General features: G+C 40.9%; 1 protein-coding gene across 1 annotated transcript; it reads left to right on the top strand.

Annotated features, from left to right (window-relative positions):
- Positions 1–8066: 8066 nt before the first annotated feature.
- On the top strand, positions 8067–53027 carry LOC138872922 (uncharacterized). The gene is made up of 4 exons (XM_070151342.1): positions 8067–8347; positions 9143–9287; positions 9486–9619; positions 52949–53027. Exons 1-4 carry the CDS (start codon positions 8067–8069, stop codon positions 53025–53027), a joined length of 639 nt encoding a protein of 212 aa, XP_070007443.1.
- The last annotated feature ends 19062 nt before the right edge of the window (positions 53028–72089 follow it).

Below are 72089 nucleotides of genomic sequence, written 5' to 3' on the forward strand. Positions count from 1 at the left end.
AATTTCGACAGTGTAGAACAGAGCAGTATAAATAAGTACAACAGTAAAAGTAATACAGGATATAAAGGACAACAACAACTATATAAAGGCAAAGTAAGCACAGAAGGAAATACAGCTCAACACCAAATCATAACTATCAGGGATCTCCCAGGATACCGTCCTATAGCCCCAAATATACATATCCAATAGGTATCCTATGATACCATCCCGTAGTCTAACTCATAGTGTGCAGGGATCTACCAGAATCCCGTTTCGTAGTCCCAAATATAAATACCTAGTACTGGGGGAATCTACCGGGTGCAATCCTGTAGTTCCATATAACTGTGCAGGGGGATCTACAAGAATCCCACATCCGTAGTCCCAAATGTAAATAGACAAGGGGGAGCTACCAGAATCCCACATCCGTAGTCCTAATGTAAATACACAGCAGCAACAAGAAAATACTCAAAAATGTCAAATTCCATATTAAGGCAAACAAGTAAGTCTAGCCTAGCATGCTGCACAAAATTTAGGTAAGCAGTTTAAGCAAATAAAGCAAATAAATCACTTAGACATGCTTTCCTAAGCTAACAACAGGCTTAATAGTACAAGTAATAAAAACAGGAAAGAAAACATACTAGTAATTACTTAATGAAAAACTAGATTTTCAACAATTAGCACAAGTACGCACTCGTTACCTCACGTACAAGGCATTTCAATTAGCAATAATACCAAATCCTAAGAGGAAGGTCCCCCACACAAGGTTAGACAAGCCACTTACCTCAAAGCAGCTCAAATCAATCCGAAACCACGCTTTTGCCACGAGTACTCGACTCCAAATGGCCCAAATCTATTCAATTCAATTTCATAATATAAATAACACTTCAAGTAACTTATTCTTCAATTAAATTCTAAGCTAATACGCGAAATTAGATAAAATGACCAAAACATCCCTCGGCCCACGTCTCGGAATCCGGTAACATTTACATTTCCAAAATCCGCACACTCTCACGAGTTCATTCATACCAAAAGTACCAAAATCTGACCTCAATTGGCCCCTCAAATCATCACTCAAAGGCCTCTACTTAGTCAAGCCCTAACCCACAAATTACCGCTGATTTTTCAATAACGAGTTTATGGACCAAAGATCTTACCCTAATGAACTGCTCTGCAAATCCCTCTTGAAAAGTGCTTCTCAAGCTTCTTCCCGTTTGAAATACGGTGAAAAATAGCTAAATTTCGTGAAGGCAAGTATTTATATGTTTATGCCCAGTGATTTCCGCATCTTCGGCCATGCGGTCCCGCTTTTGCGGTCTAATGGTCGCATCTGCGACAATCACTTAAAGCCCAGCTTCCGCACCTGCGGTTACCCCTTCGCAGATGCAGGGCTGCTTCTGCGGTGAAGCTCCCGCTTCTGCTGTCCCTGCTGGCTTCTCCCTTTTCTGCTTCAGCGATCCTTCCGCCGCTTCTGCGGCTCCGCACATGTTGTCCCATTCTTGCTGGTGCGGTTATGACAGAAAACCAGCTGAACTTGCAACTCCAAAATCCTTCCGTCAACTATCCAAAATCATCCCGAGGCCCCCGGGACCTCAACCAAAGGCACCAACAAGTCTAATACCACTATCCAAACTTATACCAATTTTTAAAACACCTAAAAAAATATCGAAACGATGAATCAACCACGGATTCAAGCCTTAAAAATTCCAAAACTCTAAAAATACGCTTTCGATCAAAGGTCTATCAAACCTCGTCCGAATGACCTGAAATTTTGTACACACATCTTATTCAACACTACGGAGCTACTTCAACTTCCGAAATTCCATTCCGACCCTCGGATAAAAATTTCACTATCGAACCGGAAACTTCAAAAATTCAACTTTCGGCATTTTAAGCCTAAATTAGCTACGGACCTCCCAAACACAATCCGAACACGCTCCTAACACCGAAATCACCCCACGGAGGCAACAGAACGATCAGAATTTCATTCCGAGGCTGTCTTCATACTATTCTGACTACGGTCAATTTTCCAACACTTAAGCTCTCAATTAGGGACTAAGTATCCCAAAACTCTCCGAAACTCAAAACTGAACATTCCAGCAAATCAAAATAGCAGAAATAAACATGGGGGAAGCAGTTAATAGGGGATCAGAGCTTAAATTCTCAAGACGACTGGCCGGGCGTCACAAAGGTTTTGTCCTCTCCTTTTAATAATATATAGATTTAAAATCGACAACTTGAAACTACTCCCACCAAATTTGAATGGGTAGTTATTTTTTATATAGTTATATTTTCGTTTTTATTATAGTTAATTATAAGATATCTATATTTATTCATTCAAATAAAGTAACCAATATATATATATATATGCTGTTTTTTATTTTTTCACTATTTTTGTTTTCTATATATATTTAAATTCAAAAATAATAACCAATAATTAATTATTAACTAACTAACTAATTAGTAACTAATTATGCCATGTGACTTTTTTAGACTGCCACTTGGCTTAAGGAAAAGGTTTTGTCCTCTCCTTTTAATAGTATATAGATTTGTTTATAAATTGTTAACTTCGTTGAGAAATGTTTGATTATTCAAGCATGTGAACTTTTGAGTTCATGGTAATTTAGACTTACACAATGTTCTAATTTATTCTGAACAAGAATTGAATATAGTTGTTTCCTCTTGATCTTAATTGTTATGATCTTATAAATTGGTATAATTATACAGAATATTTTCATTTCTATAAACTATTTGAAACCACATTATACTATGTTTTAAATTTACCCCACCTAAACACGGTATAGCTACAAAATATATTGTAACGACCTGGCCTGTCGTTTCATGAGTTACCGCTCCGTTTTTCCTATTTTTGCTTATTTATGTCTTGTTCAGTCATATTGAATGGCATCGAGTTGGTTGGTTTGAGTTCGGAATGGCTTTGGTGAGGTTTGAGACACTTAGTCTCTTAAGTTGGTCCTTTAGTTAGAAAAGTTAACCGATAGTTGATTTCTGAGAAAACAATCTTGGAATTTGGTTTTTATGATTCTGATAGCTTCGGGAGGTGATTTGGGACTTAGGAGCATGACCAGAATGTGTTTTGGATGTCCGGAGTAGATTTAGGCTAGAATTGGCGAAAATGGATTTTTGGCATTTTCTGGTTGATAGCGGAGATTTTGATATAAGGGTCGGAATGGAATTCCGAAAGTGGGAGTAGGTCCGTTGAGTCATTTGTGACGTGTGTGCAAAATTTAAGGTCATTCAGATGAGGTTTAATAGTCTTTTTGATCGAAAGCGGAATTCGAATATTTATGGAGTTATTAGGCTTAAATCCGTGGTTGATTTGTTGTTTTGATGTTGTTTTTGGTGTTTCCAAGATTGGTATAAGTTTGGATGGTGGTATATGGCTTGTTCGTAGTTTTGGTTGAGGTCCCGGGGGCCTTGGGGTGATTTCGGATGGTTGGCGGGAGTTTTGGAGTTGGAAATTTGCAGCTGAAGTGCTGAAGCTCCTGTCATTACCGCACCTGCTGCTTGGGGACCGCAGGTGCAGGCCCGCAGAAGTGCAATGAGGTTCAGGGATGCAGAAATGGGCAAGAGTAGCTTGAACCGCAGATGCGGGTGTTTGAGTGCACCTGCGGTAGTGTAGGTGCGGGATCTTGATCGCAGTTGCGGTCGTGGGAGATTAAGTGAATCCCACAAATACGCACCTGGGACCGTAAGTGCAGGTTCTTAGGTGCAAAATTTTGGACCGCAGAAGCGGTTTAGCTAGGCAGAACATATAAATTTGACCCTTTGCGATTTTTGAGTGGTTTTTCTCCATTTTCATGCGGGTTTGACCTTGAGAGAGCAATTTGAAGAGAGAACTCAAGAGGGTTTCATGGAGGTAAGATTTTTGGACCCTAAATTTGTTTCTATGATGTTTTTTGACTGATTAAGCTTGAAATCTATGGAAAATTGGTAGCAAAATTGGGGGTTTAGGACTTGGAAATTGGAGACATTAGTCTAGGGATTTGAGGGGTCATTTGTGGTCGGATTTTGGTATTTTTGGTATGTATGAACTCGTGGGAGTATAAGGAGTTTATCGATGTAATTTTTATTAGATTCCGAGATATGGGCCTAGGAGTCGGGTTTGGCCAATTTCAGGATTTCTGTGGAAATTTGATTATTTTCGCATGGGTTTCATTTCCTTAGCATATTTTAACGTCATGATTCTGATTTTGGATAGATTTGACGCTAGTTGAGGCCGAGTCTAGAGGCAAGGGCATCGCGGAGTAGTATTTCATCCGGTTTGAGGTAAGTAACCATTGTAAATCTGGAACTGAGGGTATGAAACCCTAGTATTTCGTATTATTTTGATAAATGAGGTGACGCACATGCTAGGTGACGAGCGTTTGGGCGTGCAACGTTAGGGATTGTGACTTGGTCCGTCCCGTAACGACTATTAAGCCACGTATTTTGATTTAAAATCTTATGATATTCCGTGTTTTAGAGATTAATACTATGTGTTGGGTTGTACGCCGTGTTTGGGCCCTTGTGCCGACCTTCTTAGACCCTTAGGGGTATTTTTACTACTTTCCTCACTCTGTTTGATTTGAAAGCATATCCTCAGTCATGTTTTACCTATTATTTATTTAAAACCGGTTTCATCTCTCTATTTCTTATATATGAAAACTATTTGGGCTAAGTTCCCTGATTTTTACTAATATGCCCGAGTGGCCGTGAGGTTAATGACTAGGAGAGGTTTAGGACCTAATGGTGAGGATTATATATCTATTATGAAACGGGCTGCACGCCGCAACGATATATATATATGGATCATGCTGCACGCCACAACGATATACATATGGATCGAGCTGCACGCCGTAGCAATATGACGCTTAGGCAGTAGGAGTCCCTCCGGAGTTTGCACACCCTCAGTGAGCGTAGTTGACTATAAACTATGGATCGGGCTGCACACCCCAACAATTATTATGATTATTATTGTTATGAGATATTATTGAGCTGGAGTGCTGAGTGTGAGTACTGTTTGACAAGAGCTGAGTCATGAGTGACTGAGAGGCTTGCTTGAGAGGCTATATTTGTGAGTGATACCTTGCTTGAGGTGCTTGTTTATGACTTTTGTTGCTTTCACTCTTATTTTATACTGAGCCTCTATTGAAAAATGTTTTCAAATGATTTGTAATCGAAACTGAAGTTTTACGAGATGACAGTCTTTTAAATTGTAGAATTTGACTTGATATTTCTGTTGAGACTTATTATGTGATTTTAACTGCTCTTCACTGCACCCAGACCTTATTTACTTCAGTTATTTACTGAGTTGGTGTACTCACATTACTCCCTGCACCTTGTGTGCAGATCCAGGTGCCCGAGCATCAGATTTAGAGCTTCCATCCCTCTTAGAGCTTTACTGGAGACTGCAAGGTAGTTGCACGACATTCGCAGCCCTGCTTTCCTCCTTGATATCTTAGTGTTATGTTATTTTAGACTTATGATATATTATTCAGTCAGTTTTAGTTGTATCTAGAGGCTCTTGACTAGTGACACCGGATTTGTTGGGTTGTGTTGGTATTTTGTACTGGCTCTGCGCATATTCTATTTTATTCATCTATTTCACATGACGAATTTGAGACTTATTCGATATTAGAAAATGATTTTTATAAAAGATTTCGTTGTGGTAAATGTTTGGTTGGCTTGCCTATTACTATGGTAGGCGCCATCACGACCAATGTATTTGGGGTCGTGACAAATTGGTATCATAGCCTAGGTTACATAGCTCTCGTGAGTCATGAGCCGATTTAGTAGAGTCTCACGGATTGGTATTGAGACATCTGTACTTATCATCGGGTGGGTGCAGAACCTTTAGGAAAAGCTTCACATTCTTGAAATTCATGTCGTGCAAATCTGTTGATTCTATTACTAAACTTTTGTTATTCTATTCTCTCACTGATGGTGAGGACACGTGCTACCGGTCAGGACGGACCACCACCAGTACCACAAGTTGGGGCCACTAAAGGTTAAGGTCGAGGTCGTGGTAGGGGTGTAGCCCATACAACAGCTAATGCAGCACCTGCAGATCCACCAGCCGCCCCAGTTCGGGATCAGGTCCCAGTTGTGGATGCTCCAGCAGCACCAACTCAGGCACCAGCTGTGCCTATTGTAATTCCAGGCCTTAAGGAGGCCCTAGCCCAGATTCTATCAGTGTACATTGGTTTGGCTCAGGCAGTCTTAGTTACTATGGTCGTAGCTACTTCTCAGTACGGGGGAGGCACTTAGACTCCCATTGCTCGCACACCTGAGTAGGTTGTTCAGGGACTTTGGATATCGGGGGTACCTCAAACCCAGCCAGTTGCACCAACACAGGATTATGTGGTGCCAGTTATGCCTGACAACAAGCAGCATCGATTGGAGAGGTTTGGTACACTTCAGCCTCCGACTTTTAGTGGTACAGAGGGCAAGGATGCCCAGGGTTTCTTAGACAAGTGATAGAGCATTCTTTGCTTAGCGGGTATTCTGGAGACCGGTGGGTCGCATTTATTACTTTTTAGATTTCTGGAGCTGCCTTTACTTGGTGGGAGGCTTATGAGAGGTGTAGGCCTGTGGATGCAGCGCCCCTTACCTGGCAGTAGTTCTCTATTTTCTTTTTGGAGAAGTATGTGTCACAGTCTCGCAAAGAGGAGCTACGCAGGCAGTTCGAGCAGTTGCGTCAGAGAGATATGACTGTGATGCAGTATGAGATGAGGTTCTCAGAGTTATCTCATCATGTTGTTTGGTTGGTTCCTACGGAAAGAGAGAGGATCAGGAGGTTCGTTGGTGGCCTCACATATCAACTTCGGATTCGTATGACTAGGGAGAGGGTGTCAGGTGCTACCTTTGAGGAGGTTGTTGATATCACTCGCGAGATTGAGTCAGTTCATCGCCAGGAGCGAGAAGAGAGAGAGGCCAAGAGACCTCGGGGATCTAGTAGTTTTGGTGTTGCTCCTTCGAGAGGTCAGTTTTAGCACGGCATAGGCCATCCATTCAGGCATGCTCAGTCAGCTCACCTAGTTCATCATGGGCATCGCTAGGCCATGGTTCTCACAGCTCACATTAGGGCCATTCATCAATCAATGCCCTACCAGCCCAAAGTTCGTCTCGTGCTCCATCGGTTCAGGGGTTCTTCCATGCCAATTCCTTCTACTGGTCATTCCGGTGCCAGGGGTTACCTTCAGTCCCTGTTCCCCGCACCAGCGAGTTTTTATGAGTGTGGAGAGTTTGGGCATAAGAGGAGGCAGTGTCCTCGTCTTCTTGAGGGTCCATCTCAATAAAGGGGTCAGCCCTCGACTTCAGCTCCAATTACTTCACCACCCGCTTAGGAAGCTAGGGGTGGGGGTCAGACAGCGAGGGGTCGCCCTAGTGAGGGAGGTTGATCAGGTGGCAATCAGGCCCATTTCTATGCACTCCTAGCCAGACCAGATGTTGTTGCTTCAGATACTATGATTACAGGTATTGTCTTAGTCTGTCATAGAGATGCCTCTGTATTATTTGATCCTGGTTCCACTATTTCATATGTGTCATCATATTTCACTCGTTATCTGGATATGCCTTGTGAGTCTCTTATTTCATCTATTTGTGTATCTACTTCGGTGGGTGATACTATAGTTGTGGAGCGTATATACCAGTTGTGTGTGGTGACTATTGGGGGTCTAGAGACCCGAGTGGATCTATTGTTGCTTTGTATGGTGGACTTTGATGTGATATTGGGCATGGATTGGTTATCTACGTGTTGGGCTATATTGGACTATCATGCTAAGACAGTGATGTTGGCTATGCTTGGTGTGCCCCGGATTGAGTGGCAAGGTTCGACTGATTTTGTCCCCAGTAGGGTGATTTCATTTCTGAAGGCCCAGCTGATGGTTGGGAAGGGTTGTATTTCATACTTAGCCTTTGTGAGGGATGTCAGTGCAAAGACTCCTAGTATTGATTCTATTCCTATTGTGAGGGATTTTCCCAATGTGTTTCCTGCAGACCTGTCGAGCATGCCATCAGACAGGGATATTTATTTTGATATTGATTTGGTGCTGGGCACTCAGCCCATTTCCATTCCACTGTATCGTATGGCACCAAAGGAGTTGAAAGAATTGAAGGAGCAGCTTCAGGAACTCCTTGATAAGGGGTTTATTCGGCCTAGTGTGTTGCCGTGGGGTGCGGCTTTTCTATTTGTGAAGAAAACGGATGGCACAATAAGGATGTACATTGATTACAGGCAGTTGAACAAGTTTACAATTAAGAACAAGTATTCGTTGCCTCACATTCATGATTTATTCGACCAGCTTCAGGGAGCGAGAGTGTTCTCCAAGATTGATCTCCATTCAAGGTATCACCAGTCGAAGATCAGGTACTCGGATATTCTTAAGACAGCTTTCAGGACTAGTTATGGTCATTATGAGTTCCTTGTGATGTCTATTGGGCTGACCAATGCCCCAGCAGTGTTCATGCATTTGATGAACATCGTGTTCCGACCGTATCTCGATTCGTTTGTCATAGTTTTCATTGATGATATTCTGGTGTCTTCGCGTAGTCAAGAGGAGCACGCGGTGCATCTGAGAGTTGTGTTATAGAGATTGAGGGAGGAGAAGCTTTATGTAAAGTTCTACAAGTGTGAGTTTTACCTCAGTTCAATGGCTTTCTTGGGGAACGTTGTGTCCAGTGAGGGTATTTAGGTTGATCCGAAGAAGATAAAGACGGTTCAGAGTTGGCCTAGACCATCTTCAGCCAGAAAGATTCATAGTTTTCTTGGTTTGGCGGTTTATTACCGTTGATTCATTTAGGGATTTTAATCTATTGCATCGCCATTGACCAAATTGACTCAGAAGGGTGCTTTATTCAGGTGTTCGGATGAGTGTGAGGTGAGCTTTCAGAAGCTCAAGACTGCCTTGACCACAACACCAGTATTGGTTTTGCGATCAGCTTTAGGTTTATATACAATGTATTATGATCGTTCGAGAGTGGGCATTGGGTGTGTGTTAATGTAGGAAGGTAGAGTTATGGCTTATGCTTCTCGTCAGTTGAAGCCCCATGAAAAGAACTAACCCATTAATGATCTAGAGTTGGCTGCCATTGTTCACGCGTCGAAGATTTGGAGGCATTATTTGTATGGTGTGTCTTGTGAGGTGTTTACTGATCATCGTAGACTCCAGTGCTTGTTTAATCATAAACAGAAGGATCTCAATTTGAGGCATCAGAGATGGTTGGAGATGCTAAATGATTATGATATTACTATGTTGTACCATCCGGGGAAGGCCAATGTAGTGGCCAATGCTTTAATTAGGAGGGCAGTGAGTATGGGAAGTTTGGCATATATTTCTGTTGGGGAGAGACCTCTTGCAATTGATGTTCAGGCCTTGGCCAATCGGTTCGTGAGGTTGGATATTTCAGAGCCTAGTCGAGTATTGGCTTGTGTGATTTCTCAATCTTATTTATTTGATCGCATCAGAGAGCATCAGTATGATGATCCTCATTTGCTTGTCCTTAAGGACAGAGTTCAACACGACGATGCCAGAGATGTGACTATTGAAGATGATGGAGTGTTGAAGATGCAGGGCCGGATTTGTGTGCCCAATGTAGATGTGCTTCAGGAGTTTATCTTAGAGGAGGCCCATAGATCACGGTATTCCATTCATCCGGGTGCCATAAAGATGTGTTAGGATATGAGACAACATTATTGGCGGAGAAGGATGAAGAAGGATATTGTAGGATTTGTAGCTCGGTGTCTCAATTTTTAGCAGATGAAATATGAGCATCAGAGGTCGGGTGGCTTACTTTAGTAGATGGTTATTCCAGAGTGGAAGTCGGAGCGGATCACCATGGACTTTGTAGTTGGGCTCCCACGGACTTTGAAGAGGTTCGATGTTAGTTGGGTGATTGTGGATCGGCTGACCAAGTCCACGCACTTCATTCCTATTTATACTACCTATTTCTCATAACGGTTAGCTGAGATTTATATCCGAGAGGTTGTTCGCCTGCATGGGGTTCTAGTTTCTATCATTTTAGATAGAGGTACTTAGTTTACTTCATAGTTTTGGAGGCCGTGCAGCGAGAGTTGGGTACTCAGGTTGAGTTGAGCACACCTTTTTACCCTCAGATGAACGGGCAGTCCGAGCATACCATTCAGTTATTGGAGGACATGTTGCGCGCTTGTGTGATTGACTTCGGTGGTTCGTGGGATCCGTTTCTACCGCCCGCAGAGTTTGCATATAATAATAGTTATCAGTCGAATGTTCAGATGGCTCTATACGAGGCTTTATATGGGAGGCGGTGTAGATCTCCAGTTGGTTTGTTTGAGCACGGCGAGGCTAGACTTTTGGGTACAAACTTAGTATAGGATGCTTTGGACAAGGTGAAGGTGATTCAGGAGAGGCTTCGTACAGCGCAGTCGAGACAAAAGAGTTATGCTGACAGGAAGGTTCGTGATGTATCTTATATGTTTGTGAGAAGGTGCTACTAAAGGTTTCACCCATGAAGGGTGTTATGAGATTCTAAAAGAAGGGGAAGTTGAGTCCTCAGTTCATTGGGCCCTTTGATGTGCTTGGGAGGATTGGGAAGGTGGCTTATGAGCTTGCTTTGCCACCTAGTTTGTCGAGTGTGCATCTGGTATTTCATGTTTCTATTCTCCGAAAGTATATTGGAGATCCGTCTCATGTTCTAGATTTCAGCACGATTGAGTTAGAGGGTGATTTGACCTATGATGTGGAGAACAACCATTTTGGAGTGTCAGGTTAAAAAGTTGAGATCAAAAGATATAGCTTCAGTGAAGGTGCAGTGGAGAGGCCGGCCCGTGGAGGAGGCTACCTAGGAGACCGAGTGGGAGATCCAGAGCAAATATCCTCACCTATTTGAGGCTTCAGTTATGTTTCTTGACTCATTCGAGGACGAACGCTTGTTTAAGAGGGGGAGGATGTAACGACCCAACCGATCGTTTCATGAGTTACCGCTCCATTTTCCCTATTTCTGCTTCTTTATGCCTTGTTCAGTCGTATTGAATGGTATCAAGTTGGTTGGTTCGAGTTAGGAATGGCTTTGGTGAGGTTTGAGACACTTAGTCTCTTAAGTTGGTCCTTTAGTTGGAAAAGTCAACCGGAGTTGACTTGTGAGCAAACGATCTCAGAATTTGGTTTTTATGATCCGGATAGCTTCGGGGGGTGATTTGGGACTTAGGAGCGTGACCAGAATGTATTTAGGAGGTCCGGAGTAGATTTAAGCTTCAATTGGCGAAAATGGATTTTTGGCATTTTTTGGTTGATAGCGGAGATTTTGATATAGGAGTCAGAATGGAATTTTGGAAGAGGGAGTAGGTCCGTTGAGTCATTTGTGACGTGTGTACAAAATATTAGGTCATTCGGGCAAGGTTTGATAGATGTTTTGATCAAAAGCGGAATTCGAGGGCCTTGGGGTGATTTCGGATGGTTGGCGGGAGTTTTGGAGTTAGAAAGCTGCAGCTGAAGTGCTGAAGCTCCTGTCATAACCGCAGCTACGGCTTGAGGACCATAGGTGTGGGCCCGCAGAAGCACATTAAGGGTCGTAAATGTGGATATGGGCAAGAGGAGTTGGAATCGCAGATGCGGGTGTTTGAGCACACCTGCGATAGCGCAGGTGCGGAATCTTGATCGCAGGTGCGGTCGTGGGCGGTTAAGTGAATCCCGCAGATGCGCACTTGGGACCGCAGGTGCGAGAATTTGGACCGCAAAGTTGGGGCGGAACATATAAATTTGACCCTTCACGATTTTTAGTGGTTTTTCACCATTTTCATGAGGGTTTGAGCTTGAGAGAGCAATTTGATGAGAGAATTCAAGACGGTTTCGTGGAGGTAAGATTTTTGGACCCTAAACTTGTTTCTATGATGGTTTTCGACTGATTAAGCTTGAAATCTATGGAAAATTAGTAGCAAAATTAGGGGTTGAGGGCTTGAAAATTGGAGACCTTAATCTAGGGATTTGAGGGGTCATTTGTGGTCGGATTTAGTATGTATGAACTCGTGGGAGGATAAGAAGTTTATTGATGTAATTTTTATTGGATTCCAAGATGTGGGCCCGAGGGTCGGGTTTGTGTGGTAATTTAATTATTTTCGCATGGGCTTCGTTCCCTTAGCATATTTTGACGTCATGACTCTGATTTTGGATAGATTCGACGCGAGTTGAGGCCAAGCCGAGAGGCAAGGGCATCGCAGAGTAGTATTTCATCCAGTTTGAGGTAAGTAACCATTGTAAATCTGGACCTGAGGGTATGAAACCCCGGTATTTCGTATTGTTTTGATAAATGAGGTGACGCACATGCTAGGTGACGAGCGTGTGGACGTGCACCGATAGGGATTATTACTTGATCCGTCCCACAATGTAACGACCCGACCGGTCATTTTGAGAATTTTCACGTAGCTCGCAAAATCTCGGGCATGACTAGCCCCGTGTGATGTATTATGATTGATGTAAATAGTCGGTTTTGGTTTTCAGGATAATCGGAATGGATTTTGAAGAACAGTTCTCAGCTTAAAGCTTTAAATTTGAAAGGTTTGACTGTCATGACCCAGATTTCCAACCCTCGGGAGTCGTGATGGCGCCTACTCATAGAAGCTAGGCAAGCCATGAACTTAGAAATCATTAACTCTTTTATTTTAAAACTTCTTACCAATTAGATTAACAAGGAAATAAACAGTTAAATAACAACAAAATATGAGATTTAAGCAGAAGTCTTAAATAAATATAAAACCAGAATGTTTCGAAAGTCAATACCTGCCTCTACCCAGAACCTGGTGTCACAACATCCACGGACTACTAAGAGTACTAAATACAACCATTTGAAAGAAATATAACACTGTTTGTCTTGAATACTTGATATAACAGAATATATAATAAGATAGAGGAGACGCCGGACCTACGGACGCCTGCAAGGCTACCTCGGTGTCTCGGTGGACTGAAGGCTAGCTCCCGAGCTACTGCTACTGATCAAGTGTCGCTCCGATATCTGCACAAAGTGCAGAGTGTAATATCAGCACAACTGACCCCATGTGCTGGTAAATGTCTGGCCAAACCCCGACGAGGTAGTGACGAGGCTAGGACCAGACTCCAGATAAACCTGTGCAGTTATATAATATACAACAGAAACATAAACAGGAAATAACAGTTTTAAAGGGAGGGGGAAACATGCTTCGGGGAAACATATCAATTATATCAGAAACTTAATAAAGTATGGAGAAACACTCGATGTCTACAATCAATGCCATTACAATACTGTTGTGGCGCGCAACCCGATCCCTTATCATTAAACACTATTGCGGCGTGCAACCCGATCCACGTATATAACTGTTGCGGTGTTGCGGCGTGCAACCCAATCCACGTATATAACTGTTGCGGCGTTCAACCCGATCCAATATAATATTTGTTGTGGCGTGCAACCCGATCCACGTATAAAACTGTTTTGGCGTGCAACCCGATCCAATATAATATATGTTGTGGCGTGCAACCCGATCCATATATATAACTATTGCGGTGTGCAACCCGATCCAATATAAATTCTGTTGTGGCGTGCAACCCGATCTACATATATAACTGTTGCGGCGTGCAACCCGATCCAATATACAGTCAACAATAATCATAATTAACCGTCCTGACAAGGGATCAACAATAAACTACAATATCCCGGCAAGGGAACTCCACAGTACAAGTATATACGTCCCGACAAGGGAGAAACAGCTATAACCAAACTTGTTTCAACACCTAACTATCTCAACTATAACTGAACTAGTTTCAACATAACTACCTCAGCTATAACTAAACTTGTTACAATACCTAACACGAAGAATCATCAACCTAAACGCCCGTAGTATCAATTAAGAACACATGCAAGGAAACCTTAACTCTACAATAGCCCTGCAAGGGGTAACATAATGATCTCTTCTCTTTCTTACTTTTACTTCACAATTCACTTCACAACTCGAGCCAATGCTCTAGAGTTTCGATTATCACTTACACTTTCACATTTCGTTATACAATTGGAGCCAATGCTCCTCAATGTTCATAGGTCACAACTCTTTCCACAACTTTATACAACAAATAAAAGTCTTCTCCAAGGCATGAATAACGCAACGAGATCATGAAAATCACAAGATAAGACTCACGGTCATGCTTGACACCAATACATAGATACTCGTCACCATGCCTATACGTCGTACTCAATAAGAAACAAATAGCAAATAAGACAGAACGCCTAATCCCTCAAGCTAAGGTTAGACCAAACACTTACCTCGATTCTTCGAACACTACTCAAGGTTCAATTATAGCTTTACCCCTTGATTCCACCGCCAATTCGCTCGTATCTAGTCACAAATTACTTAATTACATCAATAAACAATAAATGAGTCAACCCCAATGCATGAAAATGAGTTTTCCAAAGTTTTAACCAAAATGTCAAAAATCGCCCCCGGGCCCACATGGTCAAAACCTGAGGTTCGAACCAAAAACCTATTACCCATTCCCCCACGAACCCAAATATATGATTTGTTTTGAAATCAGACCTCAAATCGAGGTCCAAATACCCAATTTTTGAAAAACCTAGGTTCTACTCAAAACACCCAATTTCTCCAATGAAAATCATTGATTTGAAGTTGAAATCATGTTAAAAGATCTTAATGATTGAAGAAACCTTGTTAAAAACGACTTACAATTGATTTAGAAAAGAAAGGTTATTTGAAAAATCACCTCTTATGTTTTTGGGGTTTTGAAAAATGAAAAATGACTGAAAATCCCATCTATTTATACCCCTCTCAGACCCCCCTATGCGAACTGCACAAAATGAACTGCAGCCGCACAAGCCTTCCTGAAGTGTTGCGGTCCAGTACCTTATGCGGACCGCATGAAATGGACCGCGGCTGCACAGGTCTCCACCGCGCTTCGCACGCAACCGACCGCAGACCGCACTGCAGTGCCTTGTACGGACCGCACAAAGCTAACCGCGGTCGTACAGCCTTCACCGTGCACCGCACAAGGTCGACCGTGGATCGCACTGGTGGGGTTCAGAGACTTGCAATTTTTTTTTGGTTTTAAACCTAAAACATCCTGAAACTCACCCGAGCCCTCGGAACCCCAAACCAAGCACACGTACTAACTCAACATCATCATACGAACTTATCCGTGCGATCAAATCGCAGAATAACCTCGATAACAATGGATCAAACCTCAAATTCAAGAACTATTTCTCAAACTTCATCAAGTATCAAATTTCGCAATTTAGGTCCAAATCACGTCAAACGATGACCGTTTTCAACCAAACTTTACAGAAATGACTTAAACCATGTATAAGACATGTACCGGGCGATGTAACCAAAATACGTGCCCGATACTATCATGTTCTAATCAAATTTCATTTTAAATTTCTTTAAACAATTTCAGAAAACAATTTTCTTTGAAAATTCATTTCTCGGGCTCGGGACATCGGAATTCGATTTCCGGGACCGTCAGATCACGGGTCTGGGTATGTTTACCCAAAATGTTGACCGAAGCCAACTTAGCTCATTCTATAATCAAAACTTATCATTTTTCACAGATTATCATATTTAAGCTTTCCGGCTATGCGCCCGGACTGCGAATGCAACTCGAGGTGACTCTAAATGAGGTTTTCAAGGCCTCAGAACACGGAGGTTTCGTTTTAAAACAAGTAAAGGTCATCACATTCTCCACCTCTAAAACAACCGTTTGTCCTCGAACGGACAGAAGAAGGAAGTACCTGAGTTGAGGAAAGGATGGGGATAACGGCTCCGCATATCGGACTCGGACTCCCAGGTTAATGCTTCAGGAGGCTGACCTCTCCATTGAACACGAACAGAAGGAAAATTCTTCGACCTCAACTGATGAACCTGCTGGTCTAGAATAGCTACCGGCTCCTCCTCATAAGACAAGTCCTTGTCCAACTGGACAGTGCTGAAATCTAACACGTGAGATGGATCGCCGTGATATTTTCGAAGCATAGACACATGAAACACGGGATGCACGACTGATAAGCTCGGCGACAATGCGAGTCTATAAGCCACCTCTCACACTCGATCAAGAATCTCAAACGGGCCAATGAACTTAGGGCTAAGCTTGACCTTCTTCCCAAATCTCATCACGCCCTTCATAGGCGACACTCAAAGCAATACCCGCTCACCTGAATGCCAAATCTCGAACCTTGCGGTCGGTACAACTCTTTTTCCTGGACTGAGCTGTACGAAGCCTATCCTGAATAATCCTGACCTTGTCCAAGGCATCCTGAACCAGATCCGTAAACAACAATCGAGCCTCTCCTGGCTCAAACCATCCAACCGCAGATCGACACCGCCTACCATATAATGCCTTATAAGGAGCCATATGGATACTCGACTGGTAACTGTTGTTGTAGGCAAACTCTGCTAAAGGCAAAAACTAATCCCACGAGCCTCCAAAGTCAATGACACAAGCTCGGAGCATATCCTCCAACATCTGAATATTTCGCTCGGACTGCCCATCCATCTCAGGATGAAATGCTGTACTCAACTCAACCTAGGTGCCCAACTCTCGCTGAACTACCCTCCAGAAACGCGAGGTAAAATACGTACCTCGGTCCGAAATGATAGATACTGGCACACCATGAAGACGAACAATCTCCCGGATATAGATCTTAGCTAATCTCTTGGATGAATATGAGACTGCCACAGGAATGAAATGCGCTGACTTGGTCGGCCTATCAACAATGACCCATACTGCGTCGAACTTCTTCCGAGTATGCGGGAGTCCAGTAATGAAGTCCATAGTGATCCGCTCCCACTTCCACTCGAGAAGCTCAATCCTTTAAAATAACTCACCAGGCCTCTAATGCTCGTACTTGACCTACTGACAATTCAAACAACAAGCCACATATGCTACGATATCCTTCCTCATTCTACGCCACCAATAATGCTGCCGCAAATCCTGATACATCTTTGCGGTGCCCGGATGAATAGAGTATCGGGAGCTATGGGCCTCCTCTAAAATCAACTCCCGAAGTCCATCCACATTTGGCACACACACTCGACCTTGCAATCTCAAAACTCCGTCATCATCTAGGGTAACCTGCTTGGAACCTCCGCACTGCACCGTGTCTCTAAGGATGCACAAATGGGGTTCATCATACTACCGATCACGGATACGCTCCAATAAAGAAGAACAAGCGATTGTGCAAGCTAATACCCGACTAGGCTTAGAAATATCTAACCTCATGAACCAGTTGGCCAAGGCCTGAACATCCAAAGCAAGCGGCCTCTCACTGATCGGAATATAAGCAAAGCTGCCCATACTGGCTGACTTCCTACTCAAGGCATCGACCACCACATTGGGCTTTCCCGGGTGATATAAGATAGCAATATCATAATTCTTCAACAACTCCAACCACCTCCTCTGCCTCAAATTCAACTCCTTATGCTTGAACAAATACTGAAGACTCATGTGATCCATGAACACATCACATGCCACACCATACAGATAATGCCTCCAAATCTTCAATGCGTGAACTATGGCTGCCAACTCTAAATCATGAACTGGATAGATCTTCTCATGAATCTTCAACTACCGCGAAGCATAGGCAATGACCTTGCCATCCTGCATCAATACTGCACCAAGCCCAATATGGGAAGCATCAAAAATTGTATAAGTCCCTGATCCTGTGGGCAATACCAACACCAGTACTGTAGTCAGAGCTGTCTTGAGCTTCTGAAAGATCGACTTACACTCGTCCGACCATCTGAACTGGGCACCCTTATGGGTCGACCTAGTCATCGGAGTTGCAATAGATGAAAACCCCTCCACGAACCGACGATAGTAGCCTACCAATCCCAAGAAACTCCAAATCTCTGTAGCTGACGCTGGTCTAGGCCAGTTCTTGACTACCTCAATTTTCTTCGGATCAACCTGAATACCCTCTGCGGACACAACATGACCCAGGAATGCAACTAAACTCAACCAGAAGTCACACTTCGAGAATTTAGCATATAACTGACTATCCCTCAAGGTCTGAAGAACCACTCTAAGATGTTGCTCGTGCTCCTCCTGGCTGCGGGAGTATACCAAAATATCATTAATGAATACTATCACGAACAAGTTCAAATAAGGCCTGAACACTCGGTTCATCAAATCCATAAAATCTGCGGGAGCATTTGTCAACCCGAATGACATGACCAAGAACTCATAATGCTCGTACCGAGTGCGGAAAGCTATCTTAGGGATATCAGATGCTCTAATCCTCAACTGATGGTAGCTAGATCTCAAGTCAATCTTCGAAAATACCATGGCACCCTAAAGCTGATCAAACAAATCATCAATCTTCCACAATGGATACTTATTCTTGATTGTAACACTGCCGGTAATCAATACACATTCTCATCGACCCATCCTTCTTCTTAACAAACAACACTGGCGCACCCCAAGGCGAAACACTGGGCCTAATGAAACCCTTCTCAAGCAAGTCTTGCAACTGTTCCTTCATCTTTTTCAACTCAGGCGGGGCCATACAATACAGCGGGATAGAAATGGGCCGAGTTCCCAGAGCCAAATCAATGCAAAAATCAATATCCTTATCGGGTGGCATACCCGGCAAGTCTGAAGGGAATACCTCAGGAAACTCACAAACAACGGACATAGAATCAATAGAGGGAACCTCAGTACTAGATTCATGAACATCCGCCAAATAGGCCAAACACCCCTTCTCGACCATGCGCCGAGCCTTCACATAAGAGATAACACTAAGGGTAGAATGACCAGGAGTCCCTCTGCACTCTAAACGAGGCATACCCGGTAAAGCTAAGGCCACAGTCTTGGCATGACAGTCCAAGATAGTGTGGTAAGGTGATAACCAGTCCATTCCCAATATAACATCAAAATTGACCATATCTAGAAACAACAAATCCACACGAGTCTCAAGACCCCCAATTACCACAATACAAGAACGATGGACTCGATCTACTACAATAGAATCACCCACCGGTGTAGACACATAAATAGGAGCACTCACTCAATCACTAGGCATAATCAGATACAATGCAAAATAAGATGACACATACGAGTATGTAGACCCTAGATCAAATAACACTGAAGAATCTCTATTACAAACCAGAATAGTACATGTGATAACCACATCTGAAGCCTCAACCTCGGGCCTGGATGGAAGACCATAACATCGGGGCTGGGCCCCACCACCCTGGGCTCCATCTCTAGGACGGTCTACAGCTGGCTGGCCTCCACCTCTAGTGGCCTGAGCTCCACCTCTAAATCCTCTACCTCCACCTCTAGCACCTCTACCCCCACCTCTAGCTGGCTGGATGGTCTGTGGAACACCTGGTGCCTGGACCATAGTACGGGAACCTTGTTACTGCGACTGAGTACCCACCAACCTCGAACAAGTCCTCCTGATATGACCATACTCACCACACTCAAAACATCTACCTAAGTGCTATGGCTGAGGAAACTGAGACTAACCTGGCAACCCGAATGACCACCCCGAACACTCTGGAGCGGCGGTGCACTAATAGGAGCTGGTGGTGCACTGTAGGACTATTCATCGGGATACTGCATTTGTAGACCACGACTACCTGAAGCGCTGTGAGAGACCTGAAGAGCTGACTAAAAGGGCCTAGAAGGATGGCCTCTACCATGTGAATCCCTGCCTCAAGACAAGACACCACTGAATCTACCTGAATGACGGGGCCTCGTATCCGACCCATGACCACCTTCCTATGACAGGACCATCTCCACTTTACGGGCCACATTGGCCGCCTCCTGAAAGGTGATCTCACTCCTAGCCTCCCTAACCATCTGAAGGCGAATTGGCTGAATAATACCATCAATAAACCTCCTCACCCTCTATCTCCATAGGAAGTATGACAAGAGCATGGAGAGCTACGTCGATGAACCTAGTCTCAAACTAGGTAACCGTCATGAAACCCTGCTGAAGGTGCTCAAGCTGCCTCCGATAAGCCTCTCGCTGAGTAATAGGGAGAAACTTCACCAGAAATAGCTGTGTGAACTGCTCCCAAGTCAAGGCTGGTGATCCGACTGGTCTAGCTAAGCAATAATTCCTCCACCAAGTCTTGGCAGATCCAAACAAGCAAAATGTAGCAAATCGACCCCATTGGTCTCAATACTACCCATATTCCTGAGAACCTCGTGGCAGTTGTCTAGATAATCCTGGGGATCCTCAGTAGATGCACCGCTGAAAGTGGAAGTGAAGAGCTTGGTGAACCTATCCGGCCTCCACAAAGCATCGGCAGACATAGTCGCTCCATCATCGGTCTAGGCTACCATACCCGACTGAACTGCTCCAATTGGCTGAACCACTGGAGTCTGAATCTGAGGAGCTACCTGCTCCGGAGTGCGAGTAGCAGGAGTCTAGGCCCCTCCTCCATCCTGAGAGACGGCTGGTGCTACAGGAAGTAAGCCCGCTCGGGTGACACTCTCCATGAGGTCCACTAATTGGAAGAGAGCATCCTGAAGGTCTGGGGTAGCAATAAACCCATCTAGGACCTGAGCTGGGCCCACCGGAGCTGCTGGAGCCGGAACCTCATCGTCAAAGACAACCTGAGGCTCCGCTACTGGGGCTGCTGCTCGGGGTTGAGCTCTACCCCTACCTCTCCTCTGGCGCGGCCTTGGCCTCGCCCTTTGCCCTTCGTGGGAGCTACTGCTAGGGGCTCGGGCTGCTGAGCGGTAGATGAGGAAGTGTGTGTTCTCGCCATCTATGAAAGAATAGAGTAGAAGTTCAATTAGCATTGAGAAACAAAACCGCACAGTTAGAAAGAACAAATGTAAGATTTTCCTAACTTTTTAGCCTCTAGGCGATAAATATAGACGTCTCTGTATCGATACCTCAGACTCTACTGAGCTTGTCTGTGAATTATGAGACCTATGTAACCTAGAGCTCTAATACGAACTTGTCACGACCCAGATTTCCCACCCTCGGGAGTCGTGATGGCGCCTACTCGTAGAAGCTAGGCAAGCCATGAACTTAGAAATCATTAACTCCTTTATTTTAAAACTTCTTACCAATTAGATTAACAAGGAAATAAACAGTTAAATAACAGCGGAATATGAGATTTAAGAGGAAATCTTAAATAAATATAAAACTAGAATGTTTCAAAAGTCAATACCTGTCACTACCCAGAACCTGGTGTCACAACATCCACGGACTACTAAGAGTACTAAATACAACTGTTTGAAAGAAATATAACATTGTTTGTCTTGAATACTTGAGATAACAAAATATATAATAAGATAGAGGAGACGTCGGGCCTGCGGATGCCTGCAAGGCTACCTCGGTATCTTGGTGGACTGAAGGCTGGCTCTCGAGCTACTGCTGCTTATCAAGTGCCGCTCCGATATTTACACAGAGTGTATAGTGTAGTATCAGCACAACCGACCCATGTGCTGGTAAGTGTCTGGCCTAACCCCGGCGAGGTAGTGACGAGGCTAGGACCAAACTCCAGATAAACCTGTGCAGTTATATAATATACAGCAGAAATATAAACAGGAAATAACAGTTTTAAAGGAATGGAGAAACATGCTTCGGGGAAGCATATCAATTCTATCAGAAACTTAATAAAGTATGGAGAAACACTCAATGTCTACAATCAAAACCATAACAATACTGTTGCGACGTGCAACCCGATCCCTTATCATTTAACACTGTTGCGGCATGCAACCTGATCCACGTATATAACTATTGCGGCGTGCAACCCGTCTAATATAATATCTGTTGCGGCGTGCAACCAGATCCACATATATAACTGTTGCGGCGTGCAACCCGATCCAATATAATATCAGTTGCAGCGTGTAACCCGATCCATATGTATAACTGTTGCGGCGTGCAACTCGATCCAATATAATATCTGTTGCGGCGTGCAACCCGATCCACATATATAAATGTTGCGGCATACAACCCTATCCAATATACAGTCAACAATATTCATAATTAACCATCTCGGCAAGACATCAACAATATACTATACTATCCCAGCAAGGGAACTCCATAGTACAAGTATATATGTCCCGGCAAGGGAGAAACAACCATAAGAAATCTTGTTCCAACACCTAACTATCTCAACTATAACTCAACTAGTTTCAACATCTAACTACCTCAGCTATAACTAAACTTGTTACAACACCTACCATGAAGAATCATCAACCTAAACATCCGTAGTATCAATTAAGAACACAATGCAAGGAAACCTCAACTCTACAATAGCCCGGAAAAGGATAACATAATGATCTCTTCTCTTTATCACTTTTACTTCACAATTCACTTCATAACTCGAGCCAATGCTTTAGAGTTTCGATTATCACTTGCACTTTCACAATTCGTTATACAATTTGCGCCAACGCTCCTCAATGTTCATAGGTCACAACTCTTTCCACAACAAATAGAGGTCTTCACTAAGGCATGAATAACACAACGAGATCATGAAAATCACAAGATAAGACTCACGGTCATGCTTGACACCAACGCATAGATACTCGTCACCATGTCTATACATCATACTCAACAAGAAACAAATAGCAAATAAGACACAACTCCTAATCCCTCAAGTTAAGGTTGGACCAAACACTTACCTCGATGCATCGAACACAACTCAAGCTTCAATTATAGCTTTACCCCTTGATTCCACCGCCAATTCGCTCGTATCTTGTCACAACTTACTTAATTACATCAATAAATGCTAAATGAATCAACCCCAATGCATGAAAATGAGTTTTCCAAAGTTTTACCCAAAAAGTCAAAAATCGCCCCAGGGCCCACATGGTCAAAACTTGAGGTTCGAACCAAAACCCGATTACTCATTCCCCCACGAACCCAAATATATGATATTTTTTTAAATCCGACCTCAAATCGAGGTCCAAATCCCCAATTTTTGAAAAACCTAGGTTCTACCCAAAACACCCAATTTTCCCCATGAAAATCATTGCTTTGAAGTTGAAATCATGTTAAAAGATATTAATGATTGAAGAAAACTAGTTAAAAATGACTTACAATTGATTTGGAGAAGAAAGGTTGTTTGAAAAATGTCATGCCCCAAAACCGAGGAGCGCGACCGACGCTCAACCGAGTAAACCCGACTTAGCTACCCTGTTAGGTTTCATTCTACCCAAACTAATTTATGAATAAGGAGGATATGGACTCCATTAATCATACTTTATAAATATTTCATTAACAACTTCCATTTTGTTTTCATTAGCCATTTCAACCGTAGTATCCAAAATGTTAAATGTTTTTTAGATATGAAGGAAAACATATTTGCCAAATACCAATATTTCTAATTTAATTCCCAATACCAAACACCACCCACAACTGTCTACGGAGCCTCTAAATACAACTGAAGAACAATATGTAAATGCCTGAAACAAGGCTCCGGCTATAGCTCTAAATATAAAGTACATGATAAACAACGGTACAAGACCCCGAAATGTATTGGGGCTCACCAAATCAGCTAAAAGGAAGATGCGTCACTAGCCGCGACCAACACTGCCTGCTATGGAACCACCTACATCTATTTAAAGATATAGCGCCCCCGGAAAAAGGGACGTTAGCGCCGTAGAATAGCACTAGTATGTATAACTAAACACATCTAGTTAGAAAGAAATTTCATACAAGAATAAAGAGGAAATCACTACAAGAAAACTGGCCTTTAGAGACGAGAAAAATGGTCCTAAAAAGTTCAATTCTGGTCTCAAAAGATTAGTAAGGATCAGTAAAATCTGGTCACCACCGGTCGCTATAGACTCCGTCGCTAAAAGGCAATAAAGACGACTGTAGTGGCTGGCCGTTAATGAGTTTTTCCGACTAGCACTATTAAGGTCATTAAAACACGTTTAGGGACCATATTTCTGGTCCTTAGACAAAGACTCATCTGGCGCCTAAATATATTTAGTGACCAAAAATTATGGTCCTTAAAGATCTTTAAGGACTAAAAGTCTATTTGCTAATTCTCTAATATCCAATTTATATTTGAAACAAAAATAATTAGTTTAATACAGACAAAATTATCAGTAACATCAAGTTTTCATATATGCATATTAAGAATAATCATACAGACCTAAAGATTTTATTAACATGTCAAATACAAGGAGGGGGACATATACCTTACCTCCTACATATTTCTGAATTTAGACTATATATAGTATAACCATCTAAATATTCTCGCTATACCAGTATGTCTAATACACTCCAAAGTGAGTAATTCAACTAATATAAGTTGAAAAAATCAGTTTGAAGGCAAAAATTAGATCAATCGACAACTAACTGTAAATGAATAACTCAGTTCTGTAGCAATAAGGAAAAAGAATTGGACAAATTGTGTATTAGCTTTTGTCTGCAAGAAAAATATCTGGTATAAGAGGCCGGTTCTGTTGTTGTGGTTTGATCCCCTTCAGCCAAGTCTTTTTTTTTTCTACCATGAAACTGTCTTGATTTTATATTCAACAAATCTTTATTTTTGCATCCATTATGCCCTGAAAACTTCACTTGGTATCAATCTCAACTTTTGTTAAAACTGAGTACGTCAAGCCGTTGAACTAAATGGAGATTGAATCTCTACAGCAATGTCTAAAACTGTGCACAGCTGAAACAAGCTAAAGTTAAACACTATCAAGCTGCTAGACTTCAATTGCATTAATATTCAAACTCTACCCTAATATTTTAGCTTAGTACCTCTGGGCGCAGTTGTTAAACTCTGTACAACCTCTAATGGAGCAATTTCTGCTAGTGTAGCATCTTCATATGGACTCTATTAGTCGAAAAAAATTATTGTTGATGGTATTCTTCGTATCTTCATTAAGGTTAAAATATTTTGCACTTTGTGTTCAACTTCTTGCTATTTGAATATACTTGGTCCTTCACCTTGTACCTGCAGATATTAACACCATATTAGAATAACATATAAGTACCTGCAATGTCCAAATTATCCATTTCTCCAGCAAGAACACATTTAACTTACCAAGAATTAGCCACATATTTACTATCTTTTAAAGCAGCATGTTCATATCATTCAAGGAAGTAATTTCCTTACATAGAGAATCATATAAATGAAATCAAGATATTCTGAACAATGACATAGCAGCTCAAACAGAGAAAAGGATTTCTTTTCTACTACTGCTCAAATACTACACTACCTAACTACTAATTTAGTAATTTATGATAAATGAGGTATATAACTTATTCACAAACTTTAATATCACTCAAGTCATGACAAATAACAGTATTCTACACTTTAATGATATTATTTTGGGGGGAAAAGGTACAGTTGCTCAGCCTAATTTAACTACATACTCATATGTTCGCTCCTAATATTCCCCAAGAAGTCAAAAGAGTCAAACAAGATGAAGGATAACAATAGCTAATCCTGAAATGTAGCAATTGATATCGAAAAATATATTAGCAACCAAGATCATGATTTCATTAGCAGCTAAGAAATATAACTAAAGATACACCAAATACATACTTACATGATCCAAGGAAAAAATAGTGAAACTAAGAATTTCTACATAACTTAGCACCAACGAGATTTCCTTCACAAGAATATTATACATTTCTATCGATAGAAGATGATAATAATCCCGAGATAACGCAAATGTTAAATCTAAGATGAGAAAATAGGTACAAGTTAACTCAAAGGGAATATCGTGGTCAAACACAAAGAATATTTTAACCAACTGATCAAACATAACCCTCACAATTAGAACAAAATATAATATAGTATATTATTTTTACGAAGAAAAATCAAAAGAAATCATAACTCAATAAGGGACCCTCTAATTCTGCTGTCTACTCAACTACTTAGAGATATAAACAATTAATTGTACATGATCAATTTTATATACTGTGCTACATCTTTTTATAGCCCCTGGAAAATAATCTCATTCTTGGTACAAGTTTTGAAGTTCAAAATTACTAATTTAATTACTAACACCCTTATTTCACTACATAAATTATATAATATTCTTTTATCTTGTCGCTTTACTAGTACCCATCACATTTAACACCGTAAAAAGTAAACAAATATCCGCTTGAGACCCTTTCAAAATTATTATATCATAAATTGATATTGACATTTAAAATTCAAATTCATGAAACAGTATCCTTATCATTACATTTGGATTCACTAAGACGTTAGGTTTGATAATATGTAACAACTCATATGGAATTTATACATTGACAGTAAAGAGCGAAAAAGAATAAAACAAGGAAATAACCAAAAAAATTAAAATTTAACAAACAAAAAATAAAACTTTGTAATCACACTATAACGTCATAAAAAATATCTGGGAATGAAATCACTATCTCGTTGTCAATAATGAGAAAAAATTTACTTCACTGGACAAAGTTTATTGAGGAATCCCAAAATATTTCTGGAGTTCAAGCCCTAGCTAGACCTGTTGTAACTTTTGGAGAAGAATCGAACCAAACATTAAAAAATAACCAGATAAATCATTATAATTCGTATATAAAAGAATAATTTTTGACATACCCAAAATCAGCCCACAAGCTTGTGCCAGATTTAGGAACAACGCAATATTCGGCAACAGCTATGCAGTAGGAAGAACATCCATACTCAGTCCAACGGCTACCCATGTCTCTTCAACAATAGAAGAAGAAATCGGTAGAAGGAAATCTTAAGAGATGATGATTTTGGTGACTCCACGATACATTCTTCTAATAAACTCTTGGGCAATCTCCCTCAGATTCAATGGTGGTATCATTCACTCTTTACTGCTTCAAAAATCATGAATTTCTCATATTGAGATTAAGACATAGAATGGAAATTAACTCCCTATCTTGAGCTCTACTACACGATCTAGAGTATTAAAGAAGGGTGAAATTCCTAAATGTCCGAATAGCCTCCAACTTATAGATGTGGTCGACTCCACACCGATAAGAAGGACTCTACTAGACACGGCTCCGTGACATCCTAGGATACTTTAAAACCTTAGGCTCTGATACCAACTTTGTCACGCCCCAAAACCGAGGAGCACCTGACCGACGCTCAACCGAGTAAACCCGACTGTGCAAGCCTGTTAGGTTTCATTCTACCCAAACTAATTTATGAATAAGAAGGAGATGGACTCCATTAATCATACTTTATAAATATTCCATTAACGACTTTCATTTTGTTTTCATTAGCCATTTCAACCATAGTATCCAAAATGTTAAATTTTTTATAGATATGAAGGAAAACATATTTGCCAAATACCAATATTTCTAATTTAATTCCCAATACCAAATACCACCCACAACTGGCTATGGAGCCTCTAAATACAACTGAAGAATAATATATAAATGCCGGAAACAAGGCTCCGGCTATAGCTCTAAATACAAAGTACATGATAAACAACGGTACAGGACCCCTAAATGAAGTGGGTCTCACCAAATCAGCTGAAAGGAAGATGCGTCACTAGCGGCGACCAACACTGCCTGCTATGGAACCACCTACATCTATTTAAAGATATAGCGCCCCCGGCAAAAGGGACGTTAGTGCCGTCGAATAGCACTAGTATGTATAACTAAACACCATCTAGTTAGGAAGAACTTTCATACAAGAATAAAGAGGAGATCACTACAAGAAAACTGGCCTTTAGAGATGAGAAAAATGGTCCTAAAAATACCAATTCTGGTCTCAAAAGATCAGTAGGGACCAGTAAAATCTGGTCACCACCGGTCGTTATAGACTCCGTCGCTAAAAGGCAATAAGGACGACTTAGTGACTGGTCGTTAATTAGTTTTACCGACTAGCACTATTCTGGTCTCTAAAACACGTTTAGGGACCATATTTCTGGCCTTAGACAAAGACTCATCTGGCGTCTAAATATATTTATTGACCAAAAATTATTGCCCTTAAATATCTCAAAGGACTAAAAGTCTATTTGCTAATTCTCTAATATCCAATTTATTACCAGAATATTATACAATTTGAAACAAAAATAATTAGTTTAATACAGACAAAATTATCAATAACATCAAGCTTTCATATATGCATATTAAGATTAATCATACAGACATATAGATTTTATTAACATGTCAAATACAAGGAAGGGGACATATACCTTACCTCCTACATATTTCTGAATTTAGACTTTACATAGTATAACCATCTAAATATTCACGCTATACCAGTCTATCTAATACACTCCAAAGTGAGTAATTCAACTAATATAAGTTGAAAAAATCAGTTTGAAGGCAAAAATTAGATCAACCGACAACTAACTGTAAATGAATAACTCAATTTTGTAGCAATAAGGAAAAAGAATTGGACAAATTGTGTATTAGCTTTTGTCTGCAGGAAAAATATCTGGTATAAGAGGCTGGTTCTGTTGTTGTGGTTTGATCTCCTTCAGCCAAGTCTTTTTTTTTCTACCATGAAACTGTCTTGATTTTATATTCAACAAATCTTTATTTTTGCATCCACTATGCCTTGAAAACTTCACTTGGTATCAATTTAAACTTATGTTAAAACTGAGTACGTCAAGCCGTTGAACTAAATGGAGATTGAATCTCTACAACAATGTCTAAAACTGTGCACAGCTGAAACAAGCTAAAGTTAAACACTACCAAGCTGCTAGCCTTTAATTGCATTAATTTTCAAACTCTACCCTAATATTTCAGCTTAGTACCTCTGGACGCAGTTGTTAAACTCTGTACAACCTCTGAGGGAGCAATTTCTGCTAGTGTAGCATCTTCATATGGACTCTATTAGTCGAAAAAAATTATTGTTGATGGTATTCTTCGTATCTACATTAAGGTTAAAATTTTTTGCACTTTGTGTTCAACTTCTTGCTATTTGAATATACTTGGTCCTTCACCTTGTACCTGCAGATATTAACACCACATCAGAATAACATATAAGTACCTGCAATGTCCTAATTATCCATTTCTCCAGCAAGAACACATTTAACTTACCAAGAATTAGCCACATATTTACTATCTTTTAAAGCAGCATATTCATATCCTTCAAGGAAGTAATTTCCTTACATAGAGAATTATATAAATGAAATCAAGATATTCTGAACAATGACATAGAAGCTCAAACAGAGAAAAGGATTTCTTTTCTACCACTGCTCAAATACTACACTACCTAACTACTAATTTAGTAATTTATGATAAATGAGGTATATAACTTATTCACAAATTTTGATATCACTCAAGTCATGACAAATAACAGTATTCTACACTTTAATGATATTATTTTAGGGGAAAAAGGTACAGTTGCTCAGCCTAATTTAACTACATACTCATATGTTTGCTCCTAATATTCCCCAAGAAGTTAAAAGAGTCAAACAAGATGAAGGATAACAATAGATAATCCTGAAATGTAGCAATTGATATCGAAAAATATATTAGCAACCAAGATCATGATTTCATTAGCAGCTAAGAAATATAACTAGAGATACACCAAATACATACATACATGATCGAAGGAAAAAATGGTGAAACTAAGAATTTCTACATAACTTAGCACCAACGAGATTTCCTTCACATGAATATTATACATTTCTATGGATAGAAGATTATAAAAATCCCGGGATAATGCAAATGTTAAATCTAAGATGAGAAAATAGGTACAAGTTAACTCAAAGTGAATATCGTGGCCAAACACAAAGAATATTTTAATCAACTGATCAAACATAACCCTCACAATTAAAACAAAATATAATATAGTATATTATTTTTACGAAGAAAAATCAAAAGAAATCATAACTCAATAAGGGACCCTCTAATTCTGTTGTCTACTTAACTACTTAGAGATATAAACAATTAAATGAACAGGATCAATTTTAGATATTGTGCTACATGTTTTTATAGCCCCTGGAAAATAATCTCATTCTTGGTACAAGTTTTGAAGTTCAAAATTACTAATTTAATTACTAACACCCTTATTTCACTACATAAATTATATAATATTCTTTTATCTTGTCGCTTTACTAGTACCCATTACATTTAACACCGTAAAAAGTAAACAAATATCCGCTTGAAACCCTATCAAAATTATTATGTCATAATGTGATATTGACATTTAAAATTCAAATTCATGAAACAGTATCCTTATCATTACATTTGGATTTATTAAGACGTTAGGTATGATAATATGTAACAACTCATATGGAATTTATACATTGACAGTAAAGAGCGAAAAAGAATAAAACAAGCAAATAAACAAAAAATTTAAAATTTAACAATCAAAAAATAAAACTTTGTAATCACAATATAACGTCATAAAAAATATCTTGGAATGAAATCACTACCTCGTTGTCAATAATGAGAAAAAATTTACTTCACTGGACAAAGTTTATTGAGGAATCCCTAAATATTTCTGGAGTTCAAGCCCTAGCTAGACCTGTTGTAACTTTTGGAGAAGAATCGAACCAAACATTAAAAATAACCAGATAAATCATTATAGAATGTATATAAAAGAATAATTTTTGGCATACCCAAAATCAGCCCACGAGCTTGTACCAGATTTAGGAACAACGCAATATTCGGCAACAGCTACGCAGTAGAAAGAACATCCATACTCAGTCCAACGGCTACCCATGTCTCTCCAACAATAAAAGAAGAAATCGGTAGAAGGAAATCTTAAGAGATGATGATTTTGGTGACTCCACGATACATTCTTCTAATAAACTCTTGGGCAATCTCCCTCAGATTCAATGGTGGTATCATTCACTCCTTACTGCTTCAAAAATCATGAATTTCTCATCTTGAGATTAAGATATAGAATGGAAATTAGCTCCCTATCTTGAGCTCTACTGCACGATCTGGAGTATTAAAGAAGGGTGAAATTCCTAAATGTCCGAATAGCCTCCAACTTATAGATGTGGTCGACTCCACACTGATAAGAAGGACTATACTAGACACGGCTCAGAGACATCGTAGGACACTTTAAAACCATAGGCTCTGATACCAACTTTGTCATGCCACAAAACCGAGGAGCACTCGACCGGTGCTCAACCGAGTAAACCCGACTAAGCAAGCCTGTTAGGTTTCATTCTACCCAAACTAATTTATGAATAAGAAGGAGATGGACTCCATTAATCATACTTTATAAATATTTCATTAACAATTTCCATTTTGTTTTCATTAGCCATTTCAACCATAATATCAAAAATGTTAAATTTTTTATAGATATGAAGGAAAACATATTTGCCAAATACCAATATTTCTAATTTAATTCCCAATACCAAACACCACCCACAACTGTCTACGGAGCTTCTAAATACAACTGAAGAAAAATATATAAATGCCGGAAACAAGGCTCCGGCTATAGCTCTAAATACAAAGTACATGATAAACAACGGTACAGGAGCCCGAAATGAAATGCGGCTCACCAAATCAGCTGAAAGGAAGATGCGTCACTAGCTGCGACCAACACTACCTGCTATGGAACCACCTACATCTATTTAAAGATATAGCGCCCCCGGCAAAAGGGACGTTAGTGTCGTCGAATAGCACTAGTATGTATAACTAAACACCATCTAGGTAGAAAGAACTTTCATACAAGAATAAAGAGGAAATCACTACAAGAAAAAAAAGTTTCCAATAAGCACCATGTCAACAATATAAGGAGGATCACATAATTTTCACATAGTTTCTGAAATTTTGGATTGGAGCATCCCACACTGTGCATCATTATCCACTTAGCCACCGCTTCTTTGAGCGGAGTCCGATCACGGCCCGATCAACTAAGCCGTCTCCCAGAGACGTTACCATTATTTCATTCACACTTTCTAGTTTCAATCATCAATACATTACCACCATGTGTATATATCATGGCGTCCGATCACGGCCTGATCGGCTAAACCATCTTACCAAGACGTTACCTCAATCATAATTTTATTTTCACTTTCCGATTTCAATATCAGTACAATACCACCATGTGTGTAGCATGGCGTCCGATCATGGCCCAATCGGCTAAGCCGTTTTACCAAGACGTTACCCTTTTCAATTAATCATCTCACTTCAATTTTTGTTTCACATATATTAGTTCATCAGCACTTGGAGCCACAATTATCATATCATGCTTGGCACTAGGCCACATTTCATAATTCGATCTATTTTTCCCCACATTTCACATCAATATCAATTTCAACAACAAGTCATTTACTCCAAGATGTCAAGTACACGTAGGAGGAATCATGAATTATGGGCATATACAATATTTCAGAAATCATACACCTCAAGTTCGTTAGTAATGGAACTTTAAACACAAAGGGGTTCTTCCAAAAAGGAGGAGACACACCAAACCACAATAGAAACACACATCAAAGGCGTAAACAAGAAATTACACCAATTATTCTTGAATTACTCTTTTCCAATCACGACAATATACAATTTCAACATCGAAGTATGTAACAACCTGGATCACATTGGATGTACTTATAAGACAAAAACATTATCTCGAACAGCCACTTAGGGGCATAAATTGTGTACAAAGCCTTTAGGGCATTTTATTATTGAAGTCATTTACGGAAAGTAGAGTCAAGGCTCATTTCATAATCTGTTTCATATTTCCTCATATCATAGGCATCACTAGGCACAATTATAATTCAAGTTCTCGGCACGTTGGCCATACTCTATTTCCCAAATTCATTTGATTTATTTCAAACACCTCTACCCATAGAGGATTTTACATAGTTTGGTATAACAATCTCAATTTAAACTTAACATGAAATCTAGGCAATTTAGCATATACTTCACATTCTTCACAATCCCCAATTTACCAAGAATAGCATATTGAACACATTGAGGTACATCTTTTACATATATTCTTGCAACAACAAATCCTTTGAAATAATGAATACTACATAAATCAAATTCCGGGCTTACAACATATGGGGGGACACCATGGGAGCTTAATTTCTAAGAAGAGGGGTTTTATCCATACATACCTTTTTTAAGCTTTCCATAAGTTACTATGACGTTCCGAAAATTCTAGCAATCCCAATCTCTTAGATGAAGATCTTGAGCGATTTCTTGTTGGATTTCAAGGACTTGACAAGGTTTTTGATGAACAAGGCCCTTGAGCTTCTTCTTCTCTCTAGAATTTCTCTTCCCTCTCTCTAAAAGCACTCGAATATCCAAAAAAACAAACCCCAAACGAGTGAAATGGAGTTCGGGTCTTAAAAACCCATTTTTGTACAGCCGCGACGCGTGGGGCGCCACAGGGTGCGGGGCGTCTGTTCAAAATATGTCTGGAATTGAAATTTCGGACCATTCTGGAATTCTTACAGGCACGGCGCGCCGGGCGCCGCATGGGGCGCCGCGATAGTGTAAAATTCTGCGTTGCTTTGGTAATATGGTCATAACGTCTGGTAGGAGTGTCCGAATAACGAACGGTTTGAAGCGTTGGAAACTAGACTCAAAGACCTTTCACTTAATAGGTTATTAATCACATAATACCTTATATATATCTAGATATGCTCGTTCAAAGTCTAGACTAGTGCAAGCTCATTTGGAATCTTAGCCTATTACGAAGCTTTCCAATTTGACTTAGACGTAGGCCCTTCCTTGGACCCCAAATTACTTACCATAAGACTTGTACACTTAGTTACCAAATCCAATTGATGTCCACCATGTTAATATCACATAATGTATTATAATTAGTCTACCTGGCACCCCAAAATCCTATATTGTTTCGAAATTTTTTACGGGACCTTACATTATCCCCCGCTTAGAATCATTCTTCCTAGAATGAGAGATAGAGCCTTACCCAAATACCTAACATAACATATCTCTTTTCTATCCTACCTCAAGTCGCTAAATTTTGACTAACTCCCAAAAATTTTAGAAATTTCGGCAGGATCTCCTTTGTAACTAGGCCTATCCACCTGTCAGAGAATCACCCAAAACCATCCTAAAAACTCATCTATAACTCGACAAAGCACCACAATGTATATACCCATATCACTAATTCTCAGCATCACAAGAACTACATTATCATAATGACACATGAACATGGACTGCACATTTTTAGATCATAACACCTATAAGGTATCTTTCGAGTCAAAGCTTATTGATATACAATCAAGAAAAAATACCTTATTTCCATAACACTCTCGCCCTTCAATGTGGCCTCTTATACCTACAGACTTCGCTAGAACACATTTACGGAAGCAACCTCCACCCCCAAACTTACCTAACAAGGATGAAAGCTAGATACCTCACATACGCTAACCATTCATTAACTTCACCTTCAATAATTTCCTCCGAAATGATACATAAAGGATATCCAACTGCCTTCTTAGACGTAGGCACGTGAAAACACAAAATATATGGGGAACAACTATGGGGAAACTTCATACTCTTAGTGTGGCCTAATGTGAAATACACTTATACAACCTTCATTATCAACTTACATAACATCTTTAGGGGAAAATATTGAAAATAACCTGTTCACCCTCCTAAATTCTAAATCTCTATACGAACACCCACGCTAACCTTTGATGACCTTCAACAATTACTCTAAGATGTGCTATCATAAACTGACCATAAAATTACCTATCGAATATATGTGATCGCATGGGGATGCTTCCTCTTTAACATGTTTAAACCTTCAATACCCAATGGATTTAATACAATGAGGAGCAACGGAGTTTACGATCGGGTTGGAATTATTCAGCAATCCATTAAGGTGCTGAGTATAGTACTTCCTGAGGTTATATGCTAAGGGACATGAAATTACAACTAACAATGCTGACAAAGTTAATCATTGTGACGACATTAATTAATAAACAAATGAGGCATATGGGTAACTAGTACTTTGGCAATAGGAATCATTAAGGAGGAATATTCAAGTACGTGACGCAGTCGTCTCCTAGAGTGTAAGGAAAATCCAGTTATCAAGAATGAGAATATTCTGGTACCTTTAATGCGATATGGGTTTCAAAAAAAACATGAAGTTGAATTACACTCCTATCGTTAACTGACACAAGGAATTTATGCCACAAGCCCATGAGGATGAAAAGAAGTTGAGCACTTATGAGATTATCATATTTCAAACAGCTTAGCCCTTCCTGATAATTGATCCTATAAGAGAGAAGTAAAGATACAATAACTTGTCTTCTAAATAAATATGCTCAGGATATGTGCAAAAATCTGAAGGCATTTAATCTCAACCTTTCACGGGTGAAACCACATAGCTAGGACATCTTCATATTGGGATGAAATCATGTATTGGTTAGAGGGTTTCTAATGGTTAACATGATGCTCCGGGGAGAAAGACAATTAACACTCCTACCCAGCCAAGAAGGTGGAATGCCAAGGGTAGCAAAACTCCCCGCATATGACAATGACATAGTCAATGATTATAGAAGTCGAGTGTGTAAAGACAACCAAACTCAATGAGAGAGTGCAAAATAATCATGGAAGGTTTGCAGATGTTCATGATGAATTCTCCATGGATTTTGACTTGAGAGAGGAAGTGTCATAGTGACACATAGAAGGTCTTGTTCTTTCGTGGTTATTGAACAAGTGTTGGGAAACTAGAACAATGAATTCACTAATTAAGGAATACAATTAACATGTTGTAGAGGTATAAAGAGAAAATAATCATTTTTTATGAGATGGACGTGCTTCTGCTGTACTAACTTCCAAACTGCAATACGAGACTACATCATGGGCGACCACAATACTAGGAACCAAGTGAGCTACTTGCTACGGGATGTCCCAAGTGGACACGAAAGTTATACCACGATGGCGACACATGATCTTCCTATGATGGATATGTGAGGATCTCAATTTTCAGAGAGACTTTATGCACACGGTGACCATTTCGATTGACATGCACTCATATGATAGGTGATGATGCATTCTCTCATGTTACTTGACAGTGAGAAGGTTTCGTGATGATACTCGAAAGAGAGTAGAGTGACTGTTCAGACCATAGAAGCCATATACACAAGTGATTAAAAGAGTGACTCGAGAAGGATCCCCACATTGGGATGCTTTACATAGAATTCGACACCACATAAGTAAACTTGTTACAACCCATATCCACATGTGTTAGTTCATGCCATATATTAGTTAACATAAATCCAAGAAGGAATTATCTTTGAGATGATAAGAAGTCAATCCTATTGGTCTTAAGTGATACAAGAGTGTATAAGGGTGATTAACCAGTATTAGAAGTTAAACGAATCAAGGATGTTGTAACTCGTATTTTCAGGTAATCTAGCGGTGCTTAATACACTCAAGAGGTCATTTATTAAGGTATTTTAATCATATAATATCCGTATCATAAGTCTTGAAGTCAAACGAGTTATGAAACAAAAGTCGACAAAAGTTGTCGCAACTTAGGTTCATAATTTTACTTAAACATTAGGTCAAATGTTTCTAATCTTTTCTCATAATTTACAAGGAATTACGGGGTGATCTACCAACCAAATTAAAGATCTATGAGTCTAGTTTCCAACGCATTAAACCGTTCATCGATACGATCTCGGAGTAGAGAGATATTCGCATTTTCGCGAGACTGCGCCAAGCACCTCTCTATGGGGCCCACTAAGTCGGTTTAAGATATTTGGACCTATATAGGATGCCTCCAACCCGTTTTAAGTCATTTATTTTCACTATTTTCAGACCTTAGAACCCTAGGAACATCCTCTCAAGGTTCTCTCAAGATTCAAGACCCAAAAAAGGGCAAACAACACAAATCAAGTGTCGGGAATTCCGTGGCGCTAGTAAGTCTCTTGTTCTTCTTGTTGTTGCTCATTTTTGTGTCGTTTCAGCTCGTGTGGGAGGTTGTTTTAAAGGGTTTATGTTCTGTAAATACTCCCTCATGTTCTTAATATCAATCCTAGGTGATTTCAAGCCTTCTAAAGTGATTCTAGTGCCGAAAAACACTAATTGATCGCTAGTTTCGTTTTTTTTGTTGTTGTGGCAGCATTGGAGGGATATTTCATGGAAATTTAAGGTCAAATTGGAGTTGTTCTTTCTGTATAAAGGTAAGGAACCTCTTACTCTATATGTATTTAAGATTATCCAAGTTGCGGCTAAGCCATTGAAGCTAGAACTTGTGAGATATATATCGAAAGGCTTGGTAGTAATGTTATTGTTTTGTGGACTGTTTTGCGTTGTTGTTGGGCTGCGTATTTTACTACTATCTTGTGGAGTTTTGGAGGAGGAAGGGTGTGGAGAAACACCATATATATGTAGGGTTATGGGCTGATAGTTATTCGTAACATTTCCAGGTTGTTTGACACGACTACGGTGGTCGTCGTATGTATGGAGTGATTAGGCTATGTGTGGACTATTTTGGGAGGCTCAATATGTTTATTATTGATGTTGTTTGGGCTGTTTGGTGACTGTTTTGAATGGTGTGAGGTCATATATATAGGGGAGGTGCTGTCCGTTTCATCGTAAAATAGGTTGTGGTCGATACATAATAGTTATAACGCTTAAATGATAACGATAGTATCGTTTCTCTTATTGTAGACTAAGGAGTTTTGACAATTGCATAGCTTGAGATTGGGGCAGTATATACAAGGTATGTGAGGCTATCCCTTTCCTTCTTTTGCACGACTCCGATTGTACATAATGTAATGAACGAGCTTCCAAGATACTCTACTCTTAGAAGCTAGCAGTACTTACATTGTTTTCCCTCTTATGGAACGATTGATGTTAATGTTACTTCTCTTATTCTTATGTTATCAATGTTGTTCGTACTTCCTAAATCTTATAAGGTTCATAGTGAAGAGTTAGTCCTAATAACGTGTATAGAGGATACCGACCTTACGTCACTCCGAAAGGTTTAGAATGTGATTCCATGAGTCGAGCATGCATTATATATATGTATCTATTTTACTCTACCGAGCCACGCTATAGTTGGCCGGGTACGGCACCTATTGTGCAACCACTGATCAGTTGGGTTTTACCGAGCTCCACGTGGCCGGGTACGATTCTACCGAGCCTATTATGGCCGGGTACGATATGATGATGATGATGCCCACAGAGGCGAATGCTTTAAAGGTTTATGTATTTATACATATGTATCATGCATTTCATGTAAGTAGCCCTCAGAGGTACTAAGATGTTACAGGTTGTATATTCTCTATCCTTGCTTACATTACTGATCGTATTTATGGTTCCTTGCCTTACATACTCAGTACTTTATTCGTACTGACGTCCTTTTATTTGTGGACGCTGCATGTCGTGCTGCAGGTCCTGATAGACAGGCAGGTGCAGCTCCCCCACCACAGTAGACTGTCCAGTTCAGCGGTGATTGGCGAGATCCCTTCTCCGGACTTGCCTTGGTCTTGGTATGCAATTTTTGTTATAGACATTATGGGTATGTCGGGGCCCTGTTCCGGCTATGTTGCAACACTTATGTTCTTTTAGAGGCTCATAGACAGGTGTCGGCTCATGTATAGTTTGGTATGCCTTGTCGGCTAGTTTTTGTTGTATAGTCTTTCATAGTAGCGTGGTAGCTCATACCTTATACGTAGTTTCTTGATTGTTTGGTCATCCCCTGCTATATATGTTCATGCCGTCATATTTTATTGTTGGTTGTCCATGATCTAGGTCTACCATTTATATTGATCTCGTCATCCTTAAAAGATAATAATTAAGGTTAGATGAAATGTACGTTGGTGCTCGGCAAGTGTGGTCAGGTGCTAGTCATGGCCCTTCAGTTTGGGTCGTGACAAAACTTTACGACAGTGCATGCATAGGCACAAGTGGGCAGATGTTGTCCATTTAAATAAAATATTCTGTAAGAAATTCATCATGTATAGTCCCTTGTTAAGAATTTAGGAAAAGCAAGTGGGAAGTATTTATCCTAGAGTCATAACTCCATTCAAGGACACAATTATAGAACTTAATTCTACAAGAATGTAAATAAGAGGATTTGTAATAGAGTGGATTCACGAATAATGCGTCTCATTCAAAGAGTCGATACATTAAATGTTTTGTTATTCAACACCTTGTTAAGACCATGTTTATAAGAATTCTTCAATGTGGATGTACATATACTACGAGTAGAAATTTTAATTTGACTCACTTAATGACTTTAGGTTGATAGGGCAATAGCTTAATCGATACCCCTAGACTCCGCATCCCTAACGTACGTAAGTAACATACTAATATACTACATGATCTGGTGGTGCAGAGACATTAATAGGAACAAGGGTACTCACCTTAGCAACAAGTTCTACCAATCCCTCCACGACTAGATACATTCTTCTAACAAACTCTTGGGCAATCTCCCTCAGATTCAATGGTGGTATCATTCCCTCCTTACTTCTTCCAAAATCATGAATTTCTCATCTTGAGATTAAGACATAGAATGGAAATTAACTCCCTATCTTGAGCACTACTGCACGATCTGGAGTATTAAAGAAGGGTGAAATTCCTAATTGTCAAAAAAGCCTCCAACTTATAGATGTGGTCGACTGCACACCGATAAGAAGGACTCTACTAGACATGACTCCGAGTCATCCTATGACACTTTAAAACCTTAGGCTCTGATACCAAGTTTGTCACGCCCCAAAACGGAGGAGCGCGACCGTCGCTCAACCGAATAAACCCGACTGAGCAAGCCTGTTAGGTTTCATTATACCCAAACTAATTTATGAATAAGAAGGAGATGGACTCCATTAATCATACTTTATAAATATTTCATTAACAACTTCCATTTTGTTTTCATTAGCCATTTCAACCATAGTATCCAAAATGTGAAATTTTGTATAGATATGAAGGAAAACATATTTTCCAAATACCAATATTTCTAATTTAATTTCCAATACCAAACACCACCCACAACTATCTACAGAGCCTCTAAATACAAATGAAGAATAATATGAAAATGCCGGAAACAAAGCTCCGGCTATATCTCTAAATACAAAGTACATGATAAACAACGGTACAGGACCCCGAAGTGAAGTGGGGCTCACCAAATCAGCTGAAAGGAAGATGCATCACTAGCTGCGACCAACACTGCCTGCTATGGAACTACCTACATCCATTTAAAGATATAACGCCCCCGGCAAAAGGGACGTTAGTGCCGCCAAATAGCACTAGTATGTATTACTAAACACCATCTAGTTAGAAAGAACTTTCATACAAGAATAAAGAGGAAATCATAAAGAAAACAAAGTTTCAAATAAGCACCATGTCAACGATATAAGGAGGTTCACATGATTTTCACATAGTTTCTGAAATTTTAGATTGGAGCATCCTACACTGTGCATCATTATCCACTTTGTCACTGCTTCTTTGAGCGGAGTCCGATCAAGGCCCGATCGTCTAAGCCGTCTCCTAGAGACATTACCATTATTTCATTCACACTTTCGAGTTTCAATCATCAATACATTACCACCATGTGTATATATCATGGCGTCCAATCACGGCCCGATCGGCTAAGCCATCTTACCAAGACGTTACCTCAATCATAATTTTATTTTCACTTTCCGATTTCAATATTTGTGCAATACCACCATGTGTGTAGCATGGCGTCCGATCACGGCCCGATCGGCTAAGCCGTCTTACCAAGACGTTACCCTTTTCCCTTAATCATCTCACTTCAATTTTTGTTTCACATATATTAGTTCATCGGCACTTGGAGCCACAATTATCACATCATGCTTGGCACAAGGCCACATTTCATAATTCGAGATATTTTCCCCCACATTTCACATCAATATCAATTTCAACAAGAAGCCATTCACTCCAAGATGTCAATTACACATAAGAGAAATCATGAATCATGGGCATATACAATATTTCAGAAATCATACACCTCAAGTTCGTTAGCAATGGAACTTTAAACACAAAGGGATTCTTCCAAAAAGGAGGAGACACACCAAACCACAATAGAAACACACATCAAAGGCATAAACAAGAAATTACTCCAATTATTCTTGAATTACTCTCTTCTAATCACGACAATATACAATTTCAACATCAAAGTATGTAACAACCTGGATCACATTGGATATCCTTTCAGACAAAAACATTATCTCGAACAACCACTTAGGAGCATAAATTGTGTACAAAGCCTTTAGGGCATTTTATTATTGAAGTCATTTAGGGAAAGTAGAGTCAAGGCTCATTTCATAATCTGTTTCATATTTCCTCATGTCATAGGCATCACTAGGCACAATTATAATTCAAGTTCTCGGCACATTGGCCATACTCTATTTCCCAAATTCATTTGATTTATTTCAAACATCTCTACCCATAGAGGGTTTCACATAGTTTGGTATAACAATCTCAATTTAAACTTGACTTGAAATCTAGGCAATTTAGCATATACTTCACATTCTTCACATATCCCCAATTTACCAAAAATAGCATAGTGAACACATTGAGGTACATCTTTCACATATATTCTTGCAACAACAAATCCTTTGAAATAATGAATACTACATAAATAAAATTCCGGACTTACAACATATGCGGGGACACCGTGGGAGCTCAATTTCTAAGAAGAGGGGTTTTATCCATACATACCTTGTTTAAGTTTTCCTTAAGTTACTATGATGATCCGGAAATTCTAGCAATCCCAATCTCTTAGATGAAGATCTTGAGGGATTTCTTGTTGGATTTCAAGGATTCGACAAGATTTTTGATGAACAAGACACTTGAGTTTCTTCCTCTCTCTAGAATTTCTCTTCCCTCTCTCTAAAAGCACCCGAATATCCCAAAAAAACAAACCCCAAACGATTTAAATGAAATGGAGTTCGGGTCTTAAAAACCCATTTTTGTACAGCCGCGACGCGTGGAGCGCCGCGGGGTGCGGTGCGTCTATTCAAAATATGTCTGGAATTGAAATTTCGGACCATTCTGGAAATCCTACAGGCACGGCGCGCCGGGCGCCGCATGGGGCGCCGCGGCAGTGTAAAGTTCTGCGCTGCTTTGGTAATTTGGTCATAACTTCTGGTAGGAGTGTCCGAATGACAAACGGTTTGAAACGTTGGAAACTAGACTCAAAGACCTTTCATTTAATAGGTTATTAATCACATAATACCTTATATATATCTAGATATGCTCGTTCAAAGTCTAAACTAGTGCAAGCTCATTTGGAATCTTAGCCTATTACGAAGTTTTCCAATTTGACTTAGACGTAGGCCCTTCTTTAGACCCCAAATTACTTACCATAAGACTTGTACACTTATTTACCAAATCCAATTGATGTCCACCATGTTAATATCACATATTGTATTATAATTAGTCTACTTGGCACCCCGAAATCCTATATTGTTTCAAAAAAAATTCCGGGGCCTTACATAAAATCGCCTCTTATGTTTTTGGGGTTTTAAAAAATGAAAAATGACTGAAAATCCCGTCTATTTATACCCCTCATAGACTTCTCTGTGCGGACCGCACAAAATGGACCGCGGCCGCACAGGCCTTCCTGATGTGCTGTGGTCCAATATCTTGTGCGGACCGCACAAACTGGACTGCGGCCGCATATGTCTCCACCGCGCTCCGCACGCAACAGACCGCGGACCGCACTGCAGTGCCCTGTGCGGACCGTACAAAGCCAACCGCTACCGCATAGCCTTCACCGCGCACCGCACAAGGTTGACTGCGAACCGCACTGGTGGCGTTCAGAGACCTGCAATTTTTTTTGGTTTTAAGCCTAAAACATCCCGAAACTCACCCCGAGCCCTCGGAACCCCAAACCAAGCACACATACTAACTCAACAACATCATACGAACTTATTCGTGCGATCAAATCGCCGAAATAACCTCAATAACAATGGATCAAACCTCAAAATCAAGAACTTTTTCTCAAACTTCATCAAGTATCAAATTTAGCAATTTAGGTCCGAATCACGTCAAACGACGTGCGTTTTCAACCAAACTTTATAGAAATGACTTAAACCATGTATAAGACCTGTACCGGCACTAGAACCAAAATATGGGCCCGATACTATCATGTTCTAATCAAATTTCATTTCAAATTTCTCTAAACAATTTCAGAAAATAATTTTCTTTGAAAATTTATTTCTCGGGTTCGGGACCTCAGAATTTGATTACGGGCATACGCCCAAGTCCCATATTTTACTACGTCCGGGACCATCAGATCATGGGTCCGGGTCCGTTTACACAAAATATTGACCGAAGTCAAATTAGCTCATTCTATAATCAAAACTTATCCTTTTTCACAGATTATCATATTTAAGCTTTCCGGCTACATGCTCGAACTGCGCATGCAAGTCGAGGTGACTCTAAATGAGGTTTTCAAGGCCTTAGAACACAGAGGTTTCGTTTTAAAACAAGTGATGACCTTTTGGGTCATCACATTGACCAAGTTTTGACTTTTTAGTATTCGATCTCGGATTTGGATTTATATAGTTTTATTAGCTCCGTTAGGTGATTTTGAACTTGGGAGAGCGTCCGTAAATGTATTTTGGAGGTCCGTGGTAGATTTAGGCTTGAATTGGCAAAATTGGAAATTTTGTATTTTTCGGTCGGCAGTTGAAATTTTGATATCGGGGTAGGAATGGAATTTCGGAAAATTGAGTATGTCCGTTGTGTCATTTTTGACGCGTGTGCAAAATTTTAGGTCATTCAGGCGAGGTTTGATAGAAGTTTTGATCGAAATCGGAATTCGGAAGTTTTTGGAGTTTCTAGGCTTGAATCCGTGGATGCTTTGATGTTTTGATGTTGCTTTAAGCGTCCCGAAGGTTGGAACAAGTTTGAATGATGTTATGGGATATGTTGGCATGTTTGGTTGAGGTCCCGAGGGCCTCGGGTGAGTTTCGGATGCTCAACGGGTCATTTTTGGACTTAAGGAGTTGTTGGTTTGTTGGTGTTCTGAAACTAGTATGTTCTTTATCGCGATCGCGGGAGGAGGTTCGCGATCACGTAAGGCAAATGGGAGTCCAGTTGGGTTAACTCTTCGCGTTAGTACAGAAAGGGACGTGATCGCGTAGGTCAGTCAAGTTGTGCAATGCGAACGCGAACGCGTGGGCCAGGCCGCGTTTGCGTAGAAGAAATAAGGCGGCAGAGGAATCTGGTGTTACCCTTCACGTTCCCGTAGGGTCAATTGCGATCGCGTAGCTCAAGGGAACCACTGCATCGCGTTCGTGTGTGGGGTAACGCGATCGCGCAGAGTAAAATATTGAGGCAGCAAAAATTGTTCTTCGCGATCGTGAGGATGTTTCCGCGATCGTAATTAAGGAAAATTGCCTGGGCAGCATGTTTAAAAGCGATTTTCGCTATTTTCGGTCTATTTCCTCCATTGTTGAGCGATTTTGGAGCATTTTGAGAAGGATTGAAAAGGGAATCGAAGGGAAACACTTGGGGGTAAGATTTTGGAACTCAACACTAGATCTTATGTTGATTCTTACTTGTTTAAATTTGAAATTAGTGGGATTTAAAGCCTAAAATTGGGGAATTAGGGCTTGAAATTGGAGAGTATAATTGGGGATTTGAGGGGTCATTTGAGGTCCGATTTTGATGTTCTTGGTATGTATGAACTCGTGGGAGAATAAGGATTCTATTGATGTGATTTTTATTGGATTCTGAGACATGGACCCGGGGTCGGGTTTGACCAATTTCAGGATTCTTGGTGTAAATTGGTTATTTTCGAGTGGGCTTTGTTCCATTAGCATATTTTGATGGTATGAATCTGTTTTTGGTTAGATTTGGAGCATTCAGAGGCCGAGTCGAGAGACAAAGGCATCGCTGGGCTAGAGTTTGGACCGGATTGAAGTAAGTAATGATTGTAAATGTTGTCCTGAGAGTATGAAACCCCGAATTTCACATCGTTGTGCTACTTTGAGGTGTCGCGCACGCTAGATGACAAGTGTAAGGCCGTACACCGTTGGGGAATGTGACTTGGTCCGTTTCGTATGACTGTTAAGTCGTGTATTTCATTAAAACTTGTTTGATATCATTGTGTTTTGGAAATCATTACCATGTTTTGGGCTGAACGCCATATTTGGGCCTCATGCCAACTGTTTTGGACCTTTATGGACTTTGTACTACTATTCCTCTCTGTTTTGACTTCATATTTGTACTCAGTCATGTTGTATTCTACTGTTTTTATAACAAAGCCATATTTACTCCATTTTGATATTTTAAATGATATTTTGGGCTGAGCATCATGTTTTATTGCTGCCCGAGTGGCTTGAGAGATTTCTGACTGAGTGAGCATACTATGGGATTGGGCTGCGCGCCGCAGCATGTTGTTACTGATTCATGATTATGAGGCTGGGGGCCTGATTTGTTATGCCACGAGGTGGCTTGTTATGAGGCCGAGGGCCTGTTTGATTATGCCACGAGATGGCTTGTTATGAGGCCGAGGGCCTGTTTGATTATGCCACGAGATGACTTGTTATAGCGCTTGGGCTATAGGAGCCCCTCCGGAGTCTGCACACCCCTAGTGAGCGCGGGTGTTACTTCCCGTACCTTAGCATTAGGATGTGTTGTAGTAAATCCACATGAGTACGAAAGGATTATGTCTATTAGGAGGTTATAGAGGGTTTACAACCTTGTTATTGTAAGACCCTGTAAATTTAATAATATTGATACCGTTATATACGTTTGATGTGGTATTTTGAGTGGAATGTTTTTATAAAAAAGTTTAAAAAGTATGATTTTATATAATTATTAATATTACTACTTTCGAATATGTTTTAAATTAAATTACGACCAAGATAAATACATGGCTGATCCAGGGCCCTATCTGTCAAGCTCAGATACAGACGTTTATTGACATTATACCCAACCTAAAGAAAAATCCCTAGCTTGAAAGACAATATACATATCAACTGCATTTCCTATCGGTTAAACCAGTTTAGTTACATCACGATTGTTATTTTTTAATCCAGATATCCTCTCTTTGAATAATTGAATAGCACATATATCATGGGGCAGTTAGATGGCTCGCTAAACAAATTCAATTAATTAAGTGCATTCAATTGACGATATAACTGCGTTAAGTAAATTGGATTAACTAAAGCCACATACTTAATTGTTAATTGTAGTATCAATTTCCCCCCAATTATAATAATTTTCACAAGTGGGATTTGACAGCTTTCAGTTAAGAAACTGTGAACACACCGCCCTTCAATATTCAAAGTTTCTAATCCTATATCCATTTATATAGTATCATTTAACATCCGTAATTATCGTTAAATCCATTTATAATATTCATGTAAACTTCTTTAATGATTGAGATAATACAAGTAAAACCTTAAAAGAAAAAAAAAACCAAAATATATAGTCAAAATTTCAAGACTAATAAAAAGTAAAATCTAATAAATCAAAATGTGACGAAGAAGTTTAAAGGAAAGACATAATAAAGGAAAGTACGGAAACACAGATTTCACTTCTTATAAGATTGTATTAAATTGTTTCTTTTATTCTTGAAAGGAAACTTGTGATATTTCAATTTTTTTTTTACCTCCACATATGAGATTAGAAAAAATTATAAGTTGAGAAAATATATATTTGTATATGGATGTTTTAATGAAATAATAATGTATGTATTTATTTTGTATGATACCACATGATCGCGATAGTAAGATGTATAAAGTGTATTAAAAATAAGTAGAATTTTAAAAAATTTGAAATAATTTTTAATTATGCGGTAATTGATTAATTATCGGGTATCAAGACATTACCTAACCACATAATAAGTGGATAAAGATTTAAATTTCGCACCCCACCTTACGTGGCAGCCCTCCCATGCAAGAGTGTGACTCATAACTTGGACTTAGGCCAAAGATTTTGATTCATGGAATGTCTGATGATGAATTGGTTTGGAGGGCTTCATTAGAGCCTTATAAGAAAGAGTTTCCATTTAAGAGAGTGCCTAAAATGGATCTTATGTTATTGACTAGAGGTAATTTACCGTTGATACCATTGTGGGAGAGGTTCTTTGAAGGGCAGGATTTGAATAAGTACTCTATACATGTGCATGCCTTACCAGGATATGTGCTAAGTATTTCAAATACCTCAGATTTCTACAAGCGGCAAATCCCAAGTCAGATGCAGGCTAGTTCTCTTTGATTTTGGGAAGAGTGCTGAAATACATCCTGTCTTTAAAAAGTTAAATTTTCAATAGTAAAAAGTTCATGTTAAGTGAGAAGTAAATAAGAACTTTCAGCATGTTGACTTGTCCGTGGATGGTTTGGGAGGTTGTAAAATGCTTTCGTGAGCAGCTTAAAAGTTGAAATTTCTAGCAAGAGTGTCGTCAGTTCCTTTGGCGCAAATATTGAATCATTGATTTGTCTTGTCAAGTATAATAAGACTATCCTTTCTTTCTTTTAGCATTCATACGATACAAATGAAACGTGCAAATACATAATTTTCATACAGGACTCTATTCATAGAAATATTAGAGAGGCTTATATTCTTGATTCTCATGTGTCATATTATTCTATTATCGGTTTATGGGTCTCAGAAAATACATAAATTAAAAAAGTTTACTTTGTGATATTAATCAAAGGTATAATGGTCTTATGACATTCCGAGAGATTTTATTAACGTACTTCTCATGCATTATATTCATTTACATGTACAGTCGGCGTTATATACGCGTATTTATGTATATATATGTATATGGGATATGGGAAAGGGTTACGGCGTTATATACGCACCACCACTTGATCAGCTGGTATACGTTGATGATTTTGCTCACAGTGGCTGAGATGATATGATGGGATGCCCTTTAGAGGCTTGATGATGTTATGAACACATGCACCTATGCACGACATGACATTCATACGCATATGCATGACACTACAAGTATTTCATGATTTGCAAGCTATCCAGACTTACAAGTTGAGTCCTTTACTCCATGTGTCTTCCGTGTCTTTAATTATTGTTGACTTATTGTTATGTTTCAGTTCTGCCTTACATACTCAGTATATTATTTGTACTGACGTCCTGTTGTTGGGACACTGTATTCATGCCTGTAGGTATAGATAATCAGTTTGATGAGCCCTCATAGTTGATGAGATTGGCATTCAGCGAAGGATCTGTAAGACTCCACCTCATTCGGAGTGCAGCCGAGTCTAAGAGTCAACGTGTCAAAGTTTTGCTATAGACTTATGGGTAGGCCGGTACCCTGTCCCATTTGATGTCAAATAATCTTATAGGCTTTGTAGACAGAGGTTCATTTTGTGCAGTATGTCAGGGAGGCCTTGACGGCCCATATGTATTCATGTTTTAAGAAAGATAGTTTATTAATACAGTGTTGCCCACTTAAAGTTGTACATTACGAGTTGTGGCCTTGTTGGTTCATGGTAGTTACATAAGGAATGAATGAGTTACAGTGTGGTTCACTCGGGCCAGCATGACACCGAGCGCCAGCCACGCCTCCCAGGTTTGGGCGTGACAGCGTGTATCCAGTGTGAGATGTGATATTGCCCGATGGGTTGTTGTTGTTTCATGTTGTTGCCCGAGAGGCTGTCCTTGATCTATGTTTTGCCTGAGCGGCGGTTCTTGATTCATGTTATGCCTAAGGGGCTGATTACGAGTGATTGTGAGCTAGCCCGAGGGGCTGGTTCTGTTGATATTTTGCCCGAGGAGCGGTGTATGATACATGTTTTACCCGAGGGACCAACTATGTTTTTTTTACCATTTTTACTCACTGTTTATCACTCGTTTGAAACTATTGAAAGTTGTTTTAAAAGGTTTTACTAAAACTGAGCTTTATTTATGAAGTAAATGATTTCTGTACTGTTTTGGAAATGTATTGCATTTGCTGTAGCGTTATGACGTGGTTTACGTATTTTGTTACTGCTCAACTTTCATTTACTTTTATTAAGTACTAAGTTGGCGTACTCACATTAATCCCTGCACTTTGTGTGCAGATTCAGGTATTTCTTAACCCGGTAACGGGTGTTGATTGCTCAGTGGCAGAGTCATCGAAGCTAATAAGGTAGCTTCTCAACGTTCGCAACCCTGCCCTTCTCCCTCTTGTCTTCCTTAGATTGTTTTTAGTATATTTTCAGACTCTTTGTTGTATTCAGACCTTAGTAGATGCTCGTGACTTGTGACATCCCGATGTCGGGCTTGTGTATTTATTCCGCACTGTTCATTTAGACTTACATTATGAGATATTGGTAAATTAAAGGCTTAAAAATGACTTTTATTGAATAATGGTTAATTCAGGAATTGTGTCGGCTGACCTAGTTTCACGATAGGCGTCATCACGACCGAGTCCATTTTAGGGTCGTAACAAGTTGGTATTAGAGCCTAGATTATATAGGTCTCACGAGTCATGAACAGGCTTAGTAAAGTCTCGCGGATCGGTACGGATACGTCTGTACTTATCCTCGAGAGGTTGCATAACCTTTAGAAAAAACTTCATATTCTTGAATTCTTATCGTAAGTCCTTGATTCAGCTTTAAATGTAACTCTCTGAATTCCTTCCACACGTTCATATGCATGCATGAGCACTCGGTATTAGTTGTGCATCGACGACTTGTGATTCCCTGATCGAGGGGCGAGATGTGATTTCTGTGTGTTGATATTGGGCCAGTTCGGAAGACTTGAGGTCGGGTTTTGCCTATAGGTTGAGCACTAAGGCGTTGATTGTGTGAGCATATGCTTTTGGATTTGCATGTCCAATAGTGTCCCTATTAGAGGAGTGATGGCTTGATAGTTACGTGATGAGTGTGATGTGACTGCGAGATGTGTTCATATGAATTGAATGAGACGTGAAGGGTCTTCTTGGGGGTATCAAGAACTATTTGGTTCTTGATTTCCATCGTGATTTGATGTATAGCCTCGAGTTTTGGGTGTGTCGAATGATCTTTTCATGTTGCCAAGTTGGGAAGTGAAATAGATTTCACGTTTTGATATGAGTTCAGACTAAGGAAGATTAAGTGACTGCGTAATGTTTGTGACTGTGGAAGGGTATAAAGAGATGTTAGCTTGAGGCGAAGCAGGTGGGTTATCCCCTGCGGAGTGTTCTGAAGTTTGTGTGATCCTTGTTTACCGTGAAAATAGTAAAAACAATTAAATTTGTAAATGGGATTCTAAAAATACGTGATCTATTCCCGAGCTAGTTGTTAGAGAAGTTGATGCTAATAATGTGAAGTTTAAAGATTAAATGCGAGTTGAAACAAGGTAGTAATCGAACCGAAGGGCCTTCTGTCCGGATCTAGGCCGAGTCGATGGGGGACCTTGGGGTCGAGGTCGAGCTATCGGGGATAGTCGGGGATGGGATAACAGTTGAGGATATAATTAAATCAGGCTCCTTACGGCAAATACTAAGCTATATGATGGAGAACAAGTAAGAGAGCGATAGATATTAGGATGGCCTCGGGCCAGTGAGAACGAACAAGTTTAGAAAGAAAAGAGAGAGAGAGAGAGAGAGAGAGAGAGAGAGATTATTGCGCTTGTGGAGAAATGAAGCAGCACCAGCCCATTACAAGGTAGCGTGAGTCCTCTTTATATAGGAGGAAAACTTGGCTACAAGCACATGGGCATTAATTACAAAGTACAGATATAGGATGGCTTGACACGATACCTCAGCATAGGCTCTAGATAGGCCGGCCCTGTCAGACTTAGCCGTGTGCCTTGGGAGCTTCCCCCTCTGTCCTGGCTTCGATCTCCGTTTTTTCTGAGTCGGGCGTCGACGAGCCCCGAGGTCGGGAACTCGGTCGTAGCCTCCCATCCTCGGGGTCTCGAGGTGTTCTTCCGAAATTGCTTGACAGCAAGAAATCAAGTCCTCTGATTTTGCTATGTACAGATAGTCTCCTCGTTTCCCATAACGAAATGATCGGAAATGATTCTGACACTTGACTCCTCGAGATTCTTACGACGACGTCATACCGATGAGGCGACTCCTGGCGTGAGTTTTATGATAATCGGGCATCCGCGAGCTCGTGTATTTTCGACTTCATTCAATGCACTCCCGATTCCCACTCTCCAAGGTGAAGGTACCGCCGTTGATTCGGTTTTCCAAGGAAGCATTAATTGCGTCTGTTATTCAATCTTCCAAAGTCTCGACGACCGTGTCGTAATCCCTTATAAATGGGGGTGTTTTGGCGTTGTTTTTCCTATCCCAGTGCCTTCGTTGGCTTGCTTGCCTATTCCTTCTTATCATCTTTTTCTATCCTTGAACATCATGTTTGGGGCTCATGGCCTCAAGGCCGTTTGGAGGAGCTCCCTCAGATCGTATTGTGGCCCTTTGCCGGGACTTCCCTTTGTCGAGCATAATCGTGCTTTCCCGCTATTGTTATTGTCATCGATATGTTGGCTTTTGCTACTACTGTTGGCCCGAGGTGATGATGGACGGGGAGTCAGTTTCCTTCTCATGTAGACAGTCATTCGGATTATGCACCGCTGCTCAAAAGGGGGCTCAAATTATACATTGCTACTCACCTTCATTCCCCGGCTCGACGTGGTACTCCGCTCCAAGTTGGGGGCTTGCACGGCTAGACATTCCAAGAAGTGGATCCTAAGTAGCCGTGCAAGCGGGTCCGAGGGCTTTTTGGTTCGCTGTCTCTTTGAGGTTCCCCTGGCTAAAGAGGGTCCTCGAGCTTCGGAAAGCTATGGCATTTTTTCATCCCTCCCTGTCACTCACCTTGTTCCTTGGGGATATCAGTGTGGAAGGTTGGGATGAAACATTCGAGGAAGTGCGTCTGGAGGCACCTGTCGCGGACATTCTAAGGCGGACCGGTCTTTGTGCTTTTACTTTGTGTATATGTGCCTTTGTCTCTTCTTTTATGCGTATAGATCCTCTGTAGGCTTTTGTAATTGTATGTAATAACCCCTCTAGGTCTATGACACGTGGATCTTCATGAATATGAATATACTCCATTGACTTCTACTTTCGACCTTTACTTTGTTATTGCATGCTTCGGTGCCCTTCGAGGCTTTTTGAATCTCTTCTTTTATTATTGACCCCTAACATTTAACTTGGGCGTGAGCGTTCTTTCTGATCCTCTGCCGATCGACATGGCTCTCTTTCGAACCTATCGTTGTGCCTTGGACCAATCCTGGATTGATTTGATAGGCCCGGGCTGCCGGGGACCTTCGCTGCCGGAGATAATACGCTGAATTTCGGGGCATTCGAGGATGTTATCCCGAATGAAGGTTAACTATGGGTACCTAGGGATCCCTTTTGATCTTGATGTAGATAGACCCTTTTAGAACGTCTAGGATAGACTTCTGCTGAGGAGTTGCCCGTACTCAGGCGCTGCCTCAGACCTTCGTGGAGCTTTCGTGATCGGAGCTTCTTATGTTTAATCCTCTTTATTAGAAAGGGAATCATGAGATCGGGTACTGCCCCGCGTCGAATGATGGCGACGAAGGCTTCTCGAAGTGTTGGTGCACGCCCTTGCTCTGATCTGTTAGTTTTACCATAGTTATGGCAACCACTTCGGGGCCGACCTGGCAGGGAGTGGGGAGTGTTGTTCCCGGTGCTCAAGAACCGCGGGAGTTCGCTCTAAAGACGATGTCTTTGATAAGAGGGGAACATCTGAAGATGGTAAGAAAATACTTTGGATGGAGCGAGGGGATTGCGCTGCAGGTGCTTCCCCCGAATGAGAGTATCATTGACTCTACTGATGGATTCTTGAGCATATACCTATATTCTTTCGTGTTTGGCCCCCTTGATAGGGTTGTGCTTGATTTTTGCTTGAAGTATTGGGTTACTTTGACGCAAATACATCCATCGTTTTGGCAAAGGGTGCTAATGATGAGGTTCTTTGTGGAGAAGGCCGGGATTGAATTCACGCTTAACCATCTCGTCAGGCTATACCGGCCCTTTCATCACCAGGGCCTGCTAACCCTGAGGTGTCGTTCGTCCATGCTTTTTGTAGTTGACGATGAAGAGGACGGGGATCGAGAGTGGATCGGTTGGTTTATCTAAGTTTGGACGGTCGACATTATCCCCGTGGAGCTTTTTCCATTTCCCGAAGGGTGGAATTATACACGTGAGTGGAGCGTCTGGTGCTTTTTCAGATTTTGCCCATAGGGGAAATTAGTTGAATAATAGTGTCTTTTTCCCTTGTTGCAGCAACTTCATGGACGCCGGGCGAAGTCTTTCACCTGCCCGGCTGGGTCCAGAGGCTGGTGACTCATTCGACATGCGATGAGCATCGGTGGCAAGATGTGCTTCGTATCAGATGGGGAGCAAAATACCAAGGTATGTGCGCATGCTTCCTTTGCCTTGGCCTTCATGTATTTGAGGTAACATTTTCCCCTTTCATTTGTACCGGATTTGTCACTTGCAGATATTGAGCGGTTCCTTGGGATGAGATAGTGCTCTTCCGAAGAGGGGAAGGAGTCGTCAGTTTCCGAGCCGAGGGACGATGGCGATAAGAGGGATCGTTACCCGCGATGTGATGGAGCTTTTAGTGGTGCTTAACTGGCCCGTGTTTTCGAGGAGATGGCATAGTCTGAGTCTGCTGTTCCCGGAGTATCTGATTTCCAGGCAGTGGTTCCTCCGAGTGAATATGCTTTGCCCGAGGTCGATTATTCTAGGGCTTAAGAGGCAAGATCAACAAGAGTATATTCTGACTTCGAGGAAGTCTGTCGGCTTCACTTCGTGGTGAGTTGAGGAGCAGTTTTCTTGTATTTCGCGTCTTTCTCCCCTATTGAGCTTTCCTTGTGTAGGCCTGCGATAGGCTTATGCTTGAGTTGCTCTGTCAAGGGGCCATGCTTCAGAAAATTCAGGGCAAGGGCGAGTCCCTTAGGCTCCTTAGAGAGGAGAAGGAGGTCGAGTTGCTGCATTGGCAATATGAGGCGTACTAGAGCTCGAATTACCAGAGCTATTTGATGGAGCAGGTAACCTTTTGCAGCTCATGATTTGCTCTCTTTGTCCCTCAAGGTTAACCCCCTTTTTGTAATATTAGCTGCGCAAAAAGACGGAGGCTTTGGAGTACCTCAAGGGCGACATCGACCGCGTCAGAACTGCATGTGGTGAACTAAGGGCTCAGGTGCAAGCTCAAGCTTTAAAGGAGACAGGCAGCTCGGCCAAGATCTCTTTCTTCGAAGTCCAACTCCGCTTGGCTCGTGATAATGCCAAAGTTCAAGCAGATATGATTGGGAAACTCGAATCTGACCTCTCGAAGATCAGGGCTAAGATAATTGATTCCTTGGCTGAAGCGGCACTAAGCCGAACCAAGGCTGATCAGGAGATGGTGATTCGAGGAATATGTTCGTTGTAGATCCCTAAGAGAAGTACTCGAGGAGATCGGTGCGAGGGGCTTTGTTCTCTCAGAGGAATTTGCTCGAGCAAGGGCGGACGAGCATGACGCGCAGTCACTTCTTCCTGACGAGGCGAAGAGCGAACCTGGCAAGCTGTAGCTCTTTGGAGCGGAGTGTAGATTTCAACATTTTGTTGTTTTGTATTTGAGAGATGTAGAGCATGCCTGTAGATGGAGAGTGCGCCCTTCTTTATTTCTTCCGCATAAGAGGAAACTTGAAGCTTTATTTCTTTCGTATCATTTTTTTGTTATTGCTTTTGACTAGGCAGGCTAGTTTCAGTGTTTAGCGGGATCCTTGTAGGTCCAGAACTGATCGAACAGGCCCGGGAGATCTTAAGTGTGATCCTTGATGCGCGCGGGTATTGGGGCATCCATGATTTGCCCTGCTATTGAGGCTTAGTCTCCGAATCAGGCTTTGACTCGAGCTTTCCTGCCCTTAAATCATCTTTGCCCGTGCGGGCAGGTAGTAATTGTTCTCATTTCTTTTCCTTGGACATTTGCCGTTTTGACTATTTTGGGTTCAGTCTCAGAGTTGCGTCGCGATTCGAGGTTCAAATTGACCCTCAAGTTTTATTCGGCCTGCATGGGCAGACGGCGATGTCCTTTTGTGCTTCAGATCGAAGTGCCCTTACGGGTGGGTGGCCCGGAGGCTCACTCGGCTGGCGATAGTGACATTTATGTTGTGCCCTTAGGCATATTGTAGTTTAACCATTTCGGGTCAAGTCTCCGAGTCACGTTGCGACTCGAGGTTCAATTGACCCTCAGGTTCTTTTCCTGCCTACATGGGCAGATAGCGATGGACTTTTTTGCTTCGGGTCAAAGCGACCTTACAGGCACGCAGCCCGGAGGCTCACTCGGCTGGTTGGCAGTGGCATTCATGCCGTTCCCTTAGGCATGTTGCAGTTTAACTATTTCGGGTCCAGTCTCTGAGTCACTTTGCGACTCGAGCTTTAATTGACCCTTAAGTTGTCAATTTTCAAGCTGGCGACAATGGCTCTTACGTTGTTTGGTCGTAAAGCCCTTTTAATATGTGGCCCAGAGGGTTGCTTAGCTGGGGACAATGGCTCTTACGCTATTTTTTCCCGGGGACTTTTTTTGTAGGCTTTGGTTTTCGCTCGTTAAGGTCTTTTGAAATAGTTTTGCCTGACCTATCGTCGGTTCTAGAAGAACCTCAATTTTAAGTCTTTATCGGTGATGTTTCGAACACCTCGGAAGGTTCATAGCTCATAGGCTAAGTAGGTCGAAGCCTTTGGGATTTGGAGCCGACATGGTCGAAGCTCGTTTTTGCCTATTGAGGGAAGCCTATTTTAACCGGTTCTTTCCAAAGTATATTCGAAGTAGTGGACTGTGATTTTGTTTAGCGACAGTCGGGCATCCCCAAGTCACGTTAGTTTGTCTGTATCAGCCGTTTTGACCGTAGTCATATGTGTTTGACCGAAGCCATTTTGATCCCGAGTAATAGTTCAGGCGTCTAAATCGAGGGTATGCCCTTTCGGGACTCTTACAAATGCAATGTATAGCCTGAACTTCGGGGTTTTCATGCCTGTTGAGGTCTTACAGTTTGTCATGCCTGTTGAGGTCTTATAGTTTTTTTTATAATGTAGAATAGATCTGGTTACGCCGAGTCTGCCCGCTAGAGGTCTTACAGTTTTGGGGTTTCCAGCGCATGGCGATTAATGAGAGTCTCCGAGTCATCGAATATGTTTAAGCGTGAAGAATGCTTTTCGTGAGCTAGGTGTTGCCTTGTAGGGGCATTATGAGCCCAGAGTTCCGACCCTGGGGTCGTGCGAGTGCCAAATTATTGACGTTAAGTCTCCGAGTACTTCGGGATGCATTTGGTGGAGGGGCCCCTGTCGGGGGTATACTTGAGATTTCCTTGTTTGGAGAATAAGATGTTGAAAAGATATCCTTTTATTTCTTGGTGTAGACATACATTGTTTCATTGTCGTGAGCTCGGCTCGTGCAGGGGCTTCTCGGACCATTCGATCCGGTAAATAATTCCCTATCGAGACTTAGTTTGCCATTTACCGGTCCTCTTGAGGGGACGGTGCCATTAAAAGAAGATCACCCCTCGTTGTAGGACTCTAGGAGAAGGCCAGCGATCTTATTGGATTCTCTTCTGGGGGTACGCTGCTATGCTAATAATCCTGCTGACTAGGCCCTCTTCGGGGCGAAAGTCCGATTGACGGGAAAAAGCGCGATGGGGCCTTTTTTAGAGCCTAGGGATCTCCATGTAGGGTTAGAACCTTTGAATATCCTAGACAGTTGTCTGCATATAGGTTAGTGAAAAAATAACAAGGGAGTAAAGCAGTTCTTCCTCACCGCGGGATGCATAGGCGACGTTTTGAGGTATGTTCCTACTTTTTCGAGGAATGATTCTTGATACAGCCCCCCGCTGTGTCTTGTCAGGTTTGGTTAAAGATGTGGTTTGCTTACCCTTTAATCCCTCCGAGGGTGGGGGCATTGATATCGGTGACGCACCAGATGGAAAAGAATTTCCTCTTGTCTCATATTGCTTTCTGTCGACTTATTTTAGTCATGCCCTTTGTGATGGGTTTCGTGTTTTTGGCTCCGGGTGGTATGCCAGTGGTCGTCTAAATAAGACACCCATGCTTTGCGCCTCTTCCGATGGTGTAGAGCTCGATGTCCCGGCCCGAACTTAGACGGGCTATATCAAGAGAATGGTCTTTGTGGCGATTTGTCATTTGGAATTCGCTGGGGATTCGGGATGTGGGGGAGATTTGGTCTGTTAGTTCGGACTGCCCCACTGACTTTGGTCCGACATCGTTGTTTCATGTGAGCGAACCACCTGAATTCATGAACACATGTTTTATTCAAAATATATCAAATGAGGGAGAGGGTTACCAATGCGCCAGTGTGATGCCGGGGTGGAGTCTCGGTGCCCTTTTCCCTTGGTGTAAGGGCATCCTCCGAAATATTTCCCTAGACCCATTTTTTCCTGACGGCGAACATTTTTACTTCCCATTTTATAAGTCCCCGGAGGGTGTCGTCGCTCCTTCGCTGTCGTGGTAATACGTCGTGGTTTGTTCGCTTCATCCTCCTCGGTTTCCCTCCTCCCTTGGGGATGGACTTGAGCCTGACCGTTCGATGGTACTCGACGGTGATTTTTATTGAGTAGCACGACTGTAGTCGCTCCGAGCTGGTGGCCATTTTTGACACCGTGGCCGCGCGCGCCCTGCGGTCCCTGTTCCGGGTTGTGGTTCCTTTTAAAGGGTCTTGGATGAATAGGCCTGAGCCGTTCAACATCCCTGGTTTCGCTTATGGTGATCATGATATATGGTATAGTAATGTTGAAATCGTACTCCGCTGAGCGGGGTTCCTCTGCCAGTTGTGCCTTGTCAGATTTTATTCCACTGAAGGTTCCTCGAGGACAATGCCCTCAAATTATTTCCCTACCGTTGCGAGGTAGGTTGCATCTTGTGGCATTCCTCCCATTCGTGGCGCATGGATGGTACCTTCATCTGTTTGGCATTAGTTTCTTTTGTAGGAGCCTTCTTGGGTATACCGGCCCGTAGAGGCTCCCAACTGGTCATCCTTAGCCCTAATGTTTGATTGGTACCGGTTGTGGATGTCTGACCAGGTCACGACCGGATATTCGATCAGGTTCTGCTTCAGCTGCTTCGAGGCCACCGAACATCGTTCATTCAGGCCTTGGGTGAAGACATGTACTGCCCAGTCGTCGAAGACTGGCGGCATCTCCATCTATTCCATATAGAAGCGAGACACGAATTCTTGCAGCATTTCTTCTCCCTTTACTTAATCTTGAACACGTCAGACTACCTTGTTGCTACCTTGATGGCTCTAGCGTGCGCTCTTATGAAGAAGTCCGCTAACATGGCGAATGAATATATAGAGTTGGGAGCCAAGTTATGATACCACATCATGGCCTCCTTCGAAAGCGATTCTTCGAATTTCTTCAGCAATACGGACTCGATCTCGTCATTCTTTATATCGTTACCTTTTACTGCACATGTATAGGCAGTAACGTATTCGTTGGGGTTGGTAGTAGCGTTGTACTTAGGGAGTTTCGGCATTCTGAACTTTTTAGGAATGGGCTTTGGGGCGCTTTCTCGGGGAATGGCCTCTGTATGAACTTCTTCAAATCCAAACCCTTTAGGACCGAGGGTGCTCCCGGGATCTGATCCATCCTAAAGTTGTAGGTCTCGACCCTTTTATCATTGGCTGCAATCATCTTCTCACCTGATTCGATATCTTTGGTGAGGTCTTCGAGCATCTTCACTATGGCGGGGTCAGCCACTGACCCAATATTGCTTGATCTTTTGTGTACTTGCTTGGCGGGGGGAGCTGTCTATGGTGCCGATGTGCTGGGAGTTCTTGGATGGCTTTACAACTGAGCAATGGCCAGCTGCTGTGCCTACAACATTTCAAAAATAACATAAAGACTAACTTCCTGTTCTTCCCGGGCTGGGGTTTTTTGAGCATCCTGTTAGTCGCTGTGTTGCATGATCCTGTTGGTGTGGGAATTTTTATTGACTTGTTGTGCATATTGTGAGTCCGTGTCCGCTAGAATTGGTCCGAGCATGTTATCGGGATTCTGTAGTGGTGCTCCGGCGGCCGGGACAACCACGCCATTTTCTCCGTGATTCTCGAGGCGGTCATTCTCGACTCCGTTTACCGAGCCAGACATTTTGACCTGAAATAAAAGGATCTTGGACAAGAAAAAGTGTGAAAGATAATGTGCGTTTGTGCAATGAAACTAGCAAGAAAATATTCACTATTATTTTTAGCCCTACGGTGGGCGCCAAACTATTTACCGTGAAGATGATAACAACAATTAAATTTGTAAATGGGATTCTAAAACTGCGTTATCTATTCCCGAGCTAGTTGTTAGAGCAGTTGATGCTAATAATATGAAGTTTAAAGATTAAATGCGAGTTGAAACAAGGTAGTAATCGAACCGAAAGGCCTTCTGCCCGGATATAGGCCAGGTCGATGGGGGACCTCGGGGTCGAGCTCAAGCTATCGGGGATAGTCGGGGATGGGATAATAGTTTAGGATATAATTAAACAAGGCTCCTTATGGCCAATACTAAGATATATGATGGAAAACAAGTAAGAGAGTGATAGATATTAGGATGGCCTCGGACCAGTGAGAACGAACAAGTTTAGAAAGAAAAGAGAGAGAGAGATTATTGCACTTATGGAGAAATGGAGCAGCATTATCCCGTTACAAGGTAGCGTGAATCCCCTTTATATAGGAGGGGAACTCGACTACAAGCACAGGGGCATTAATTACAAAGTACGAAGATGGGATGGCTTGACACGATGCCTCAGCATAGGCTCTGGATAGGCCGGCCCTGTCAGACTTAGTTGTGTGCCTTGGGAGCTTCCCCCTCTATCCTAGCTTCGATCTCCATTTTCTCTGAGTCGAGCCTTGACGAGCCCCAAGGTCGGGAACTCGGTCGTGGCCTCCTATTCTCGGGATCTTGAGGCGTTCTTCCGAAATGTCTTGACAGCGAAAATCAAGTCCTCTGATTTTCCCGCGTACAATCCTTATGATGTTTGTGGGAAGATCTCTTTTACTAGTGAAATATATGTGTTGCAATTTGAATTTGGGGTCGCTTAAGAGAGTGAGATTGACTGTTATGAGGGTGAATGCGAGATTTGCAGAAGACTTGAAGTACTAGATGGTCTGCGTTGCACGAGCTAATGAAGGATTGAGTTTAATCTCACTATGGTATTATGTCAGTAATAGAATATATGCATTATGAGTTATTGTGTGTTTTGATCTATGGATTTGAGCCAAATGGGGAGTCTGCTGTTGTTTAGTTGATTGTACGGTTATGTGCTATGTAGGTTCATGTTTGAGGCATACTGGTGAATAAGTTATGGCTTATGAAGGTTGAGACTGAGGATGGCTCGAGTAAAGGAAATTTTAATAAATGTTATGTTATGCTTTATGGGTGTATGAGAATCACGGAATGGCTTGAGTTGTTATTGGTAAAGGATGTAAGTTTCATAAAACAGAAAGTTTCTTGGTTTCATTAAGGTGAGGTTACATTCTACGACGTCGGAGTGCTTATGGAGCACAGGTCTTCCGGTCCATTCGATCGGTTTAATTGCAATTTGTGTAGAGTGGATGACTCTCGAGAATGGTTCTAATGGGTTCAAGATTTTACATGTAATAATTGGAGATTTTTAGGTTGTATATTTGGCTAGAAACTAAGGTTTGCATTAGAGGGTGTCAATACTCGTGGTATATCTATATCATTATAGATTCTACATATCAGTATCAAGGAGGTAAAGATAATGGATTTAGATTCGTAGGAAGTCTCTTAATGGTAAGTATTTGGAATGTGGTACTTCTGGGGATATTTAAGAGAGTATTCAACGACTTATGAGCCTTAGATGGTGTGGCTTTATGCTTAGGTCTCGTGTGGCGAGTTTGGGTCAAGGATTGAGATGTTATAGCTTGAAGAAGTATCAAGTTGAAGGTAAATCAGAAGGAACTTGGATAGATAGGATAGGTTGGTAGTAGGCCCGATCGGCATTGTAAGGATATGACTAGTTCTTTGGGTGCTTACGAGGTAATGAGTTTCTATAGGTATTTCGTGGTAATGCTTTTTTGTTTTAGTGGCCTGTAGCTTGGTTGAGTTAGAAGGCTTTAGTCTTGACGATTTAGTTTTGTGCAAAAGGAATTTGGAGAGTTCTTGATGGTTTCTACCACGGTTAGAGATGTATATTTTCTACGCGCATGAGGAGCATGGGATGCGTGGTGATTTTCTTCTAGATTGGATCAATGGAAAGTTTTTGGCTAGTTGAGTACGTAGTTACTTGTGGCTCAAAATGGATGTGTAGTTCTCATGTTTATCCTACGATGGTATGGTGTATGCGGTATGTTGTGTAGGATTGAGATTTGCATGTGTAAGGTCACGATTCAGTTTTGAAAGGAAGGTCATAAATTCTTAGGTAGCATGGATAGTTCAGATGACTAGATAAATGAGATCACCGATTGGTGTGGCTTGATGAGGGTATACATTTTAGAAAGGGCGATGTGTTTGAGTTGAGGATACTTAACTAGAATTGCGGCACTCTCTTGTTGGATCGACTGCTGATATTCGAGTTTACTTAGAGGCACAGAATAATTATAGGAGTACCTCTCGTGGGATGATTGGGTATTAGAGGTGTGTTGTATATTAGGACGGTGGAGTTGGGATAAGATATGGTGATTCACGTGCTGTATGGATTTGGAGACTGGGAGTTCGCATAAACAGGTTAGGTCGTGGTTGTGGACCGCGTATATCAGTCTTGTGTGGTAACTATTGGAGGTTTGGATACCCGAGTGGATCCTTGTTGCTTAGTATGCTAGATTTTGGTATGATATTGGGTATGGAATGGTTGTCTTCGTGTCATGTTATTCTAGGCTGTTGAGCTAGGACAACGACGTTGGCTATGCTGGGAATGACACAGATTGAGTGGCAAGGTTTGACAGATTATGTTCCTAGTAGGGTGGTTTCATTTTTTTGAAGACCCAACGACTGGCTGGGAAGGGTTGTCTTTCTTATTTGGCCTTTTTGATGGATGTCAGTGTAGAGACTCCTACCATTGATTTAGTTCCGATGGTGAGGGATTTTCCGGATGTGTTTCCTACTATCGACATATCACAGGATAGGGTTGTTGATTTCGATATTGATTTGGTGCCGGGCATCGTATTGTTTGGCACCGATGGGGTTAAAGGAGTTGAAGGAGCAGCTTCAGGAACTCCTTTATAAGGGGTTCATTAGTAGGCCAATATGATGTGTGTTCTAACTCGAGTCGGCTTGGTTGACTCCGAGTTGTATTATTGAGGGATGTGTTGATTCGATTGTTATTGAGCTTATTAGAGATCTAGGGATATCTATGAGTTACCTTTCCGTGTTGAGAGGTGTTGGGATTTGTTGGTTATTGGCACATGTGGTGCGATTTTATTGGGGTCTCTCGGTGGAATTCGAGCGGGAAGAGTATTGGGTATTGTTCGGTGGATGGCGTATCGGTTGTGTCCTTCTGGGTTTGTGTAATATTATATCAATGGCTTTGCGGTGGTTATGATGATTTACTTTGGTTCTAGACATCAAATTGCGTAGGATTGTCGATTTTGAGCATACTGTGTTCGTGTGTTCTGGTTCTGGTGGTTATTGAGCATTGTCGATTGTCGATTTTGAGCATAGTGTCAATTTTGAGCAAATTGCGCAGGATGATGATTTCTTGCTAGTTTCGTGTGTTCTGGTTCTATGTTGTGTGATGGGTTCTCAGCATTGTGTTGTGGTGGTACTATTGAACTTGCGGTATAGCTATCTCATTAGAGTCATTTTTCAGGATTTGAGTACGTTTGGATTGTTGCTTATTGGTGTACAGATTGCACGAGTTGTGGCTTTAGATTTGTATTGATATGTCATGTCACCAGAGTAGTTGTGTTGGATTAGATAAGATCGTTGGTATCTAGAATGAATACAAACGGATTCGGTTTCTGTGTGTTGGAAGGATAATATCGATGTTCAGCTCAAAAATTTGCTATGGTCCTTGCCAAAGGAGAAATGGCTTCACGAATGGTTGATCTGAGGAATGGTTATGACTTTATACATGTTTATTTATTATTGGCAGTATACAGAAGTGTTGGAATGAGGCTTTATTTGATAAGAGGTTTATTATCGATATCTGGTTGTTCTGAACAATTGTTGTGATCGGGAGTTATCGCTATGAGAGTTTGAGCTATGTGGTACATCATGTAAATGCATCTGAGGCTGCAGGTATGGTTTGTTACAGCTTGTTCGGTCTTATTCAGAGTATAGATGTGAGATTCTGATATTGTAGATGATTTCAGAAGTGAAACTGTGGTTCTAAGGTTTATGGGCTAGGTTGGATTAGAAATTTCAGTTACATTGTGTTATCGGATCTATATGAGATAGGGTAACATGGGATCACCCCCGGGTATGTGCATGGTAAGGTTACACAGTGATTTGATGGTTTTCGGAACAACTTTAGGCACGTTCGAGGACGAATATATGTTTAAGTGGGGGAAGATATAACGACCCGGCCGGTCATTTTGAGCATTTGCACATAGCTCGCTAGTTCTCGGGCATGACTAGCCCCGTATGATATATTACGACTGATGTAAATCATCGGTTTTGGTTTTCAGGGTAATTGAAATGGATTTGGAAGAACAGTTCTCAATTTGAAGCTTTAAATTTTAAAGGTTTGACCAAGTTTTGACTTTTTAGTATTCGATCGCGGATTTGGATTTTTATGATTTGGTTAGCGTTGTTAGGTGATTTTGGACTTGTGAGAGCGTCCGAAATGTATTTTGGAGTTCCGTCATAGATTTAGGCCTTAATTGGCAAAATTGAAAATTTGGCATTTTCTGATCGGCAGTGGAAATTTTGATATCAGGGTCGGAATGGAATTTTAGAAATTTGAGTAGGTCCGTTGTGTCATTTTTGACGTGTGTGTAAAATTTCAGGTCAATCGGGCGAGGTTTGATAGACGTTTTGATCGAAATCAGAATTCGGAAGTTTTTGGAGTTCCTAGGCTTAAATCTGTGGATGATTTGATGTTTTGATGTTGCTCTAAGCATCCCAAAGGTTGGAACAAGTTTGAATGATGTTATGGGATATGTTGGCATGTTTAGTTGAGGTCCTGAGGGCCTTAGGTGAGTTTCCGATGCTCAACGGGTCATTTTTGGACTTAAGGAGTTGCTGGTTTGCTGGTGTTCTGCAACTGGTATGTTCTTTATCGCGATTGCGGGAGGAGGTTCGCGATCGCGTAAGGCAAATGGGAGGCCAGCTGGGTTAACTCTTCGAGTTCGTAGAGAAAGGGACGCAATCGCGTAGGTCAGTCAAGTTGTGCAACGCTAACGCGAACGCGTGGGCCAGGTTGCGTTCACGTAGATGAAATAAGGTGGAAGAGGAATCTGGTGTTAACCTTCACATCCGCGTGGGGTCAATCGCAATCGCATAGCCCAAGGGAACAACTGCATCGCGTTCGCGTGTAGGGTAACACGATTGCGTAGAGTAAAATATTGAGGCAGCAAAAATTGTTCTTCGCGATCGCGAGGATGTTTCCGCGATCGCGATTAAGGAAAATTGCCTGGGCAGAATGTTTAAAAGTGGTTTTCACAATTTTTGGTCTATTTCCTCCATTGTTGAGCGATTTTGGAGCTTTTTGAGAAAGATTGAAGAGGGAATCGAAGGGAAACTCTTGGGGGTAAGATTTTTGAACTCAGTACTCGATCTTATGTTGATTCTTACTTGTTTAAAACATGAAATTAGTGGGATTTAAAGCCTAAAATTGGGGAATTAGGGCTTGAAATTGGAGAGTGTAATTAGGGATTTGAGGGGCCATTTGAGGTCCGATTTTCATGTTCTTGGTAAGTATGGACTCATGGGAGGATAAACATTCTATTGATGTAATTTTTATCGGATTCCGAGATGTGGACCCGGGGGTCCGATTTGGCCAATTTCGGGATTCTTGGTGTAAATTGGTTATTTTCGAGTGGGCTTTGTTCCCTTAGCATATTTTGATGGTATGAATCTTTTTTTGGTTAGATTTGGAGCATTCGGAGACTGTATCGAGAGGCAAAGCATCGCGAGCTAGAGTTTGTACCGGATTGAGGTAAGTAATGATTGTAAATGTTGTCCTGATGGTATGAAACCCCATATTTCACATCGTTGTGCTACTTTGAGATGTCGCGCATGCTAGATGACGAGCGTGGGGCCAGACACCTTTGGGGATTGTGATATGGTCCGTCCCATACGATTGTTAAGTCGTGTATTTGATTAAAACTTGTTTGATATCATTATGTTTTGGACATTATTACCATGTTTTGGGCTGAATGCCATATTTGGGCCTTGTGCCAACTGTTTTGGACCTTTATGGGCTTTTTGCTGCTATTCCTCACAGTTTTGACTTCATATATGTACTCAATCATGCTGTATTCTACTGTTTTTATAACTCAACCATATTTACTCCGTTTTGATATTTTAAATGATATTTTGGGCTGAGCATCATGTTTTATTGCTGCCCGAGTGGCTTGAGAGATTTCTGACTGAGTGAGGCCGATGGCCTGTGTTGTGAGGATACTATGGGATTGGGCTGCGCGCCGCAGCAGGTTGTTACTGATTCATGATTATGAGGCCGGGGGCTTGATTTGTTATGCCACGAGGTGGCTTGTTATGAGGCCGAGGGCCTATTTGATTATGCCATGAGATGGCATGTTATAGCATTTGGGCTGTAGGAGACCCTTCGGAGTCTGCACACTCCTAGTAAGCGCGGGTACCCAGTGTGAGATGTGATATTACCCAAGGGGCTGTTGTTCATTCTTGTTGTTGCCTGAGGGGCTATAATTGATTCATGTTTTGCCCGAGGGGCGGATCTTGATTCATATTATGCCCGAGGGGCTGATTACGAGTGATTGTGAGGTAGCCCGAGGGGCTAGTTCTGTTGATATTTTGCCTGAGGGGCAGTGTATGGTACATGTTTTGCCCGAGGGGCCAACTATGTTTTTCACTATTTTTACTCACTTTTATCACTCGTTTGAAACTATTGAAAGTTGTTTTAAAAGGTTTTATTGAAACTGAGCATGATTTAAGAAGTAAATGATTTTTGTACTGTTTTGGAAATGTATTGCATTTGCAGTAGCTTTATGACTGGTTTACGTGTTTTCTTACTGCTCAGTTTTCATTTACTTTTATTACCTATTGAATTGGCGTACTCACGTTACTCCCTGCACTTTGTGTGGAGATTCAGGTATTTTTGAACCCGGTAGCGGGTGTTGATTGCTTAGTGGCAATGTCATCAGAGTTAGCAAGATAGTTGATCGACGTTCGCAGCCCTGCTCTTCTCCCTCTTGTCTTCCTTAGATTATTTTTAGTATATTTTCAGACTCTTCGTTGTATTCAGACCTTAGTAGATGCTCGTGACTTGTGACACCCCGATGTCGGGCTTGTGTATTTATTATGCACTGTTCATTTAGACTTACATTATGAGATATTGGTTAATTAAAGGATTAGAAATGACTTTTATAGAATAATTGTTAATTCGGGAATTATGTCGGATGACCTAGTTTCACGATAGGCGCCATCACGACCGGATCCATTTTAGGGTCGTGACACGTAGAGACTATTAAGCTGCGTATTTTGATTTAAAATCTTATGATATTTCTTGTTTTAGATATTGATACTATATGTTGGGTTATACGCCGTGTTTGGGGCCTTTTGCCAACCTGCTTAGACCTTTAGGGTATTTTAACTACTTTCCTCACTCTATTTGATTTGGAAGCATATACTCAGTCATGTTTTACCTGTTATTTATTTAAAACCGGTTTCATCACTCTATTTCTTATATATGAAAATTGTTTGGGCTGAGTTCCCTGATTTTTACTGATATGCCCGAGTGGCCGTGAGGTTAATGACTGAGAGAGATTTAGGACCTAATGGTGAGGATTATATATCTATTATAGATCGGGTTGCATGCCGCAGCGATATTATATATATGGATCGGGCTGCACGCTGTAACGATATACATATGGATCGGGCTACACGCCGCAGTGATATATATTGGATCGGGCTGTGCATCGTAGCGATATGACGCTTTGGCTGTAGGAGCCCCTCCGGAATCTGCACACCCTCAGTGAGCGTAGTCGACTATAAACTATGGATTGGGGTGCACGTTGCAACGATTATTATGATTATTATTGTTATGAGATATTATTGAGCCGGAGTGTTGGGTGTGAGTATTGTTTGATGAGAGTTGGCGTACTCATGTTAGTCCGTGCACCTTGTGTGCAGATCCAGGTGCCCGAGCATCAGAGTGAGAGGTTCCAGCACTCTCAAAGCTTTACCGGAGACTGCAAGGTAGTTGCACGATGTTCGTAACCCTGCTTTCCTCCTTCTTATCTTAGTGTTTTGTTATTTCAGACTTATGATGTATTATTCAGTCAGTTTGAGTTGTATCTAGAGACTCTTGACTAGTGACACCGGATTTGTTGGGCTGTGTTAGTATTTTGTACTGGCTTTCCATATATTCTGTTTTATTCATCTATTGCACATAATGAATTTGAGACTTATTCAATATTAGAAAATAATTTTTATAAAAGATTTCTTTGTGGTAAATGTTTGGTTAGCTTGGCTAGTACTATGGTAGGCGCCATCACGACCGGGGTATTTGGGGTCATCACATATATACAATGCATTATTAGTGTCTTAAATTAGGGGATTTAGTTATATCTTTTTCATATTATCTCCCTCCCCCCCCCCCCCCCGCCATTCTTTTTAATAAGACTCCTTCAAATTGTGTATTACCTATTTTAAGCCATAACAAACGGAACTATGCTATCCATTTAATATATGCATTTAATTTGATGGAAGGTTTCTTCGCATATTATATTTAGACAAGGCAAAGCATATCTATATCTATATTATATTAAAAGAACGAAGGCCCTTAGCGAAATATCGTTCGCCTTTTTTACCCTTTTAAAATATAGTTTATATTGGACAAATTAGTCATTTAGTTATTTTCTTAATATTTTGATCTTTAAAGTCAACTAAAATATTGCATATTAAATTATTTCCTTATTTGAACTAATATAGGAAGTCTTAATATTTAGGATTTCGAAATCAATTAGTATTTTAATCTATAGAACTATAAAGAAAAACATAAATCTAAAGTGTGAAATTTTTGGTAACATATTTTTTTGATGTATGGATCCAAACGGCAAGTACTCTTACGAGGGAGCAAAAGTCTTGAAGTAATTAAACTTAAACTATATTAACAAACAGGTTATAACATTGAAAATTTACCTAATATAAATCTTACACATAAATTGTATAAAAATAATAAACGAAATTTATAAAGGAGAGAATTAAAAATATCAAACAAAGAGAAAGTATGGGGTTCTTGGAGAGGTGATCCACTTTTTAACAATGTTTTACGTTTTCATATATGAAATTACTCTGTTACGATATTTAAAATAGATCAGAATATTTTATTATTAATAATAATATTTTATATTATACCATTATATTTCAAAATTTTAAATTATTTATTCAAATGTTAAAAAGAAATCAATTATAACTCAGAAATTATCAGTAATTTCAATAAGATAATTGATGATTTTAGAACTATTTTCAATAATGATAAATTAAGCTAAAGATAAGTGGGTTTCTTGATTTAAAAAATAATTGTAGTTCCTAAGAAATTATTTGAATTTAAGATTTTTTGGTATATAATGATTGTTAATTCGTCTAGATTTACAAAAGTTTTCCCTTTTTTAATTGTTTGGAACATGTCTTCTGTAACGACCTGAACGGTCGTTTAGAGCTCTAGCGTATTGTTCAGCAGTTTGAGGCCATGAGCAGCTTCACTTTAAGAATTATGACTTGTACACGTGGTTGGAATTGAATTCCGGAAAGTTTGGAGTTGATTTTGAAAGAGAATTCTCATTTCGGAAGCTTTAAGTTGGAAGAATTGGCAATGATCGGATTTTTGAGTAAACGACCTCGGAATCAGGATTCGAAGGTTCCACCAGATTCGTATGATTATTCAGAATTGGTCGTATGTCCAGATTGGGTTTTGGAAGACCCGGGAACGTTTCGGCACCTATTTTGGAAGTTAGAATTTATGGAAAAATTTCATAAGTTTGGGTTAAAGTGCGTTTTAGTGTTATCGATGTCCGTTTGGGATTTCGAGTTTGGGAATAGCTCCGTAGGGTGATTCTGGTGTTGGGAGCGTGATCGGAAGTGAATTCGGAGGTCCGTGGGTCATTTGGAGTCATTTGACTAAAGATAGAAATTTGAAGGTTTTTGAGGAGTGTGACCGGAGGTGGACTTCTTGATATCGGGGTCGGATTCCGATTCCGAATGTTGGAGTAGGTCCGTAATGTCAAATATAACTTGTGTGCAAAATTTGAGGTCTATCGGATGTGATTTTGTAGGTTTCTGCATCGAATCTAGAAGTTTGAAATCCCAAAGTTCATTAAGCTTGAATTGGAGTGCGATTCATGGTTTTAGTATTGTTTGATGTGATTTGAGTCCTCGAACAGGTATGCTTTATATTATAGGACTGGTTGGTATGATTGGACGGGATCCTGGGGCCTTGGGTTGATTCCGGGTGGTTAACAGATCGAATTGGAGTTGGGAGGAAGAGCTGAAGCTTGCGCTCATCTGGTGTAACCGCACCTGCGAGGTCTTGGCCGTAGGTGCGGAGCCGCAGAAGAGGCCAAAGGAGCACAGATGCGGTTGAGAAGGGAGAAGGCTGGGACCGCAGATGTGGTCATGTTGTCGCAGAAGCGGGACCACACCTGTGGAAGAAGAAGCACAGAAGCGGAAGAAAGGGGCCTGGTGAAGGACCGCATATGCGGTAGTGGGGCCACACACGCGGAATCGCAGAAGCGGTCAAGTGGTCGCAGGTGCAGAAAGGCTGGGGGCAGTGAGTTGGTTTAAAGTCGGGATTGGGCCATTTTCTTTAATCTTTCTCATGGCTTGGACAATTTTTGGAGGGTTTCAAGAGGGGTTTTTCATCATCAATGGCAAGGTAAGTAGTTCCCACTCCTTATAAGTCAAATAGATGGACATTATATGTATTAAGTATGGAAATTAGTAGAAATATGGAATTTTGAGGAAAACCTAGAAATTGATATTTTGGAATTTTTACCACGATTTTGGGCATGGAATTGGGAGAAAATAATATATTTGAGTTTGTGAGGTTATGGGTAAAGTTTATCTTTGAAAATTTTCAAAATCCGGGCACGTGGGCCTGAGGGCAATTTTGTCAACTATTTGAGTGGAGTGGGTATTTCATATAAATCGAATTGTTATGAGTATTAGGGTATATTTTCATTGGTTTGCCAATTATTTGGTTAGTTTTGGAGCATTGAGGCATCGATTTGAGTCATCGGAAGGGCTTGGAAGCCGGTTTTGGAACTTCGGAGCGAGGTAAGTCTCCTTTCTAACCTTGTATGAGGGAATTGTCCTCATAGGTGAAATAAATGGTTACGTGCTTCTATTTATAGGGGCTACGTACGCATGAGGTGACGAGAGTCCGTGCGTAGCAACTATTGTGCTTAAGTCCGTCCAGTCTAGGACCCAAAAGCATGCTATACCTAAACCATTTGTAATCTTATTGACAACTTAAATTGCTTAAATCATATCGAATTAGTAAAAGAATTTCTAAAAAGGGTTAAACTTCATTTTCTTAAATTTTTAAAAGAGAATTGGATTTTCTTGGATAAATGTTTCCTGATGATTTCTTAATTGACTGTTTGAATGCGTGTATCTATGAGTACTTGCGTTGCATGTATGATTCGCGAGCGGGGTAACTCTATTATTTATATTTGATCGCATCGCACGTATGATTCGCGAGCGGGGTAATAGATGCATCTATTGTTTGCGCCATTCGACCCTCTGGCAGTACACAATTTAAATATTGTTGGAACGGGTCGTACGTCCTCGCCATGATTTACGCATCTTTGTATTTCTTGCCTTATATTTCCTCGAATTGATAATTGTTCTCCTTGGCCTGAGATAAATGTATAAAATGATGAAAATGAATTTGGGAATTTTCTTGTAAAAGAAAGCATTGTTTACTAGCCTCACACTATTGTGTTACAACCATTATTATGAAAATCCTTGTCTTACTATATTATTGATACATTATTGTTAGACCACTAGTAAGTGTTGAAGTCGACCTCTCATCTCTACTTCTTCGAGATTAGATGGGATACTTACTGAGTACACCTTGTTTTTGTACTCATACTACACTTGTTGTGCATTCATTGTTGCACATGTACATGTACCTCTAGCGGCCTAATGGACGTAGCAACATGGATGATACAGAGACTTAGGTGAGCTGCATCTCCCGAGGTGATCCACATCCAGCATAGTCTCTTTCAATGTATTATATTTACTTCCTGTCCAATTGTATTCCGGATAGACATTGTACTATATTATTTTTTAGAAATTGCTCATGCACTTGTGACACTAGGTTCTGGGTTGATTATGGGGTAATCTGTATTAACTTCTAAGCATTCTTTTATTTATTTTGTAAAGATTATCTTTTACTAGCCAAATTGAAGGAAAATTATAGTTTTTACAATAATTTAAATGATAATTTAATTAAGTATTTATGGTTGGCTTGCCTGACAGTAGTGTCTGGTGCCATCATGACCCTTAGTGGATTTTGGGTCGTGACAATATGGAATCAGAGCACTAGGTTCCCTTAGGTCTCACGAGTCATGAGCGAGTCTAGTAGAGTCTTGCAGATCAGTACGGGGACGTCTGTACTTATCTTAGAGAGGATACAAGGCAGTTAGGAGCACTTCCCTTCTTGATTTCTCGTCGTGCGATTTGATTCCTTTGGAGCTTATGCCCTTGTTTTCTTCCTACTCAATCTTATGCGACATGAAGCATTTATTATAAATCGAGAATTGAAGAATCGTAGTGGTACTACAGATGTGGTGCAAGATGATACTCCTTGCATAGTTGAATAGGCTATTGTCGTCGCCTTACGGAAGGATATTCTGTCATTTCAGCTCGGTAGCTGCACTTCTGAGAGCTTTGAGGCTATGCACATGTTGCTATGATGCTCATGAATGGTTGTCGTGCAGTATTGACAAGATGGTAGGATACTTGCCTATGTGCTGGGGCAGTGAATGACTTGAAAGTAGGCCTACTCAGTTCGTGATTCTGAGATTTGGTATTTCATTTCCGGTGGAGAAAAGCAATTGGCCGATGAATGTACAAAGTTTGATTGATGGAGTAACGAGACTTAGTGTTTTTAAGTATGGTGGAATTTTCATCTGTGACGTGGTATCGTCGTCCACGATTGGATGTGTTAAGTTCGGCAGTGTTACGATCTTCTATGATTCGCCCTTGGGGTAGGATATTGTGAAATAATATTGGAGACGACTATCAGAAATTGCAGTGTGCGGTGGTTTAGG

This window comes from Nicotiana sylvestris, chromosome 7 (assembly GCF_000393655.2).
Source record: "Nicotiana sylvestris chromosome 7, ASM39365v2, whole genome shotgun sequence".
Taxonomy (NCBI): domain Eukaryota; kingdom Viridiplantae; phylum Streptophyta; class Magnoliopsida; order Solanales; family Solanaceae; genus Nicotiana; species Nicotiana sylvestris.

Coding starts and splice junctions, on each gene's coding strand:
- LOC138872922 (XM_070151342.1), top strand. CDS start 8,067: ATGGCACCAAAGGAGTTGAAAGAATTGAAGGAGCAGCTTCAGGAACTC. Junction 9,288..9,485: donor ATGCTTTAATTAGGAGGGCA/GTGAGTATGGGA, acceptor CTTGTCCTTAAG/GACAGAGTTCAACACGACGA. Junction 9,620..52,948: donor GAGGAGGCCCATAGATCACG/GTATTCCATTCA, acceptor CCCTTGTTGCAG/CAACTTCATGGACGCCGGGC.